Source organism: Aulostomus chinensis, chromosome 1 (genome assembly GCF_037954235.1).
Source record: "Aulostomus chinensis isolate RoL2024-O1b breed Wild chromosome 1, RoL_Achi_v1.0, whole genome shotgun sequence".
In the NCBI taxonomy this organism is placed as follows: Eukaryota; Metazoa; Chordata; class Actinopteri; order Syngnathiformes; family Aulostomidae; genus Aulostomus; species Aulostomus chinensis.
Window position 1 is genome coordinate 19,570,978 of NC_141320.1, and position 72,089 is coordinate 19,643,066.

At 40.8% G+C, this 72,089-nt stretch overlaps 2 non-coding genes across 2 annotated transcripts; both read right to left on the bottom strand.

Moving 5' to 3' along the window:
- Window positions 1-14,578: 14,578 nt before the first annotated feature.
- On the bottom strand, window positions 14,579-14,650 carry trnae-uuc (transfer RNA glutamic acid (anticodon UUC)). Its single transcript has one exon. It is a non-coding gene; the product is annotated as a tRNA-Glu (tRNA).
- Window positions 14,651-19,399: 4,749 nt separating this feature from the next.
- Window positions 19,400-19,481, bottom strand: trnal-aag (transfer RNA leucine (anticodon AAG)). The gene has a single exon. It is a non-coding gene; the product is annotated as a tRNA-Leu (tRNA).
- Between the last annotated feature and the right edge of the window lie 52,608 nt (window positions 19,482-72,089).

Sequence of the window (72,089 nt, forward strand, 5' to 3'; positions counted from 1 at the left end):
GAGGTTGTTCGAAACTCTTACTACATTACTGTAAGCCTCACTGACTTGATTAGCAACTACCACTACATTACTGTTAGAATCATCTTGAGTTCATTAGCAATTCTTCCGACATCACTGTCGCAATATTTTGAGGTTCGTAGCAACGTTTACTACATTACTGTCGTATTATTTTGAGGTTCTTAGCAACTCTTAGTACATGACTGTCAGCATCACTTTGAGGTTGTTCGAAAGTCTTACTACATTACTGTAAGCATCACTGAGTTTCTTAGCAACTATCACTACATTACTGTTAGCATCATCTTGAGTTCATTGGCAATTCTTCCGACATCACTGTCGCAATATATTTTTAGGTTCGTAGGAACTTTTACTACATTACTGTCGCATTATTTTGAGGTTCGTAGCAACACTTACTACATGACTGTCAGCATCACTTTGAGGTTATTCGAAAGTTTCACTTCATTACTGTTAGCATCATCTTGAGTTCAATAGCAATTCTTCCGACATCACTGTCGCAATATTTTGAGGTTCGTAGCAACTCTTACTACATTATTGTTGCAGTATTTTAAGGTTCCTAGCAACGCTTACCACATTACTGTCAGCATCACTTTGAGTTTTTTAGCAACTATCACTACATTACTGTTCGCATCATTTTGAGTTGTTGAGCAATTGTCACGACATAACTGTAGCATTGAACTGAGTTCATTAGCAACTCTTACTAAATGACTGTCAGCATCACTTTGAGGTTGTTCGAAACTCTTACTACATTACAGTAAGCATCACTGAGTTTCTTAGCAACTATCACTACATGACTGTTAGCATCATCTTGAGTTCATTAGCAATTCTTCCGACATCTCTGTCACAATATTTTGAGGTTCGTAGCAAATTTTACTACATTACTATCGCATTATTTTGAGGTTTGTAGCAACACTTACTACATGACTGTAAGCATCACTTTGAGGTTATTCGAAACACTTACTACATTACTGTAAGCATCACTGAGTTGTTTAGCAACTATCACTACCTTACTGTTAGCATCATTTTGAGTTCATTAGCATTTCTTCCGACATCACTGTCGCAATATTTTGAGGTTCGTAGCAACTCTTACTACATTACTGTGAGCATCACTGAGTTTCTTAGCAACTATCACTACATTACTGTTAGCATAATTTTAAGTTCATTAGCAATTCTTACTACATCACTATCACATCATTTTGAGATCATTAGCAGTTCTTCCGACATCACTGTCGCAATATTTTGAGGTTCGTAGCAACTCTTACTACATTACTGTTGCTTTATTTAAAGGTTCATAGCAACTCTTACTACATTACTGTCAGCATTACTTTGAGTTTATTAGCAACTATCACTACATTACTGTTAGCATCATTTTGAGTTTATGAGCAATTCTCACGACATCACTGTAGCATTGAATTGAGTTCATTAGCAACTCTTACTACATTACTGTCAGCATCACTTTGAGGTTGTTCGAAACTCTTACTACATTACTGTAAGCATCACTGACTTGATTAGCAACTATCACTACATTACTGTTAGCATAATCTTGAGTTCATTTGCAATTCTTCCGACATCACTGTCGCAATATTTTGAGGTTCGTAGCAACTCTTACTACATTATTGTTGCATTATTTTAAGGTTCGTAGCAACTCTTACTACATTACTGTAAGCATCACTGAGTTTCTTAGCAACTATCACTAAATTACTGTTTGCATCATTTTGAGTTTATTAGCAATTCTTCCGACATCACTGTCACATTATTTTGAGGTTCGTAGCAACTCTTACTACATTACTTTCAGCATCACTTTGAGTTTTTTTGCAACTATCACTACATTACTGTTTGCATCACTTTGAGTTCATCAGCAATTCTCACAACATCACTGTAGCATTGAATTGAGTTCATTAGCAACTCTTACTAAATGACTGTCAGCATCACTTTGAGGTTGTTCGAAACTCTTACTACATTACTGTCAGCATCACTGAGTTTCTTAGCAACTATCACTACATTACTGTTAGCATCATCTTGAGTTCATTAGCAATTCTTCCGACATCACTGTCGCATCATTTTGAGTTCATTAGCAATTCTTCCGACATCACTGTCGCATCATTTTGAGATCATTAGCAATTCTTCTGACATCACTGTAGCATTATTTTGAGGTTCGTAGCAACTCTTACTACATTACTGCCAGCATCACTTTGAGTTTATTAGCAACTATCACTACATTACTGTTTGCATCATTTTGAGTTTATCAGCAATTCTCACAACATCACTGTTTGCGTCATTTTGAGTTTATCAGCAATTCTCACGACATCACTGTAGCATTGAATTGAGTTCATTAGCAACTCTTACTAAATGACTGTCAGCATCACTTTGAGGTTGTTCGAAACTCTTACTACATTACTGTAAGCATCACTGAGTTTATTAGCAACTATCACTACATTACTGTTAGCATCATTTTAAGTTCATTAGCAATTCTTCCTACATCACTGTCGCAATATTTTGAGGTTCGTAGCAACTTTTACTACATTACTGTCGCATTATTTTGAGGTTCGTAGCAACTCTTACTAAATGACTGTCAGCATCACTTTGAGGTTATTCGAAACGTTCACTCCATTACTGTTAGCATCATTTTGAGTTCATTAGCAATTCTTACTAAATCACTGTCGCATCATTTTGAGATCATTAGCAATTCTTCTAACATCACTGTCACATTATTTTGAGGTTCGTAGCAACTCTTACTACATTATTGTTGGATTATTTTAAGGTTCGTAGCAACTCTTACTACATTTCTGTCAGCATCACTTTGAGTTTATTAGCAACTATCACTACATTACTGTTTGCATCATTTTGAGTTTATCAGCAATTCTCACGACATCACTGTAGCATTGAATTGAGTTCATTAGCAACTCTTACTAAATGACTGTCAGCATCACTTTGAGGTTGTTCGAAACTCTTACTACATTACTGTAAGCATCACTGAGTTTATTAGCAACTATCACTACATCACTGTCGCATCATTTTGAGGTTCGTAGCAACTCTTACTATATTACTGTCAGCATTACTGACTTGATTAGCAACTATCACTACATTACTGTTAGCATCATTTTGAGTTCATTAGCAATTCTTCCGACATCACTGTCGGAATATTTTGAGGTTCGTAACAACTCTTACTAAATTATTGTTGCATTATTTTAAGGTTCGTAGCAACTCTTACTACATTACTGTCAGCATCACTGAGTTGATTAGCAACTATCACTACATTACTGTTAGCATCATTTTAAGTTCATTAGCAATTCTTCCGACATCACTGTCGCAATATTTTGAGGTTCGTAGCATCTTTTACTACATTACTGTCGCATTATGTTGAGGTTTGTAGCAACTCTTCCTACATGACTGTCACCATCACTTTTGAGGTTATCCGAAACACTTACTACATTACTGTAAGCATCACTGACTTGATTAGCAACTTTCACTACATTACTGTTAGCATCATTTTGAGTTCATGAGCAATTCTTACTACATCACTGTCGCATCATTTTAAGATCTTTAGCAATTCTTCTGACATCACTGTCGCATTATTTTGAGGTTCGTAGCAACTCTTACTACATGACTGTCAGCATCACTTTGAGGTTGTTCGAAACACTTACTACATTCCTGTAAGCATCACTGACTTGATTAGCAACTATCACTACATTACTGTTAGCATCATTTTGAGTTCATTAGCAATTCTTCCGACATCACTGTCGCAATATTTTGAGGTTCGTAGCAACTTTTACTACATTACTGTCGCATTATTATGAGGTTCGTAGCAACTCTTACTACATGACTGTCAGCATCACTTTGAGATTATTCGAAACGTTCACTCCATTACTGTTAGCATCATTTTGAGTTCATTAGCAATTCTTACTAAATCACTGTCGCATCATTTTGAGATCATTAGCAATTCTTCTGACATCACTGTCACATTATTTTGAGGTTCGTAGCAACTCTTACTACATTACTGTCAGCATCACTTTGAGGTTATTCGAAACGTTCACTCAATTACTGTTAGCATCATTTTGAGTTCATTAGCAATTCTTACTATATCACTGTCGCATCATTTTGAGATCATTAGCAATTCTTCTGACATCGATGTCACATTATTTTGAGGTTTGTAGCAACTCTTACTAAATTATTGTTGCATTATTTTAAGGTTCGTAGCAACTCTTACTACATTACTTTCAGCATCACTGAGTTGATTAGCAACTATCACTACATTACTGTTAGCATCATTTTAAGTTCATTAGCAATTCTTCCGACATCACTGTCGCAATATTTTGAGGTTCGTAGCATCTTTTACTACATTACTGTCGCATTATGTTGAGGTTCGTAGCAACTCTTCCTACATGACTGTCACCATCACTTTTGAGGTTATCCGAAACACTTACTAAATTACTGTAAGCATCACTGACTTGATTAGCAACTTTCACTACATTACTGTTAGCATCATTTTGAGTTCATGAGCAATTCTTACTACATCACTGTCGCATTATTTTAAGATCTTTAGCAATTCTTCTGACATCACTGTCGCATTATTTTGAGGTTCGTAGCAACTCTTACTACATTATTGTTGCATTATTTTAAGGTTCGTAGCAACTCTTACTACATTACTGTCAGCATCACTTTGATTTTTATAGCAACTATCACTACATTACTGTTAGCATCATTTTGAGTTCATGAGCAATTGTCACGACATCACTGTAGCATTGAATTGAGTTCATTAGCAACTCTTACTAAATGACTGTCAGCATCACTTTGAGGTTGTTCGAAACTCTTACTACATTACTGTAAGCATCACTGAGTTTATTAGCAACTATCACTACATTACTGTTAGCATCATTTTAAGTTCATTAGCAATTCTTCCTACGTCACTGTCGCAATATTTTGAGGTTCGTAGCAACTTTTACGACATTACTTTCGCATTATTTTGAGGTTCGTAGCAACTCTTACTACATTACTGTCAGCATCACTTTGAGGTTATTCGAAACGCTTACTACATTACTGTAAGCATGACTGAGTTGATTAGCAACTATCACTACATTACTGTTATCATCATTTTGAGTTCATTAGCAATTCTTCCGACATCACTGTCGCAATATTTTGAGGTTCGTAGCAACTTTTACTACATTACTTTCGCATTATTTTGAGGTTCGTAGCAACTCTTAGTACATGACTTTCAGCATCACTTTGAGATTATTCGAAATGTTCACTCCATTACTGTTAGCATCATTTTGAGTTCATTAGCAATTCTTACTAAATCACTGTCGCATCATTTTGAGATCATTAGCAATTCTTCTGACATCACTGTCACATTATTTTGAGGTTCATAGCAACTCTTACTACATTACTGTCAGCATTACTGACTTGATTAGCAACTATCACTACATTACTGTTAGCATCATTTTGAGTTCATTAGCAATTCTTTCAACATCACTGTCGGAATATTTTGAGGTTCGTAGCAAGTCTTACTACATAATTGTTGCATTATTTTAAGGTTCGTAGCGACTCTTACTACATTACTGTCAGCATCACTTTGAGTTTTTTAGCAACTATCACTACATTACTGTTAGCATCATTTTGAGTTTATTAGCAATTCTTCCGACATCACTGTCGCATTATTTTGAGTTTCGTAGCAACTCTTACTACATGACTGTCAGCATCACTTTGAGGTTATTCGAAACGTTCACTCCATTACTGTTAGCATCATTTTGAGTTCATTAGCAATTCTTACTAAATCACTGTCGCATCATTTTGAGATCATTAGCAATTCTTCTGACATCACTGTCACATTATTTTGAGGTTCGTAGCAACTCTTACTACATTATTGTTTCATTATTTTAAGGTTCGTAGCAACTCTTACTACATTACTTTCAGCATCACTTTGAGTTTATTAGCAACTATCAATACATTACTGTTTGCATCATTTTGAGTTTATCAGCAATTCTCACGACATCACTGTAGCATTGAATTGAGTTCATTTGCAACTCTTACTAAATGACTGTCAGCATCACTTTGAGGTTGTTCGAAACTCTTACTACATTACTGAAAGCATCACTGAGTTTCTTAGCAAGTATCACTACATTACTGTTAGCATCATCTTGAGTTCATTAGCAATTCTTCCGACATCACTGTCGCAATATTTTGAGGTTCGTAGCAACTCTTACTACATAATTGTTGCATTATTTTAAGGTTCATAGCAACTCTTACTACATGACTGTCAGCATCACTTTGAGTTTTTTTAGCAACTATCACTACATTACTGTTAGCATCATTTTGAGTTTATTAGCAATTCTTCCGACATCACTGTCGCATTATTTTGAGATTCGTAGCAACTCTTACTACATGACTGTCAGCATCACTTTGAGGTTGTTCGAAACTCTTACTACATTACTGTAAGCATCACTGACTTGATTAGCAACTACCACTACATTACTTTTAGCATCATCTTGAGTTCATTTGCAATTCTTCCGACATCACTGTCGCAATATTTTGAGGTTCGTAGCAACTTTTACTACATTACTTTCGCATTATTTTGAGGTTCGTAGCAACTTTTACTACATTACTGTCAGCATCACTTTGAGGTTATTCGAAAGTTTCACTCCATTACTGTTAGCATAATTTTGAGTTCATTAGCAATTCTTACTACATCACTGTTGCATCAATTTGAGATCATTAGCAATTCTTCTGACATCACTGTCACATTATTTTGAGGTTCGTAGCAACTCTTAGTACATGACTGTCAGCATCACTTTGAGGTTATTCAAAACACTTACTACATTACTGTAAGCATCACTGAGTTTCTTAGCAACTATCACTACATTACTGTTAGCATCATTTTAAGTTCATTAGCAATTCTTCCGACATCACTGTCGCAATATTTTGAGGTTAGTAGCAACTTTTACTACATTACTGTCACAATATTTTGAGGTTTGAAGCAACTCTTACTACATGACTGTCAGCATCACTATAAGTTATTCGAAAGTTTCACTCCATTACTGTTAGCATCATCTTGAGTTCATTAGCAATTCTTCCGACATCACTGTCGCAATATTTTGAGGTTAGAAGCAACTTTTACTACATTACTGTCACAATATTTTGAGGTTTGAAGCAACTCTTACTACATGACTGTCAGCATCACTTTGAAGTTATTCGAAAGTTTCACTCCATTACTGTTAGCATCATCTTGAGTTCATTAGCAATTCTTCCGACATCACTGTCGCAATATTTTGAGGTTCGTAGCAACTTTTACTACATTACTGTCGCATTATTTTGAGATTCGTAGCAACTCTTAGTACATGACTCTCAGCATGACTTTGAGGTTATTTGAAAGTTTCACTCCATTACTGTTAGCATCATTTTGAGTTCATTACCAATTCTTCTGAACTCACTGTCGCATCAATTTGAGATCTTTAGCAATTCTTCCAACATCACTGTCGCATTATTTTGAGGTTCGTAGCAACTCTTAGTACAAGACTGTCAGCATCACTTTGAGGTTATTCGAAACGTTCACTCCATTACTGTTAGCATCATTTTGAGTTCATTAGCAATTCTTACTAAATCACTGTCGCATCATTTTGAGATCATTAGCAATTCATCTGATATCACTGTCACATTATTTTGAGGTTCGTAGCAACTCTTACTACATTATTGTTTCATTATTTTAAGGTTCGTAGCAACTCTTACTACTTTACTTTCAGCATCATTTTGAGTTTATTAGCAACTATCACTACATTACTGTTTGCATCATTTAGAGTTTATCAGCAATTCTCACGACATCACTGTAGCATTGAATTGAGTTCATTAGCAACTCTTACTAAATGACTGTCAGCATCACTTTGAGGTTGTTCAAAACTCTTACTACATTACTGTAAGCATCACTGAGTTTCTTAGCAAGTATCACTACATTACTGTTAGCATCATCTTGAGTTCATTAGCAATTTTTACGACATCACTGTCGCAATATTTTGAGGTTCGTAGCAACATTTACTACATTACTGTTGCATTATTTTGAGGTTCGTAGCAACTCTTACGACATGACTGTCAGCATCACTTTGAGGTTATTCGAAAGTTTCACTCCATTACTGTTAGCATCATTTTGAGTTGTTGAGCAATTCTCACGACATCACTGTAGCATTGAACTGAGTTCATTAGCAACTCTGACTAAATGACTGTCAACATCACTTTGAGGTTGTTCGAAACTCTGACTACATTACTTTAAGCATCACTGAGTTTCTAAGCAACTATCACTACATTACTGTTAGCATCATCTTGAGTTCATTAGCAATCCTTCCGACATCACTGTCGCAATATTTTGAGGTTCGTAGCAACTTTTACTACATTACTGTCGCATTATTTTGAGGTTCGTAGCAACACTTACTGCATGACTGTCAGCATCACTTTGAGGTTATTCGAAACACTTACTACATTACTGTAAGCATGACTGAGTTGATTAGCAACTATCACTACATTACTGTTAGCATCATTTTGAGTTCATTAGCAATTCTTCCGACATCACTGTCGCAATATTTTGAGGTTCGTAGCAACTTTTACTACATTACTGTCAGCATCACTTTGAGGTTATTCGAAACACTTACTACATTACTGTAAGCATCACTGACTTGATTAGCAACTATCACTACATTACTGTTAGCATCATTTTTAGTTCATTAGCAATTCTTCCGACATCACTGTCGCAATATTTTGAGGTTCGTAGCAACTTTTACTACATTACTGTCGCATTATTTTGAGGTTCGTAGCAACTCTTAGTACATGGCTGTCAGCATCACTTTGAGGTTATTCGAAACCTTCACTCCATTACTGTGAGCATCATTTTGAGTTCATTAGCAATTCTTACTAAATCACTGTCGCATCATTTTGAGATCATTAGCAATTCTTCTGACATCACTATCACATTATTTTGAGGTTCGTAGCAACTCTTACTACATGACTGTCAGCATCACTTTGAGGTTATTCGAAACGTTCACTCCATTACTGTTAGCATCATTTTGAGTTCATTAGCAATTCTTACTAAATCACTGTCGCATCATTTTGAGATCATGAGCAATTCTTCTGACATCACTGTCACATTATTTTGAGGTTCCTAGCAACTCTTACTACATTATTTTTGCATTATTTTAAGGTTCGTAGCAACTCTTACTACATTACTGTCAGCATCACTTTGAGTTTATTAGCAACTATCACTACATTACTGTTAGCATCATTTTGAGTTCATTAGCAATTCTTCCGACATCACTGTAGCATTGAATTGAGTTAATTAGCAACTCTTACTAAATGACTGTCAGCATCACTTTGAGGTTGTTCGAAACTCTTACTACATTACTGTATGCATCACTGAGTTTCTTAGCTACTCTCACTACATTACTGTTAGCATCATTTTGAGTTCATTAGCAATTCTTCTGACATCACTGTCCCATTATTTTGAGGTTCGTAGCAACTTTTACTACATGACAGTCAGCATCACTTTGAGGTTGTTTGAAACTCTTACTACATTACTGTAAGCATCACTGAGTTTCTTAGCAACTATCACTTCATGACTGTTAGCATCATCTTGAGTTCATTAGCAATTCTTCCGACATCACTGTCGTATTTATTTTGAGGTTCGTAGCAACTTTAACTACTTTACTGTCGCATTATTTTGAGGTTCGTAGCAACACTTACTACATGACTGTCAGCATCACTTTGAGGTTATTCGAAACGTTCACTCCATTACTGTTAGCATCATTTTGAGTTCATTAGCAATTCTGACTAAATCACTGTCTCATCATTTTGAGATCATTAGCAATTCTTCTGACATCACTGTCACATTATTTTGAGGTTCGTAGCGACTCTTACTACATTATTGTTGCATTATTTTAAGGTTCGTAGCAACTCTTACTACATTACTGTAAGCATCACTGAGTTTATTACCAACTATCACTACATTACTGTTAGCATCATTTTGAGTTCATTAGCAATTCTTCCGACATCACTGTATCATTATTTTGTGGTTAGTAGCAACTCTTACTACATGACTGTCAGCATCACTTTGAGGTTGTTCGAAACACTTTCTACATTACATTTAGCATCTTTTTTAGTTCATTAGCAATTCTTATGACATCACTGTCACATCATTTTGAGATCATTAGGTATTCTTCCGACATCACTGTAGCAATATTTTGAGGTTCGTAGCAACTTTTACTACATCACTGTCGCATTATTTTGAGGTTAGTAGCAACTCTTACTACATGACTGTCAGCATCACTTTGAGTTTATTAGCAACTATCACTACATTACTGTTAGCATCATTTTGAGTTCATTAGCAATTTTTACAACATCATTGTAGCATTATTTTGAGGTTTTGAGGTACCTTTGTTTGTAACCTCGTCCCCACTGATCCTGGATCTGCTCGACGTTCCTGCCTTTTAAAAGGAAGGTTTTCATCACCACTGTTGCAGGATGTGCTGCTGATGGAGAATTGTTGGGTGGAGGTTCATTGAAGGAGTTTGGTGCTGGACCTGCTCTACTTATGAAGAGTCATGAGAGAACTTTGTTGTGATTTGGTGCAATACAAATAAAATTAACTTGACCAGTGTCATTTGTGGTCTTTTGTTAATTGCGTGTCACATTAAATTATTGTTGGTCACTTTTCTAGCAACATCCTCACAGTGGCAAGACAAGAACACTTCTACTTTTGATGATGACAGTTTGTTCAACACTAAACTTCATCCAGTACCATGTTGTCAAACACTGGAACCTCCACAGCACCTGAACAGGGACTTGAACCCTGGACCCTCACATTAAAAGTCTGATGCTCTACCGTCTGAGCTCCTCAGGCTCTTTCTACAGCATTGAGACAGGAACAGAAACACCTGTGAAGGTCAAACTGATGCTTTCTTGACTTGTTCAGTCCTCCATGTTGAAGTCCTCCATGCTTTTGATTGGCTCTGATTCTCTGTGGCAAAATCCAACAAGAGGCTCCAAAAATGTCCTGAATGTCACAAGAATGCACAGGACAAGATGTTAGTTTCCTTCATGTCTGCAGTTCCTCCACTGGAAAGTAAAGTCAATGCTGCTCCTCTGCTGAAACCTGGGATCGGACCAGGGACCTTTAGATCTTCAGTCTAAGGCTCTCCCAACTGAGCTGGTTCAGTTCTGAGGGAGGGCCCTGCTTCTCTCATTTATAATCTCTTCCACTCTCACTGGACCTTAGAGAGGATTGGAGCTTCTGAAGTCCTGACACATTGAACAGTTCTCCAGGACCAAACTGAACGAACTGAAGAAGCTTCTTGGAACTCTAAACTTCTTAACTCTCTTTCTCCAAGAACTGTGCCTGGACGAAGGCCGTTTCCAGCTGTCCTTCAAGCTGACGAGGGCCAAGTTTGATGACCTGTTTGGAGGATATCAAGGATGGACACCAACTACAGGCCCCAGGTCCGTTGACATGACTTCCCTGACACCAGGGGAATGTCAATGCTGACAGGCTCTCTGGACTCATTGTCATGAGAATTTGTCACATCAGTTGAATATCTTCACATACGTGAATTCATTGAAGGAGTGTGGTTCTGGACCTGCTCTACCTGTCAAGTGTCTTGAGAGAACTTTTGTTGTGATGTGGCACAATATAAATAACATTGACTCGACAATAAATCGACTCTTTCCCCAACCATTTAAAGCAAACAGCCGTTCCCACTGATCCTGGATCTGCGCAACGTTCCTGCTTTTTAAAAGGAAAATTGTCATCATTGCTTTTGCAGGATGTGCTGGCTGATGGAGAATTGTTGGCTATGAACTCATTGAACTCAGTCCAAGTCAGTAGTTTTGAGCAAACTCACGACTCCTGATGTTTAACTCAATTGTTTGTTAAACACAGAGATCCAGGTGTAGTCCCTCTATGTTCATCCACTAAACTAGAATAGAGTTCTCCTCTCTCCATGGTGGAACAAAGAAGGGGGAGGGTCAATAAGAATATGATCTTTGGACGTTACAGCATCTAAAGACTCAAATCTATATTTAAGGATACATATTTGAGAGGGAGGAAACAGTGATGGGAGGCTGGAGGCTTGAAGGGCTTGATTTTTAGCGGCCAGTGAAGCCACCTTTTGCTGGCTGAGTTCCAGAGACTCATGGAGGCTCTTTGTGGAGGATTTCCACGAGAGAGTCCAGCATGGAAACTTGTTAGTTTCCTGTCAACTGAGTCCAGGATGTCCCCGAGGTCCTTATTGGGTGATGAGGGTGCGCTGGACGGTCGGCTTCTTTTGGGAAGTGGGGTCGCCACGTTACCGGTCCTCCCCATGACGGGTCGGTGGCAGCACTCGTCTACGTTCTCCTGCAGACTTTCTGCGGTTCCTTCTTCCAGATTTTATTGATGAGGATTGTTGTGGATGAGAGAATTGAAAATTCTTACTGCAGTTTGAGGTTTTGATGATTCAAACTGTGTAGATTGGCGTTAAGAAGTTAGCTTGTTAGGATAAATTCAGGTGTGAGCCACCACACTGAATCAGGCACAGGTAGGACGTTCACCCTGACATGGAACATCAACAGCTTAACGTTGCTGGCAGGACTCCAACCTGAGCAGGGACACCCCAATGGATTTCTAGTCCATCGCCTTCACCACTCGGCCACAACGACCACATTCACACACACATTTGAAGAGGATGGATATTCACAAAATGATCTTAATTTCTGTCACAAGCCCATTTGTGTGAGGTCCTATTTTCTCTTTTTCAGCATTCCTTTGTTTCCAGGTCTCTAATAAGTGCAGAATTACAAAGACAAGCAAGCTGGATCCATCCTGGGCAGGTGATATGAGCCATTGACCACTGGCCAGAGACCCTGGCACAGACGTTGGGGGTGGTGAGAGAGAGCATTTCTACAATTATATTCTACATTTATAGAAGTCTACAATCCTACAATTTCATTGAGCAGACGCTTTTGTCCACAGCCACGTACGTACATCACATGTATAGAATATATATGTTCCTCTTTCATCTACTGATTAACCACAAAATGCAGTCAAATGCCAGTAAATTCTGAGTATTTATTCATTATTCATGATTATTCATTATTTTTGAATCCATTTTCACGGTCACTCTTCTGTTCATTTTCAGTTTGATTCATAAAAATGAACAAACTTTGACGTGTTTTCTTCTCTTGTGTGTCAACAACTTTGGATTGGGAATCTCCTGACAAACAGACCACATGACCAGGAGGAAGTGTTGTTGGTGAGTTTGGCCCCTGAGCTCAAGACAGTTGGGACCAATAAAGGACAGCTTCAAATGCAGCTGTGAAGCCTCGTTGTCAGCTGGGAGGAACGACAGGTGTCTCCCTCTAGTGGCTCCTCACAGCAACACCAGCCTCATTTCATTCACATGCATCCACCACCTCACTCCCAAAGGCCAGTTGGGCCTGGACAGACAGGTGAGTTTCAAGTGTTGGACAAAGGTCTTTAAGGTGTTCTTATTAATTCTATAACATCTGAGATTAAAATCTATGGAATTACAACCAACAAGCAGCCAAACACCTGATCAGATGCTCCTTCATCAGGCTGAGAAGAATCAATCTAAACTGGGATGAAGAAAATTAACTGAGAGGAGAAACCCCCTGATTGGCTGACATGGACCCACCTGATCCATGTCAGCCTTGTTGGAGCAGAAAGAGGTGGATCAGAGGAATCAGTGGATCAAGACTCAGGTGGCAGATGAAGAATCTCTTTATTCACAATGGAGTCAGAGAAATCTTCCAACGTGAGAGAACGTGACAGACCATTTTATACTGAAGACAGGCTGTGTGTGTGTGTGTGTGTGTGTGTGTGTGTGTGTGTGTGTGTGTGTGTGTGTGTGTGTTTATGTGCAGACTTTTCCCTGGAACAACGTTTTTTATTTGAAGCAAGAAAGCAAGAGCCTCCAGATCAAAGTCAGAATTGATGATGATGTCATCAGGGCTTTGATAGTGTATTTATTTGTACCTAGAATTCTGTCTTTGATCTCAGGAGGACATGAAAGAAACTCAACTTTAAAAAGTATATGAGAGCATTCAGCTTGGTTAGAAACACTTGAACTGTTCAACAGTAGAGTTTGTTAGAAACAGTTTACAACACTCAGAATTAAATTGAAGACAAAAACCTTCCACACTTAAATCCTGTCTCTAACTTCAAACTGGGGATGAACATTTTTATAATCAATCTGTCTCTATGTGATGGCCCTGCCATGGACTGGTGACCTGTCCAGGATAAACCCCGCCCCTCACCTGAGGGCTGCTGGGATAGGCTCCACCCCCACGAACCATTGCAGATCATCAATAACCAAAGCTACTAAGGAGGATTACAGAGTTTGGGAGTCAGTGACTTAATAGAGTCTAACAAAGGGTTGAACCTGAATGAGACAGTCACCCTTCAACATGGGGCCATGGCAGAGTGAACCAAGAACACTACAATGGGGGTGAGAGTGGAGCCATGATGGATTCACAGTTCATCACCTCCACCATCATGTGGACCACCTGATCACCTCTCCCTCAACCTCTAAATAACTCATTCCCTGACCGGGAATCGAACCCGGTCCGCGGCGGTGAAAGCACCGAATCCTACCCACTAGACCATCAGGGACCACATTGAGCTCTCCAACAACAGAGACTATACACAATGACTCAAGAACACAGGACTCTGTGGTCTCAGCTTGAGATGCAGAGGGTCCACCAAGACCACCAGACACCTCAGCCCCCTAAAGACAGTCCACCCCCAGGATCCTGCCCCCCTCTGCTCCAACTCAGCCCTCCATTCATAACGTGACTTTCGCTACGTCCGAACTGCCAAGTACCAACCTACGTCCTCCTGCTACAACCTAAACATGGCGGCACCACTCAGACACCCTAGAAGATTGGTGGGGAAGCACGACCTCTGCTGGCAGAGCACAGACACCGCAATTAGGTAGACAGCACCAACGAAAGCCCCACCTGCTGGCCTGACTGTGGTACTGCACTCCACTCTGAACAAACCCTTCATTCATTCTCTATTATTAAGCACGTTAACGCACCTGTAAAGGTGTGTTCACATTATATACATATTTTATATTTATGCTTGGCCGTTTTTGATGAACTTGGGCGGTACTCTGGTGCAGGGATGAGGTCATGGAGCTGATCTGGGAGCAGTCCTGATGTTAAATGCTGTGATGAAGGACAGTGTGGAGGAAAAATGAGTCAAATTTAAATTGTCAACAGTTTAACGTTGTTGGCAGGACTCCAACCTGAGCAGGGAGACCCCAATGGATTTCTAGTCCATCGCCTTCACCACTCGGCCACAACGACCACATTCACACACTTTTGTAGGAGACTGAAATTAGACAATGAAAGTTCATGTCAGCACAGTCAAATATTTTTTGTCCTCTCTCAAAGACAAACTATTTGTGTGTGTGTGTGTGTGTGTGTGTGTGTGTGTGTGTGTGTGTGTGTGTCAGTGTTGTGACTGAGCAGTGAAGAAGACGACCTTCTGACTCCATTTTCTTTGTTGCTCTTCTATCAGTTCCTCAGTTTCACTCATCAAGTGAAGCAGCTTTGACAGGTTTACTTCTCTGTGTGTTAACAACTTTGGTCTTTAAACTCCTGACAAACTCACCACGTCACACATTTGGTGAATTAAAGCAACAAATAATGACATCATGATGATTCAGGTTAGGGGGGCACGGCCTGGAGGAAGAGTGGCCGTCTAGCAGAGTTTCTGGTTCAGTTCTCACTTCAGCTGGTGACCATGTTGAAGTTTCCTTGGGCAAGACACTGAGCCCCTCATTGCTCCTGATGACCAGCATCCAAGACCAACAAGCTTCTGATTGGCTCTGATTCTCTGAGCCAAAATCCAACACAGGAAACAGAAACTCTTGAGGTTGTCTCACATTTTTTTAAAGAAACTCAGCACAGGACAGTGATAGGAGGCTTGTTTCCTTGATGTGGGCTTCACCTCCACTGCTGTCCACATTTAAATGCTGGCTGATGCTGGTCCCCTGTTGAAACCTGGACCAGACCAGGGACCTTCAGACCTTCAGTCTAACGCTGTTCCAGCATTGGATGAAAGAGACTGGTGCTCTCATCTTCTTCAACACTGACTTGTTCTACCAGGACAAGAGAATCTGAGCTTGGATGTCATTTAGCAGTCAAAGGCTTGTTAAACTGGTCAACATCAGCTGGTGTTCACTCTGATGATGTAGCGATGGTCTGGATTCTTCCTTCTGGAGCACCAAGCTGCTGGGAAGAAGCCTGATGATGTCAGAGTTGTGTTCAGTGGCTCCTGCTGGGTCCATTTCTGACAACTGGGCTCCAAAGAGTTCAGCTGTTTCAAAGGCTCAGAGAAAGCAGCACATCATGGTGGTCAGGAGACGAGGTGGCCGAGTGGTTAAGGTGATGGACTGCTGATCCATTGAGCTCTGCAGGCGTGGGTTCCAATCCCATCCTCGTCGTAGGAGACTTTGGTTTCTGCTCCTAGATTCTGGAACGACTCTGAAGTGTGAGGCTTTTCAAGAGGAGATCCTGCAGCACCAGAGAGCTTTAAAGGTTCGTTCCACCAAAATACTTTCTAATTTATAGTTTTAAAGGTTCGTTCCACCAAAATACTTTCTAATTTATAGTTTTAAAGGTTCATTCCACCAAAATACTTTCTAATTTATAGTTTTAAAGGTTCATTCCACCAAAATACTGCTTTCTGTCCAACTTCTCAGTTTTAAAGGTTCCTTCAGTTGAGGGCTCCTGGTTCTGTGTGAGGGGTTGAGGGTCGATATGGGATGATGAGGAAGATTTCATGTCACGATGGTCCTGCTAAAGTAACTGTGAGTCATGATATCAAACAATGTCATCAAAATATGCTTGAACTCTTAAAATGGCAATAAAATCTACTGGAATCATTTTACCACAAACACTTTTATTGTGTTTTTGTGAGCATCATTTTTCAAACATTATAACATAAACTTTAAAAAGGGTCCATTCACTAACACTCTTACTTGAAGGTAGTCACTGATGTCAGTAAACAGCTGATAAAGATTTGTGTTCATGTTTTAGTTCTCTACTCTGACCTGTGCTGAGACACTGGACCAGAGAGGAAGACCTGCTCAGCCTCCTGCATGGACCAATTCTGCAGCTCAGTGATGACGACGAGGGATTCAGCATTGAGTTCATTTTAAACTTTTTGGAGGAAACACCTGTAAATTAACCAGCAGTTACTGGTGATGCTTCACAGTTTCCAAGCTCAAACGGCCTCCTGCTTGTTGGACTCACAATTTCCAAAAAATGTAGACATCAAAAGTCAAATCATGTTTTAGTTTGGTTTTGTGTTGTTTTGTTTTTTACTGGAGGAAAACTTCAAATTGTGATGATGTGTCTGACTTAGAAACTGAACCCCCAAAAATCAAAAAGTCTCCTTCTTCTGTGCCGTGATCTCTGAGCTGATCATGATTGATCTCATCAATAATCCTTGGCAGCCGACCAGTCACACACAGCCCCCCCACACACACACTGAGACATGCAGCAGCTCACAGTAACTGCCTCAGTCACACAGCAGATAGACTCTTGACTCAAATCTGAGGACTCTTGATGTTCGTTGAAAGTTCTGAAGTGGCCTTGTGGCCCGGATCAGTGGCCTCACTGCAGGATCTGAACACTCCAGGAAGAAGAAGAACACCAATAGAAGCATCCAGGTGTCCCTCATCAATGTCTTTCCACTTGTCACCATGGACTTTTTTTCCTTTGAGGTTTGTCACAGCAATGCTGACTCTTTTTAGTGACAGTGGCATGAACAGAACCATCAACCATAAACAGCTCCAAACATGTCTTGATGTCAGTGCCTCTCGTCACAGCAAACCTTGTGATTCCAGGGCTCATTTTGATGACATCAGCAGCAGCTTCCCTGCCATGTACATCAGGAGACACTGAGCTCCAGCCAATGTTCCCTCTAGTTTTTCATGTGTCTGGTTATCCTCACAAGCTCCCTGAGCTCACTGAGAACCACTGTGAGCACCGTCTGAGGTAGGACCTGCATGGAGGGCAGAGAGAGAGAAGAATCAGGGACAAGGATCTGTCGGTTTGCTGCTTTATGAAAATATTGTAAATGATTATTATTCTTCATAATATTGTTTTAGTAACCTGCTTAGGAGTTGTGAATGATGCAGAGTCCATGGGAAACAGCTAATGCTGTGGTACCCCCCCCCCCCAAGTTACTGTACAAACCTCAGAAACCTTTTGCCATAATAAGACAAGATGTTGTTATAGAGATGTAAAGATAATATAGAGATGTACATGTATATAGATGTAGTCAAGTCAAGTCAGTTTTATTTGTATTGAACCAAATCACAACAAAGTTCTCTCATGACTCTTTACTAGTAGAGCAGGTCCAGCACCAAACTCCTTCAATGAACCTCCACCCAACAGTTCTCCACCAGCAGCACATCCTTCAACAGTGGTGACAAAAACCTTCCTTTTAACAGGCAGGAACATCGAGCAGATCCAGGATCAGTGGGGACGGCCTTCTGCTTTGACCGGTTGGGGGGAAAGAGAGCAGGAGAGCGGGGCAGAGACAAAGACAGAGAATGGAGGAAGACAGATATACAGAAGGAAAGAGAGGGACAGAGATAAAGAGAGAGAGAAGGGAAGAGACTGATGGACAGACGATGAGCAGGTGGAGCTACGGGTGGCAGCTTGAGCCTCTTCAGGTCTGCAGCCTCCTCCAGCAGCACCGACATCTGGGATGAAGGGAGAGGGAGTTAGTGACACATCTGAGTATGATTTATAAATGACAAATAAAGGAGGACAGAGAGGAGTAGAGAGAAGCCCAGTGCACCATGGGAGATCCCCCAGCAGCCTAAGCCTATAGCAGCATATCTAAGGGCCACCCTAAGCAGCCCAACTATAAGCCTGATCAAAAAGGTTGCTCTTAAAGGTCGAGAGGGTGTCTGCATCCTGGACTGAAACTGGGAGACGGTTCCACTGGAGGGGAGCCTGATAGCTGAAGGCTCTGGCTCCCAGTCTACTTTTAGAACTCTAGGAACCACCAGTAACCCTGCATCCTGGGAGCGAAGGGTTCTAGCTGGATAATAGGGGACTAGGAGCTCTGTCAGGTAGGAAGGAGCCTGACTGTTGAAGACTTTGATGGTAGAAGGAGAATTTAGAATTCTATTCTGAATGTGATAGGGAGCCATGCAGAGAAGCCAGTCCAGGAGTACTGTCTACTAGCTCTAGTCAACACGCGGGCCGCAGCGTTCTGGACCAGCTGGAGAGTTTTCAGGACCTACTTCTTCTTTTGGTCACAGGTTTGAAGATACCTGTGGAAGTGAAAGGAAAGGCTGTGAGAGCCACACCTCTCCAGTGACCTGGGACATGATGGCAGTGGTGGGATTTGAACCCACGCCTCCTTAGAGACTGGAGCCTTAATCCAGCGCCTTAGACCGCTCGGCCACACTACCTCACTGTGCTGCTCTCTGAGTTGGTCTGCTAAAGGCATGTTGAAGAGGACGTAACAATGATATCAAACTTATTCTGAAGGGGGACCCCTTTCCTCCACGGTCACAGGAAGTGAAAACAGCGCTGCTAGAAGCAGGAAAGAAATGGTAAAAGGACTCAGTTTGTACAGAGCCTTTCTACCTCAGCAGCCCTCAAGGAGCTGAACAATGTCCTCTCATTCACACACACTCACACACTGATGCTGAAGGCTGCCATGCAAGGAGCCAACCTACTCATCAGAAGTATTTAGGGGTTCAGTATCTTACTCAAGGACACTTTGACATGGTCACTGGAGAAAGTGAGGATCAAACCAGCCACCCTTTGGTTGCCAGACGGCCACGCTACTCCTGAGTCATATGACCTGGATAAGATGGTGAACTACAGCTGATCGCCATGCTAGCAAACCCTCTTTTGTTTGGTTTGGTTGTTGTTTAGTGACTGTGGATGAATACACAGGAGAAGTTGAGCATAAATTTGTGTTCCCTGTTCACTTGAATATCTGCAGGAGTGTGAGGTGGAAATAATACTTGGAGGAGAATGAGAGTTCAGTCTCAGCGCAAAGACCTGTGCTGACACTAAAACATGTCAGCCCACAGAACAAAGATGGCAGTCCTCTGGGAAAGCAGGTACACCACACATACATGAAGAAACCCTACAGGAAACAAATATGTTGCCAGAGACTTTTACTCTGTTTTTGTTGTTTACCAAAGTACAGGATTGGAGGGAGACTGATGGTCGCTGTTTGGGTTTTTGGAAAACAAGGAGGCTGTGGGTTCAAGCTGGATTCTCAGAGACTATATCCCCAACCTCTACAATGGCATCTACACTGTCATCCAGTCACGTAACTGAAGTCATCCAGTCACGTGACTGAAGTCATCCAGTCGCGTGACTGAAGTCATCCAGTCGCGTGACTGAAGTCATCCAGTCGCGTGACTGAAGTCATCCAGTCGTGTGACTGATGTCACTTGGCAGGACTCTCATTGCCGTCTCATTCTAGAAAAGAATCCAGACTCCACCTGTGGCTCCATGATAACTGATGGACCTCTGGTTGGAGGCTGGACGATGATGTTTGGACTGGAAGGAAAACTCCTTGTCCAAATTCCATTGTGTTCAAGTTTAAAGTCCCACAATAAGAAGTAGCTGAATCTGACAGGTGGAGGTTTGGAACTACAAGATGGTGATGTTTTCTTGACTTGATGCTCTGACTGTCAGGGTGGATGACAGCTTCTTCTGCTGCTGCATCTGAGTGGCTATGATTGGAGGTTTTACCTCCCAAGGTTGTCTGGTTCCAGGGGAAATTCTAAAATTCCAGTCCCCAACCTGGGCTGTTCTGAAACTCTTCTCCTGAATCACTCCTGAGCTGCATCAAGAACAAATACCAGTGCCAACCAGATCAACTTCATGGCTGCTAACAGCCTCAGACACTTGATTTCCATCAATCTGGAGCCAAGAAGGCCCTCACCTGTGGTTCTCCTCCAGGAGGGTCCAGGTTCTGCCATTGTGGCTCCTGGTGCCACTGCCAGAGAGCCTCAGCTGCACACTGCAACATTTCAACAGGAGATTGACATTCCTTCAAATGTCCTGACATCTGATTCCAATGGTTCTGTTCCATATTTATATTTTAAATCAATCACACAATGAAAGCTGCCTCAGCTGGTTTAAGTGAGAGAACAAGCTAAGAGATCTGAAACCAGTCAAATATGCTTTTCTGTGTGCAAACTAGTGAGGGGCATGGAAGGATATTTTACCACCAATACAGAACCCAGACTTTAGTCATGTGATGAGATGGAGACTCTGATTATGAAGTTAATGGACAAAATGTGAATTGAAGGATGAACACAAATGGGTTTTTGAACCAAACACATTTCTTCAGCAGACTTTGATCCAACATTGAAGTTAGAGTTTGGTGGCTGCTCCATGTTGGAGGAAACCAGGCAATGTTGGACCATCACAGGGAAGCTCCTTTGCCTCCTCTGCTGCCAGTTTAACCACTCACTCCCATCAGTGGAGAGCAGCTTCAACTGGGTTTGGAATGTACCACTGTGGATGCATGGGAATGTGGAGAAAATGTCCTTTGTCAGAAGTGGGATTCGAACCCACGCCTCCAGGAGAGACTGCGACCTGAACGCTGCGCCTTAGACCGCTCGGCCATCCTGACAGACACTGACAGTTGCAGACTGAATTAATTCACTGACAAAGTAGAATTTTTTTCCACAGGAGCTACTGGCTCCTTAGTTGTTGCATTTATTGTTAACATTAAACACACAGTCTGTGTTCATGGCAGTAAGAAATGAACCAGAACATTAGAACCACATTGCATCTCTTGATCAGTTTGTTACATGGGACACATTCCAGACAGGAAGGTCCCACCAAGACTTGAACTGGGATCACTGGATCCAGAGTCCAGAGGGCTCACCATTCCACCATGGAACCAAACACAAGGAGGAGGTTCCTCTAAATACCACTTGACATCACTTGCAATCAACCTGTTGCTATTTGGAGGTTCATCTTGCTCTTGTTCCAGACTACATTGGCAAAAGGATCATGAACCACAAGGAAATCATGGAACTCCAGATTGATTCAGGACTTTCTAACTCCATCGTATGACCTGGGAGCAAAGACTGGCCAGGCCTTTCTTAATTTATCAGTTAATTACTGCTTCAACAAACATGCCACTTAATTAAGTTACCAGAATTTCTCTCATTGAAAAACCCACCAGCCTGATTTCTTGACACGACATGAAAAATTCTCCAAGAACCCACAGTTGGGTGGAAAGATACCAGGTTAACCAGGAGGAGTCCTGTTCCTGAACCATGGATGGAACAAAGTCCACTGGAAAACTCAGCAGTTCCTGAGTGCCAGATCCATCCGGGAGCTTGGGTCTCCCCTTGACTGTGGTGATCCATGAGATCAAGGAGGACAGAGGAAAGAAGGATCCTGTTGGAGATCTCCTCCCTTCTTCCTCCACTTCACTACTACTTGGATGTCAGGAATATGAGGTACTTTACTCAAATGAGGTATTAGGAGTTTCCTGTTTGCCAAGAAGGAAGTCAGAGGTTCATACCTCACTTGTTGGTGGTGCCCTCAACCTGCTGAGAGCATCACTTAGTTCTCTACAGAGAAACATGGCAGCTCTGCTGAAGGCTGCAGGAAACCTGCTTGAACTGAGACTTGGACTCAGGTCACTGGATTCAAAGTCCAGGGTGCCAACAGGTCCACCAGGGCATCTGTGCTTTACTTACCGTGTAAAAAGGACCACAGTGGTCGTCTGGTTTTAATTTAACAAACAAATACGGTTGAAAACTTTGAGACAGAGACACAGGGCTCTTATTTGAAGGACCATGGGATGGGAAATATCCCAGACCTCTGAGATCAGAGCGTTCACTTTGATCTCAGGGTCGTGACTTTGGGGGTTCTTCCTTTGGTCTTCAAATACTTGTGTTTTTATTGGCAGAACTTTCAACTTGCATGCAAAAAGAGAATCACAGTCAATGGAAACCCAGCAGACAGTGTTTATTTCTAATAAATCAGACAATCACACAAATGAGAATGAAAGGAAAAAACAATAAAATGTTTTAAAATCCTTCTCCACTCTAAAGCTTTTTGAAGTTCATTTGAAGGTTCAAAGGTGGAGGTGAGGAGGTCACCCTGATCCTCCCTGTCGTCACTGCCGGGATTCTTTCTTCTGGTGCTGTGGTTCTTCTGATGAAGGGGGCGTGATGTTTGCTGTCTCAGGCTCCACCAAATGTCCTCTTTAGGACGCCACAATGTGGCCTCTTCACTGCTCCATCTTCCCTGCATCGGAGACACCAGGGTTCCTCCTGGTGCCGACCCCATCGTCCTTCTACCCAATGGTGCGGCCATGGATCCTCAGAGGACGCTGGGATCCTTCTTCTCATCAGAGCCACAGTTTTTCCTGGAGGGAACAACAGGAGCTTTGTTGTAATGTTTTGCTCGGTGTTTCCTGCTCAGAGCGTCAGGATCTGTGACGCCATCTTGTGGTAGGGGGTCATCATCTTGTTGTGTGGTAGTGGATTCATTGATCTGCTGTTTCAACACATTCAAGTTCATTATCCTACAAGTCAAAGTACATTTGGTGTGGAGTTTTAGTTTCTGGCCTCAATCATAACGTGTGCCTTTCTTCTTCATGAACATTTCTCAGCTTTTTAAGTTTACCTCAAAACCTCAAAATAATGCTACAGTGATGTCGGAAGAATTGCTAATGAACTCAAAATGATGCGACAGTGATGTAGTGAAAGTTGCTAATAAACTCAAAGTGATGCTGACAGTCGTGTCGTAAGAGTTGCTACTAACCACAAAATAATGCTACAGTGATGTCGGAAGAATTGCTAATGAACTCAAAATAATGCTAACAGTGATGTAGTGATAGTTGCTTCAAACCTCAAAATGATGCGACAGTGATGGAGTAAGAATTGCTAATGATCTCAAAGTGATGCTAACAGTAATGTAGTAAGAGTTGCTACGAACCTTTAAATAATGCAACAGTAATGTAGTAAGAGTTGCTACGAACCTCAAAATAATGCGACAGTGATGTCGGAAGAATTGCTAATGATCTCAAAATGATGCGACAGTGATGTAGTAAGAATTGCTAATGAAGTCAAAATGACGCTAACAGTGATGTACTTAAAGTTGCTAATCAACTCAGTGATGCTTAAAGTAATGCAGTACGTGTTTCGAACAACCTCAAAGTGATGCTGACAGTCATGTAGTAAGAGTTGCTACGAACCTCAAATAATGCGACAGTGATGTCAGAAGAATTTCTAAAGATCTCAAAATGATGCGTAAGTGATTTAGTAAGAATTGCTAATGAACTCAAAATGATGCTAACAGTAATGTAGTGATAGTTGGTAATAAACTCAGTGATGCTTACAGTAATGTAGTAAGAGTTGCTACGAACCTTTAAATAATGCAACAATAATGTAGTAAGAGTTGCTACGAACCTCAAAATAATGTGACAGTGATGTCGGAAGAATTGCTAATGAACTCAAAATGATGCTAACAGTAATGGAGTGAAAGTTTCGAATAACCTCAAAGTGATGCTGACAGTCATGTAGTAAGTTTTGCTACGAACCTCAAAATATTGCGACAGTGATGTCGGAAGAATTGCTAATGATCTCAAAATGATGCTAACAGTAATGTAGTGATAGTTGCTAATAAACTCAGTGATGCTTACAGTAATGTAGTCAGTGTTTCGAACAACCTCAAAGTGATGCTGACACCCATGTAGTAAGTGTTTGGAACAACCTCAAAGTGATGCTGACAGTCATGTGGTAAGAGTTGCTACTAACCTCATAATGATGCTAACAGTCATGTCGTGATAGTTGCTAATGAACTCAAAGTGATGCTTACAGTAATGTAGTAAGTGTTTCGAACAACCTCAAAGTGATTCTGACAGTCATGTCGTAAGAGTTGCTTCGAACCTCAAAATAATGCGACAGTGATGTCAGAAGAATTGGTAATGATCTCAAACTGATGGGACAGTGATGTCGTAAGAATTGCTAATGAACTCAAAATGATGCTAACAGTAACGTAGTGATAGTTGCTAATGAACTCAGTGATGCTTACAGTAATGTAGTAAGAGTTTCGAAGAACCTCAAAGTGATGCTGACAGTCATGTAGTAAGTGTTTCGAACAACTTCAAAGTGATCCTGACAGTCATATCGTAAGAGTTTCGAACAACTTCAAAGTGATCCTGACAGTCATGTAGTAAGAGTTTCTTTCGTCGTCTTTCGTCGTCCTCCGCTTCATCCGGTGGGTCCGGGTCGCGAGGGCAGCAGTCTCAGCAAGGAAGTCAGACTGCCCTCTCCCCAGCCACTTCAACCAGCTCTTCCGGGAGGATCCCGAGGCGTTCCCAGGCCAGCCGAGAGATATCATCCCTCCACCGTGTCCTGGGTCGGCCTCCTCCCAGTTGGACATGCCTGGAAAACCTCCAGAGGGAGGCGCCCAGGAGGTATCCTCACCAGATGCCCGAACCACCTCAACTCGCTCCTCTAGACATGGAGGAGCAGCGGTTCTACTCTAAGTCCCTCCCGAATGACTGAGCTTCTCACCCTATCTCTAAGGGAGAGCCCAGCCACCCTGCGGAGGAAACTCATTTCGGCCGCTTGTATTCGCGATCTTGTTCTTTCGGTCATTACCCAAAGCTCATAACCATAGGTGAGGATTGGAACGTAGATTGACCGGTAAATCGAGAGCCTGGCCTTTTGGCTAAGCTCCCTCTTCACCACAACAGACTGGTTTAGCAACCGCAAGACTGCGGATGCCGCCCCAATCCGCCTGTCAATCTCCTGCTCCATCTTACCCTCACTCGTGAAGAAGACCCCGAGATACTTAAACTCCTCCACCTGAGGTAAGACCTCCCCCCCGACCCGGAGTGGGAAACCACCCTTTTCCGGCTGAGGACCATGGCCTCAGACTTGGAGGTGCTGATTCTCATCCCAGCTGCTTCACATTCGGCTGCAAACTGTCCCAGCAAGAGCTGGAGGTCGTGGCCCGATGGCGCTAAGCGGACTACGTCATCCGCAAACAGCAAAGACGACATCCTCCCGCCACCAAACTCAACCCCCTCCACCACCCGGCTGCGCCTAGAAATTCTGTCCATAAAAGTTATGAACAGAACCGGTGACAAAGGGCAGCGTTGGCGGAGTCCAACCCTCACCGGGAACAAGTCCGACTTACTACCGGCCACACGGACCAGACTCTCACTCCTCCGGTAGAATGGCCGAATGGCCCTTTGTAAAGGGCCATCCACCCCGTACTCCCGGAGTACCCCCCACAGTATGCTCCTGGGAACACGGTCATAAGCCTTCTCCAAGTCCACAAAGCACATGTGGACTGGTTGGGCAAACTCCCATGCCCCCTCCAGCACCCTTGCGAGGGTGAAGAGCTGATCCATGGTTCCACGGCCAGGACGAAAACCACACTGCTCCTCCTCAATCTGAGGTTCGACTATCGCCCTGACCCTCCTCTCCAGTACCCTGGCGTAGACCTTACCAGGGAGGCTGAGAAGTGTGATCCCCCGATAGTTGGAACACCCCTCTGGTCCCCTGTCTTAAAGACGGGGACCACCACCCCGGTCTGCCACTCCAAAGGCACTTCCCCCGATGTCCACGCAATGTTGCAGAGACCTGTCAGCCAAGACAGCCCCACTACATCCAGAGCCTTGAGATACCCGGGGCGGATCTTATCCACCCCCGGGGCTCTGCCACCGCGGAGCTGTTTAACTGCCTCGGCGACTTCTGCCCCTGAGATTGGACGACCCCCCCCCCCCCCCCCAAGCACTCCCCAGACTCTGTCTCCTCCACGGAGTACGTGCTGGTGGGATTGAGGAGTTCCTCAAAGTATTCCTTCCACCGCCCAATTATCTCCCCAGTTGACGTCAGCAGCCTCCCACCCCCACTGTAAACAGTGTGGGCAAGTTGCCGCCTTCCCCCCCTGAGGCGACGGACGGTTTGCCAGAACCTTTTTGGAGCCGACCGATAGTTGTTCTCCATGGCCTCACTGAACTCTTCCCATGCCCGAGTTTTTGCTTTGGCGACCGCCACAGCTGCACACCGTTTGGCCTGCCGGTAGCGGTCAGCTGCCTCTGGAGACCCACAGGCCAGCCATGCCCTGTAAGCCTCCTTCTTCAGCCTGACGGCTCCCCTCACCTCTGGTGTCCACCAGCGTGTTCGAGGATTACCCCTGCGGCCGGCCCCAGCAGCCTTGCGGCCACAGCTCACAGCAGCCGCCTCGACAATGGCAGAGCGGAACATGGCCCATTCGGACTCAATGTCCCCCACTACCCCCATGATGTGATCAAAGCTCTGCCGGAGGTGGGAGTTAAAGATCGTTCTGACTGGTTCTTCTGCCAGGCGTTCCCAACAAACCCTCACTACTCGTTTGGGCCTGCCAGGTCTGCGCGGCATCTTCCCCTGCCATCTGATCCAACTCACCACCAGGTGGTGATCAGTTGACAGCTCAGCTCCTCTCTTCACCCGAGTGTCCAGAACATGCGGTCGCAGGTCAAATGATACGACTATAAAATCGATCATAGACCTGCGACCTAGGGTGTCCTGGTGCCATGTGCACCGGTGGGCATCCTTATGCTCGAACATGGTGTTCGTTATGGCCAAACTGCGACTTGCACAGAAGTTCAATAACTGAACACCACTCGGGTTCAGGTCGAGCCTGCCGTTCCTCCCAATCACACCTCTCCAGGTCATGCTGTCGTTGCCCACGTGAGCGTTGAAGTCTCCCAGTAGGACAATGGAGTCCCCAGCCGGGGCACCATCCAGTACCCTTCCCAAGGACTCCAAAAAGGGTGGGTACTCTGAACTAGTTTTCGGCGCATATGCGCAGACCACAGTCAGGACCCGTTCCCCGACCCGAAGGCGCAGGGAAGCAACCCTTTCGTCCACGGGGGTAAACCCCAACGTACAGGCAGAGAGTCGAGGGGCAACCAAAAAGCCCACCCCCGCCCTCCGCCTCTCACCCGGAGCAACTCCAGCAAAAGAGAAAGTCCAACCCCTCTCAAGGACTCGGGTTCCGGACCCAGAGCTATGTGTGGAGGTGAGGCCGACTATATCTAGCCGGTAACACTCAACCTCTTCCACCAGCTCCAGCTCCTTCCCCACCAGAGAGGTAACGTTCCATGTCCCAAAAGCCAGCTTCCATGTCTGTGGTTCAGACAGCCGAGACACCCGCCTGAAACTGCCACCCAAACCACATTGCACCTGACCCCTCCGGTTCCCCCGATGAGTGGTGAGTCCAAGGGAGGACGTGCCTGTGTCTCCTCTTCGGGCAGGGCCTGGCCGGGCCCCAAGGACCAAGGCCCGGACACCAGGCGCTCGCCTTCGAGCCCCCACCCTGGGCCTGGCTCCAGGGCGGGGCCCCAGTGCCCCTCCGGGCAGGGTACATGTAGCACTTGCTGGATTTTCCATGAAGGGTCTGTTGAACCGTTCTTTGTCTGGCCCTTCGCCTAGGACCAGTCTGCCTAGGTTGACCCTACCAGGGGAAAAATGCCCCCGACAGCATAACTCCTAGGGTCACTAGGGCACTCAAAATCCTCCACCACGGTAAGGTGACGGTTCCAGGAGGAGTAAGAGTTGCTACTAAACTCAATTTAATGCTACAGTGATGTCGTAAGAATTGCTAATAAACTCAAAATGATGCTAACAGTAATGGAGTGATAATTGCTAATAAACTTAAAGTGATGCTGACAGTAATGTAGTAAGAGTTGCTACGAACCTTTAAATAATGCAACAGTAATGTAGTAAGAGTTGCTACGAACCTCAAAATATTGCGAAAGTGATGTTGGAAGAATTGCTAATGAACTCAAAATGATGCGAACAGTAATGGAGTGAAAGTTTCGAATAACCTCAAGGTGATGCTGACAGTCATGTATTAAGTGTTGCTACGAACCTCAAAATAACGCGACAGTAATGTCGTAAAAGTTGCTACGAACCTCAAAATATTGCGAAAGTGATGTCGGAAGAATTGCTAATGAACTCAAAATGATGCTAACAGTAATGTAGTGATAGTTGCTAATAAACTCAGTGATGCTGACAGTAATGTAGTAAGAGTTTCGAACAACCTCAAAGTGATGCTGACAGTAATGTAGTTAGTGTTTCGAACAACCTCAAAGTGATGCTGACAGTCATGTAGTAAGAGTTGCTACGAACCTCAAAATATTGCGAAAGTGATGTTGGAGGAATTGCTAATGAACTCAAAATGATGCGAACAGTAATGGAGTGAAAGTTTCGAATAACCTCAAGGTGATGCTGACAGTCATGTATTAAGTGTTGCTACGAACCTCAAACTGATGCGACAGTGATGTCAGAAGAATTGGTAATGATCTCAAACTGATGGGACAGTGATGTCGTAAGAATTGCTAATGAACTCAACATGATGCTAACAGTAATGTAGTAAGTGTTTCGAAAAACCTCAAAGTGATGCTGACAGTCATGTACTAAGAGTTGCTACGAACCTCAAAATAATGCGACAGTGATGTCAGAAGAATTGCTAAAGATCTCAAAATGATGCGACAGTGATTTAGTAAGAATTGCTAATGAACTCAAAATGATGCTAAAAGTAATGTAGTGATAGTTGCTAATAAACTCAGTGATGCTTAGAGTAATGTAGTAAGTGTTTCGAACAACCTCAAAGTGATGCTGACAGTCATGTACTAAGTGTTGCTACGAACCTCAAAATAATGCGACAGTGATGTCAGAAGAATTGCTAAAGATCTCAAAATGATGCGACAGTGATGTCAGAAGAATTGGTAATGATCTCAAAATGATGCTAACAGTAATGGAGTGAATGTTTCGAATAACCTCAAAGTGATGCTGACAGTAATGTAGTAAGAGTTGCTACAAACCTTAAAATAATGCAACAATGATGTAGTAAGAGTTGCCACGAAACTCAATATAATGCGACAGTAATGTATTAAAGTTGCTACGAACCTCAAAATATTGCGACAGTGATGTCGGAAGAATTGCTAATGAACTTAAAATGATGCTAACAGTAATGTAGTAAGTGTTTCGAATAACCTCAAAGTGATGGTGACAGTCATGTAGTAAGAGTTGCTACGAACCTCAAAATAATGCGACAGTGATGTCAGAAGAACTGCTAAAGATCTCAAAATGATGCGACAGTGATTTTGTAAGAAGTGCTAATGAACTCAAAATGATGCTAACAGTAATGGAGTGAACGTTTCAAATAACCTCAAAGTGATGCTGACAGTCATGTACTAAGAGTTGCTACGAACCTCAAAATAATTCGACAGTGATGTCGGAAGAATTGCTAATGATCTGAAAATGATGCGACAGTGATGTAGTAAGAATTGCTAATGAACTCAAAATGATGCTAACAGTAATGGAGTGAAACTTTCGAATAACCTCAAAGTGATGCTGACAGTCATGTAGTAAGTGTTGCTACAAACCTCAAAATAATGCGAAAGTAATGTTGTAAAAGTTGCTATGAACCTCAAAATATTGCGACAGTGATGTCGGAAGAATTGCGAATGAACTCAAGATGATGCTAACAGTAATGTAGTGATAGTTCCTAAGAAACTCAGTGATGCGTACAGTAATGTAGAAGGGGTTTCGAACAACCTCAAAGTGATGCTGACAGTCATTTAGTAAGAGTTGCTAATGAACTCAATTCAATGCTACAGTGATGTCGTGAGAATTGCTCATAAACTCAAAATGATGCTAACAGTAATGTAGTGAAAGTTGCAAATAAACTCAAAGTGATGCTGAAAGTAATGTAGTAAGAGTTGCTACGAACCTTAAAATAATGCAACAATAATGTAGAAAGAGTTGCTACGAACCTCAAAATAATGTGACAGTGATGTCAGAAGAATTGCTAATGATCTGAAAATGATGCGACAGTGATGTAGTAAGAATTGCTAATGAACTCAAAATGATGCTAACAGTAATGGAGTGAAAGTTTCGAATAACCTCAAAGTGATGCTGACAGTCATGTAGTAAGAGTTGCTGCGAACCTAAAAATATTGCGACAGTGATGTCGGAAGATTGCTAATGAACTCAAAATGATGCTAACAGTAATGTAGTGATAGTTGCTAATCAAGTCAGTGATGCTTACAGTAATGTAGTAAGTGTTTCGAACAACCTCAAAGTGATGCTGACAGTCATGTAGTAAGAGTTGCTACTCACCTCAAAATAATGCGACAGTGATGTCAGAAGAATTGCTAAAGATCTCAAAATGATGCGACAGTGATGTCAGAAGAATTGGTAATGATCTCAAACTGATGGGACAGTGATGTCGTAAGAATTGCGAATGAACTCAACATGATGCTAACAGTAATGTAGTGATAGTTGCTAAGAAACTTAGTGATGCTTACAGTAATGTAGTAAGAGTTTCGAACAACCTCAAAGTGATGCTGACAGTCATGTAGTAAGAATTGCTACGAACCTTAAAATAATGCAACAATAATGTAGTAAGAGTTGCTACGAACCTCAAAATAATGTGACAGTGATGTCAGAAGAATTGCTAATGAACTCAAAATGATGCTTACAGTAATGTAGTAAGTGTTTCGAATAACCTCAAAGTGATGCTGAAAGTAATGTAGTAAGAGTTGCTACGGACCTCAATATAATGCGACAGTAATGTAGTAAAAGTTGCTACGAACCTCAAAATATTGCGACAGTGATGTAGTAAGAATTGCTGATGAACTCAAGATGATGCTAACAGTAATGGAGTGAAACTTTCGAATAACCTCAAAGTGATGCTGACAGTCATGTAGGAAGAGTTGCTACGAACCTCAAAATAATGCGCCAGTGATGTCGGAAGAATTGCTAAAGATCTCAAAATGATTCTGCCAGTAATGTAGTGGTAGTTGCTAATAAAGTCAGTGATGCTTACAGTAATGTAGTAAATGTTTCGAACACCCTCAAAGTGATGATGACAGTAATGTAGTAAGAGTTGTTACGAACCTCAAAATAATGCGACAGTGATGTCGGAAGAATTGCTAATGATCTCAAAATGATGCGACAGTGATGTCGTAAGAATTGCTAATGAACTCAAAATGATGCGAATAGTAATGGAGTGAAACTTTCGAATAACCTCAAAGTGATGCTGACAGTCATGTAGTAAGTGTTGCTACAAACCTCAAAATAATGCGACAGTAATGTCAGAAGAATTGCTAATGAACTCAAAATGATGCTAACAGTAATGGAGTGAAAGTTTCGAATACCCTCAAAGTGATAATGAAAGTCATGTGGTTTGAGTCGTGAGTACATTAAAAATGATGCTGACAGTGATATCGTAAGAATTGCTATATAACTCAAAACGATGCTAATAGTAATGTAGTGATAGTTGCTAATGAACTTAAAGTGATGCTGACAGTAATGTAGTAAGTGTTTCAAAAAACCTCAAAGTGATTCTGACAGTCATGTAGTAAGAGTTGCTACGAACCTCAAAATAATGCGACAGTGATGTCAGAAGAATTGCTAATGAACTCAAAATGATGCGACAGTGACGTAGTAATAATTGTAATGAAATCAAAATGATGCTAACAGTAATAGAGTGAAACTTTCGAATAACCTCAAAGTGATGCTGACAGTCATGTCGTAAGTGTTGCTACGAACCTCAAAATAATGCGACAGTAATGTAGTAAAAATTGCTACGTACCTCAAAATATTGCGACAGTGATGTCGGAAGAATTGCTAATGAACTCAAGATGATGCTAACAGTAATATAGTGATAGTTGCTAAGAAACTCAGTGATGCTTACAGTAATGTAGTAAGTGTTTCGAACAACCTCAAAGTTATGCTGACAGTTATTTAGTAAGAGTTGCTAATGAACTCAATTTAATGCTACAGTGATGTCGTGAGAATTGCTCATGAACTCAAAATGATGATAACAGTAATGGAGTGAACGTTTCGAATAACCTCAAAGTGATGCTGACAGTAATGTAGTAAGTGTTTCAAACAACCTCAAAGTGATTCTGACAGTCATGTAGTAAGAGTTGCTACGAACCTCAAAATAATGCAACAGTTATGTCCGAAGAATTGCTAATGAACTCAAAATGATGCGAACAGTAATTGAGTGAACGTTTCGAAAAACCTCAAAGTGATGCTGACAGTCTTATAGTAAGAGTTGCTACGAACATCAAAATAATGCGACAGTGATGTCAGAAGAATTGCTAATGATCGCAAAATATTGCGACAGTGATGTAGTAAGAATTGCTAATGAACTCAAAATGATGCTAAGAGTAATGGAGTGAACGTTTCGAATAACCTCAAAGTAATGCTGACAGTCATGTACTAAGAGTTGCTACGAATCTAAAAATAATGCGACAGTAATGTAGTAAGAATTGCTAATGAACTCAAAATAATGCTAACAGTAATGGAGTGAACGTTTCGAATAACCTCAAAGTAATGCTGACAGTCATGTACTAAAAGTTGCTACGAACCTCAAAATATTGCGACAGTGATGTCGGAAGAATTGCTAATGAACTCAAAATGATGCAAACAGTAATGTAGTGATAGTTGCTAAGAAACTCAGTGATGCTTAAAGTAATGTAGTAAGTGTTTCGAATAACCTCAAAGTGATGCTGACAGTCATGTAGGAAGAGTTGCTACGAACCTCAAAATAATGCGACAGTGATGTCGGAAGAATTGCTAATGATCTCAAAATGATGCGACAGTGATGTAGTAAGAATTGCTCATGAACTCAAAATGATGCTAACAGTAATGGAGTGAAAGTTTCGAATAACCTCAAAGTGATGCTGACAGTCATGTAGAAAGAGTTTCTACGAACCTCAAAATAATGCGACAGTAATGTAGTGAAAGTTGCTACGAACCTCAAAATATTGCGACAGTGATGTCGGAAGAATTGCTAATGAACTCAAAATGATGCTAACAGTAATGTAGTGATAGTTGCTTATGAACTCAAAGTGATGCTTACAGTAATGTAGTAAGTGTTTCGAACAACCTCAAAGTGATGCTGACAGTCATGTAGTAAGAGTTGCTACGGACCTAAAATAATGCGACAGTGATGTCAGAAGAATTGCTAAAGATCTCAAAATGATGCGACAGTGATTTAGTAAGAATTGCTAATGAACTCAAAATGATGCTAACAGTAATGGAGTGAACGTTTCGAATAACCTCAAAGTGATGCTGACAGTCATGTACTAAGAGTTGCTACGAACCTCAAAATAATGCAACAGTAATGTAGTAAAAGTTGCTACGAACCTCAAAATATTGCGACAGTGATGTGGGAAGAATTGCTAATGAACTCAAAATGATGCTAACAGTAATGTAGTGATAGTTGTTAATCAACTCATCAAAACCAGTCATGTGGTTTGAGTTGCGAGTAAATTAAAGTTGCGAGTAAATTAAAAATGATGCTGACAGTGATGTTGTAAAAAGTGATGCTGACAGTCATGTCGTAACAGTTGCTTCTAACCTCAAAATGATGCTAACAGTAATGTAGTGATAGTTGCTAATTAACTCAGTGATGCTTACAGTAATGTAGGAAGAGTTTCGAACAACTTCAAAGTGATGCTGACAATCGTGTAGTAAGTGTTGCTATGAACCTCAAAATATTGCTACAGTGATGTCAGAAGAATTGCTAATAAACTCAAAATGATGGAAACAGTAATGTAGTGATAGTTGCTACGAAACTTTAAATAATGCAACAATAATGTAGTAAGAGTTGCTACGAACCTTAGAAAATGCAACAGTAAAGTAGTAAGAATTGCTTCGAACCTGAAAATAAGGCGACAGTGATGTAAGAAGAATTGGTAATGATCTCAAACTGATGGGAAGGTGATGTAGTAAGAATTGCTAATGAACTCAAAATGATGCTAACAGTAATGGAGTGAAAGTTTCGAATAACCTCAAAGTGATGCTGACAGTCATGTCGTAAGTGTTGCTACGAACCTCAAAATATTGCGACAGTGATGTACTAAGAATTGCTAATGAACTCTATATGATGCTAACAGTCATGCAGTGATAGTTGCTAATTAATTCAGTGATGCTTACAGTAATGTAGTAAGTGTTTCGAACAACCTAAAAGTGATGCTGACAGTCATGTAGGAAGAGTTGCTACGAACCTCAAAATAATGCGACAGTGATGTCGGAAGAATTGCTAATGAACTCAAAATGATGCTAACACTAATGTAGTGATAGTTGCTACGAACCTTTAAATAATGCAACAATAATGTGGTTAGAGTTGTTCCGAACCTTTAAATAATGATACAATAATGTCGTAAGAGTTGCTACGAACCTCAAAATATTGCGACAGTGATGTCGGAAGAATTGCAAATGATCTCAAAATGATGCGACAGTGATGTATTAAGAATTGCTAATGAACTCAAAATGATGCGAACAGTATTGGAGTGAAAGTTTCGAATAACCTGAAAGTGATGCTGAAAGTCATGTAGTAAATGTTGCTACAAACCTCAAAATATTGCGACAGTGATGTCGGAAAAATTGCTAATGAACTCAAAATGATGCTAACAGTAATGTAGTGATAGTTGCTAATCAACTCAGTGATGCTTACAGTAATGTAGTCAGTGTTTCGAATAACCTCAAAGTGATTTTGACAGTCATGTAGTAAGAGTTGCTACGAACCTCAAAATAATGTGACAGTGATGTCGGAAGAATTGCTAATGATCTCAAAATGATGCGACAGTGATGTAGTAAGAATTGCTAATGAACTCAAAATGATGCTAACAGTATTGGAGTGAAAGTTTCGAATAACCTCAAAGTGATGCTGACAGTCATGTAGTAAGTGTTGCTACAAACCTCAAAATATTGCGACAGTGATGTCGGAAGAATTGCTAATGAACTCAACATGATGCTAACAGTAATGTAGTGATAGTTGCTAATCAACTCAGTGATGCTTACAGTAATGTAGTAAGTGTTTCGAACAACCTCAAAGTGATGCTGACAGTCATGTTGTAAAAGTTGCTTCTAACCTCAAAATGATGCTAACAGTAATATAGTGATAGTTGCTAATGAACTCAGTGATGCTTACAGTAATGTAGTAAGAGTTTCGAACAACCTCAAAGTGATGCTGACAGTCATGTACTTAGAGTTGCTGATGAACTCAATTTAAATCTACATTGATGTCGTAAGAATTTCTAATAAACTCAAAATGATGGTAACAGTAATGTAGTGATAGTTGCTAATCAACTCAGTGATGCTTACAGTAATGTAGTAAGTGTTTCGAAAACCTCAAAGTGATGCTGACTTTCATGTAGTAAGAGTTGCTACGAACCTCAAAATAATGCGACAGTGATGTCAGAAGGATTGCTAATGAACTTAAAATGATGCTAACAGTAATGTAGTGATAGTTGCTAATCAACTCTGTGATGCTTACAGTAATGTAGTCAGTGTTTCGAACAATCTCAAAGTGATGCTGACAGTCATGTAGTAAGAGTTGCTACTAACCTCAAAATAATGCAACAGTAATGTAGTAAGAGTTGCTACGAACCTCCGAATAATGCGACAGTGATGTCGGAAGAATTGCTAATGATCTCAAAATGATGTGACAGTGATGTAGTAAGAATTGCTAATGAACTCAAAATGATGCTAACAGTAATGGAGTGAAAGTTTCGAATATCTCAAAGTGATGCTGACAGTGATGTACTAAGAGTTGCTACGAACCTCAAAATAATGCGACAGTGATGTCAGAAGAATTGCTAAAGATCTCAAAATGATGCGACAGTGATTTAGTAAGAATTGCTCATGAACTCAAAATGATGCTAACAGTAATGGAGTGAAACTTTCGAATAACCTCAAAGTGATGCTTACAGTAATGTAGTAAGTGTTTCGAACAACCTCAAAGTGATGCTGACAGTCATGTAGTAAGAGTTGCTCCGACCCTCAAAATAATGCGACAGTGATGTCGGAAGAATTGCTAATGAACTCAAGATGATGCTAACAGTAATGGAGTGAAACTTTCGAATAACCTCAAAGTGATGCTGACAGTCATGTAGTAAGTGTTGCTACTTACCTCAAAATAATGCGACAGTAATGTCGGAAGAATTGCTAATGAACTCAAGATGATGCTAACAGTAATGGAGTGAAACTTTCGAATAACCTCAAAGTGATGCTTACAGTCATGTAGTAAGTGTTGCTACGAACCTCAAAATAATGCTGACAGTCATGTAGTAAAAGTTGCTACGAACCTCAAAATATTGCGACAGTGATGTCGGAAGAATTGCCTATGAACTCAAGATGATGCTAACAGTAATGGAGTGAAACTTTCGAATAACCTCAAAGTGATGCTTACAGTAATGTAGTAAGTGTTTCGAACAACCTCAAAGTGATGCTGACAGTCATGTAGTAAGAGTTGCTACGAACCTCAAAATAATGCGAAAGTAACGTAGTAAAAGTTGCTACGAACCTCAAAATATTGCGACAGTGATGTCGGAAGAATTGCCTATGAACTCAAGATGATGCTAACAGTAATGGAGTGAAACTTTCGAATAACCTCAAAGTGATGCTTACAGTAATGTAGTAAGTGTTTCGAACAACCTCAAAGTGATGCTGACAGTCATGTAGTAAGAGTTGCTACGAACCTCAAAATAATGCGAAAGTAACGTAGTAAAAGTTGCTACGAACCTCAAAATATTGCGACAGTGATGTCGGAAGAATTGCTCATGAACACAAAATGATGCTCACAGTCATGTAGTAAGAGTTGCTAATCAACTCAGTGATGCTTACAGTAATGTAGTAAGTGTTTCGAATAACCTCAAAGTGATGCTGACAGTCATGTAGTAAGAGTTGCTACGAACCTCAATATAATGCGATAGTGATGTCAGAAGAATTGCTAATGATCTCAAAATGATGCGACAGTGATTTAGTAAGAATTGCTAATGAACTCAAGATGATGCTAACAGTAATGGAGTGAAACTATCGAATAACCTCAAAGTGATGCTTACAGTCATGTAGTAAGTGTTGCTACAAACCTCAAAATAATGCGAAAGTAATGTAGTAAAAGTTGCTACGAACCTCAAAATATTGCGACAGTGATGTCGAAAGAATTGCTAATGAACTCAAGATGATGCTAACAGTAATGTAGTGATAGTTGCTAAGAAACTCAGTGATGCTTACAGTAATGTAGTAAGAGTTTCGAACAACCTCAAAGTGATGCTGACAGTCATTTAGTAAGAGTTGCCAATGAACTCAATTTAATGCTACAGTGATGTCGAGTTGTCGAGTACACTTTAGTAGCATTTCGTAGCATTTAGTAAGAGTTGCTAATGAACTTAATTTAATGCTACAGTGATGTCGAGTACAGTGATGTCAAGAGTTGCTACGAACCTCAAAATATTGCGACAGTGATGTCGGAAGAATTGCTAATGAACTCAAGATGATGCTAACAGTAATGGAGTGAAACTTTCGAATAACCTCAAAGTGATGCTGACAGTCATGTAGTAAGTGTTGCTACTTACCTCAAAATAATGCGACAGTAATGTCGGAAGAATTGCTAATGAACTCAAGATGATGCTAACAGTAATGGAGTGAAACTTTCGAATAACCTCAAAGTGATGCTGACAGTCATGTAGTAAGTGTTGCTACTTACCTCAAAGTGATGCGACAGTAATGTCGGAAGAATTGCTAATGAACTCAAGATGATGCTAACAGTAATGGAGTGAAACTTTCGAATAACCTCAAAGTGATGCTTACAGTAATGTAGTAAGTGTTTCGAATAACCTCAAAGTGATGCTGACAGTCATGTAGTAAGTGTTGATACTTACGTAAAAATAATGCAACAGTAATGTAGTAAAAGTTGCTAAGAACCTCAAAATATTGCGACAGTGATGTCGGAAGAATTGCTGATGAACTCAAGATGATGCTAACAGTAATGGAGTGAAACTTTCGAATAACCTCAAAGTGATGCTGACAGTCATGTAGTAAGAGTTGCTACGAACCTCAAAATAATGCGACAGTAATGTAGTAAAAGTTGCTACGAACCTCAAAATATTGCGACAGTGATGTCGGAAGAATTGCTAATGAACTCAAGATGATGCTAACAGTAATGTAGTGATAGTTGCTAATCAACTCAGTGATGCTTACAGTAATGTAGTAAGAGTTTCGAACAACCTCAAAGTGATGCTGACAGTCATTCAGTAAGAGTTGCTAATGAACTCAATTTAATGCTACGGTGATTTCGTTAGAATTGCTCAAAAACTCAAAATGATGCCAACAGTAATGTAGTGATAGTTGCTAATGAACTCAAAGTGATGCTGACAGTAATGTAGTAAGAGTTGCTACGAACCTCAAAATATTGCGACAGTGATGTCGGAAGAATTGCTAATGATCTCAAAATAATGCGACAGTGATGTAGTAAGAATTGCTAATGAACTCAAAATGATGCTAAGATCAGTGATGCTGACAGTAATGTAGTAAGTGTTTCGAATAACCTCAAAGTGATGCTGACAGTCATGTACTAAGAGTTGCTACGGACCTCAAAATAATGCGACAGTAATGTAGTAAAAGTTGCTACGAACCTCAAAATATTGCGACAGTGATGTCGGAAGAATTGCTAATGAAATCAAAATGATGCTAATAGTAATGTAGTGATAGTTGCTAATCAAGTCAGTGATGCTAACAGTAATGTAGTAAGTGTTTCGAATAACCTCAAAGTGATGCTGACAGTCATGTAGTAAGAGTTGCTACGAACCTCAATATAATGCGACAGTGATGTCAGAAGAATTGCTAATGATCTCAAAATGATGCGACAGTGATTTAGTAAGAATTGCTAATGAACTCAAAATTATGCTAACAGTAATGGAGTGAACGTTTCGAATAACCTCAAAGTGATGCTGACAGTCATGTACTAAGAGTTGCTACGAACCTCAAAATAATGCAACAGTGATGTCAGAAGAATTGCTAAAGATCTCAAAATGATAAGACAGTGATTTAGTAAGAATTGCTCATGAACTCAAAATGATGCTAACAGTAATGGAGTGAAACTATCGATAACCTCAAAGTGATGCTGACAGTCATGTAGGAAGTGTTGCTACAAACCTCAAAATAATGCGAAAGTAATGTTGTAAAAGTTGCTACGAACCTCAAAATATTGCGACAGTGATGTCGAAAGAATTGCTAATGAACTCAAGATGATGCTAATAGTAATGTAGTGATAGTTGCTAAGAAACTCAGTGATGCTTACAGTAATGTAGTAAGAGTTTCGAACAACCTCAAAGTGATGCTGACAGTCATTTAGTAAGAGTTGCCAATGAACTCAATTTAATGCTACAGTGATGTCGAGTTGACGAGTACACTTTAGTAACATTTCGTAGCATTTAGTAAGAGTTGCTAATGAACTCAATTTAATGCTACAGTGATTTCGAGTACAGTGATGTCAAGAGTTGCTACGAACCTCAAAATATTGCGACAGTAATGTCAGAAGAATTGCTAATGAACTCAAGATGATGCTAACAGTAATGGAGTGAAACTTTCGAATAACCTAAAGTGATGCTGACAGTCATGTAGTAAGAGTTGCTATGAACCTTTAAATAATGCAACAGTAATGTAATAAGAGTTGCTACGAACCTCAAAACATTGCGATAGTGATGTCAGAAGAATTGCTAATGATATCAAAATGATGCGACAGTGATTTAGTAAGAATTGCTAATGAACTCAAAATGATGCTAAGATTAATGGAATGAAAGTTTCGAATAACCTCAAAGTGATGCTAACAGTCATGTAGTAAGAGTTGCTACGAACCTCAAAATAATGCTACAGTGATGTAGTAAGAATTGCTAATGATCTCAAAATGATGCGACAGTGATGTCGGAAGAATTGCTATTGAACTCAAAATGATGCTAACAGTGATTTAGTAAGAATTGCTAATGAACTCAAAATGATGCTGACAGTGATGTTGAAAGAATTGCTAATGAACTTAAAATGATGCTGACGGTAACGTAATGATAGTTACTAAGAACTTAAAAATGATGCGACAGTGATGTCAGAAGAATTGCTAATGATCTCAAAATGATGCTACAGTGATTTAGTAAGAATTGCTAATGAACTCAAAATGATGCTAAAAGTAATGTAGTGATAGTTCCTAATAAACTCAGTGATGCTGACAGTAATGTAGTAAGAGTTTCAAAAAACCTCAAAGTGATGCTGACAGTCATGTAGTCAGAGTTGCTACTAACCTCAAAATAATGCAAACGTAATGTAGTAAGATTTGCTAATGTACTCAAAATAATGCTACAGTGATGTCCAAAGACTTGATAATGATATCAAAATGATGCGACAGTGATGTCGTAAGAATTGCTAATCATCTAAAAATGATGCGACAGTGATGTCGTAAGAATTGCTAATGAACTCAAAATGATGCTAACAGTAATGGAGTGAAAGTTGCCAATGAACTCAAAGTGATGCTGACAGTAATGTAGTAAGAGTTGCTCCGAACCTCAAAATAATGCGACAGTGATTTTTGGAAGAATTGCTAATGATCTCAAAATGATGCGACAGTGATGTAGTAAGAATTGCTAATGAACTCAAAATGATGCGACAGTGACGTAGTAAGAATTGTAATGAACTCAAAATGATGCTAACTGCGATGTAGTGAAAGTTTCGAATAACCTCAAAGTGATGCTGACAGTCATGTAGGAAGAGTTGCTACGAACCTTAAAATAATGCAACACTAATGTAGTAAGACTTACTACGAACTTCAAAATGATGTGACAGTGATGGAGCAAGAATTGCTTATGATTTGAAATGATGGGACAGTGATGTAATAAGAATTGCAAATGAACTCAAAATGATGCTAACAGTAATGTAGTGAAAGTTTCGAATAACCTCAAAGTGAAGCTGACAGTCATGTAGTAAGAGTTGCTACTAACCTCTAAATAATGCAACAGTAATGTAGTAAGAGTTACTACGAACTTCAAAATGATGTGACAGTGATGTAGTAAGAATTGCTTATGATATGAAATGATGGGACAGTGATGTAGTAAGAATTGCAAATGAACTCAAAATGATGCTAACAGTAATGTAGTGAAAGTTTCGAATAACCTCAAAGTGATGCTGACAGTCATGTAGTCAGAGTTGCAACGAACCTCAAAATGATGCGACAGTGATTGAGTAAGAATTGCTAATGAACTCAAAATGATGCTAACAGTAATGAAGTGAAAGTTTCGAACAACCTCAAAGTGATGCTGACAGTCATGTTGTAAGAGTTGCAACGAACCTCAAAATGATGCGACAGTGATGGAGTAAGAATTGCTAATGAACTCAAAATAATGCTAACAGTAATGTAGTGAAAGTTGCCAATAAACTCAAAATGTACTGACAGTCATGTAGGAAGAGTTGCTACAAACCTCAAAATAATGCTACAGTGATGTCAGAAGAATTGCTAATGATCTCAAAATGATGCGACAGTGATGTAGTAAGAATTGCTTATGATATGAAATGATGGGACAGTGATGTAGTAAGAATTGCAAATGAACTCAAAATGATGCTAACAGTAATGTAGTGAAAGTTTCGAATTACCTCAAAGTGATGCTGACAGTCATGTAGTCAGAGTTGCAACGAACCTCAAAATGATGCGACAGTGATGGAGTAAGAATTGCTAATGAACTCGAAACGATGCTAACAGTAATGTCTTGAAAGTTGCGAGTAACCTAAAAATGATGCTGACAGTCATGTAGTAAGAGCTGCTGATAACCTCAAAATAATGCTACAGTGATGTCGGAAGAATTGCTAATGATCTCAAAATGATGTGACAGTGATGTAGTAAGAATTGCTAATGATCTCAAAATGATGCGACAGTGATGTAGTAAGAATTACTTATGAACTCAAAATGATGCTGACAGTAATGTAGTAAGAGTTGCTACGAACCTTAAAATAATGCGACAGTGATGTCGTAAGAATTGCTAATGAACTCGAAATGATGCTAAAAATAATTGAGTGAAAGTTTCAAATGACCTCAAAGTGATGCTGACAGTCATGTAGTAAGTGTTATTACGAACCTTAAAATAATGCGACAGTGATGTCAGAAGAATTTCTAATGATCTCAAAATGATGCGACAGTGATGTAGTGAAAGTTGCGAGTAACCTAAAAATGATGCTGAGAGTCATGTAGTAAGAGTTGAAACTAGAACAACAAACTGTCCTCTGATGGTTGGACAGGTTGCTTTGGTCCGTCCTCTCACTCATCATTAAAAGCCCTTATTACTAATCATTCATCCAATCTGACACTCACGTCTGCAGTGGGGAATCCCCAGCAACCCGCGGCCCACATGGAGCAGTCTCGGCCAATCACGTGGGGCCTGCAGCGGCACCGACCACCAAATGACTCGCAGGTGTCACTCTCAGCTCCAACCTCATGGCAGGCACAAGGCAGGGCGCCGTTGTTGAAGAGAGCCCAAGAGACACAGCTGAGCTGAGACAGAATGGAGACCAAGGACAGGAGGGACGACAGAGAAAAAGGAAATGTTAGCAAGACATTTTAGGAAAATTAGTTTAGTGGGGAAACGGTTCTTAGCCAAACTTGCTAAATGGAAGGACAACAAAAAAACAAAGATCTTAACAAGAAAATTAGCACAAAATGAAACCCTGCAAGAGAAAGTAAATCAAGAACTAAATATTCTTGAGGCTCAGGTCTTTAGTTCCAATGCTTGTAAATGACATCTGAATGCATTCACAACCCAAATCTGAGCAGACAGAAGCGTCCCAGTCAGGCCCAGTTTAGTTCCTCTAGAACATTCAGGGATACAGAACATGGACCAACTCAGGCTGAGAGACACCGACTTGACATGAAAGCTGTTGAGGCCACAGTTGCTGATGAAGTGGTCAGATTTCTCCAGTGGTTCTTGGTTCAGGGAGCTGGAGCTGGAGCTGCTCTCAGGCACCACCAGGACGTAATCCTGGAGAGACAGAAGGAAGAAGTCCAGGCCTGACAGAGGAGAAGGAGGCACAGAGTAGAAACAGCAGATACGTGTCGGGAAAGGGAGAGGGTATCAGTCCAGCAGAGGAGCAGGAAACCTACCACCACAGGGCTCTGCCTGCAGAAACCTGCAGGTGAGGAGGACCTGGTGGTCCGGCACATCCACAATGATCTGGTTTTCAGACACCGGCACGTTTCGGCAGCCGTAAGCGTGGGGACAGAAGGAGGCGTTGGCGTGGCCTGAAAGACACAAACAACCATCTCCATTTGAATGTTTCTCAAACAGCCGGAGCAGGAAAGCTAAGATGAATCAAAGATCCTCCACCCTGCCAGATCCGACCCTGGTAATGTAGACCTGCACAGGGTGGGTGGGGTGGAGCGGCTGGTGGTGGTGGAGGATGAAGACGTATCTGCCCAAAGCCTGGACACGGTGGAGTCCACCGCAGCGTTCTGAGTAGAAGGATGAGAGCGATGTTCAATGGTACATGTTTTCTTTCCTGAACCGCCGATGTTTCCAATCACGAATCGAGGGGACACAGGAGGAGCTACAGGGGGACGGAAGGTGGATCAGAACCGTTCTAACAAGAGCGCTGAGGGGACACAGGAGGAGCTACAGGGGGAGGGAAGGTGGATCAGAACCGTTCTAACAAGAGCGCTGAGGGGACACAGGAGGAGCTACAGGGGGAGGGAAGGTGGATCAGAACCGTTCTAACAAGAGCGCTGAGGGGACACAGGAGGAGCTACAGGGGGAGGGAAGGTGGATCAGAACCATTCTAACAAGAGCGCTGAGGGGACACAGGAGGAGCTACAGGGGGAGGGAAGGTGGATCAGAACCGTTCTAACAAGAGCGCTGAGGGGACACAGGAGGAGCTACAGGGGGAGGGAAGGTGGATCAGAACCGTTCTAACAAGAGCCTGAGGGGACACAGGAGGAGCTACAGGGGGAGGGAAGGTGGATCAGAACCGTTCTAACAAGAGCGCTGAGGGGTCACAGGAGGAGCTACAGGGGGAGGGAAGGTGGATCAGAACCCTTCTAACAAGAGCGCTGTCCCACTAATGTTCCTCACCAGAATCCTCCTGTCAGGGGGGAACCGTCCATGGGTGCTGATGCAGCGGACTGAAGGTTCAACGTAGTCCATGCTGAACTGGTCTTTAGGCACCAGGTGGACTTTGTGCTAAAAACAGCAGAAAAAAAAGACAAAAAGGGGAGAATTTTAACAAAAGGATGCAAATGAGCTGAAGATCAAAATACAAAAAGTAAATCAAGTTTTTCTTCAAATGATTGCCAGCTATTTAGCTCAGAGAAGGACAAATGTCAATCAAGATGTCAGAATGGAACGATCCCACTGGCTTCTGGTCAAGGGAACCATGGAGATGCTAACTTCCTGTTGGACGATAAGGGTGTCTCATCCCTGACATGCTAACTTCCTGATGGACTATCAGGGTGTCTCATCCCTGACATGCTAACTTCCTGTTGGACGATCAGGGTGTCTCATCCCTGACATGCTAACTTCCTGTTGGACGATAAGCGTGTCTCATCCCTGACATGCTAACTTCCTGTTGGACGAGAAGCGTGTCTCATCCCTGACATGCTAACTTCCTGTTGGACGATAAGCGTGTCTCATCCCTAACATGCTAACTTCCTTTTGGACTATCAGGGTGTCTCATCCCTGACATGCTAACTTCCTGTTGGACGATCAGGGTGTCTCATCCCTGACATACTAACTTCCTGTTGGACGATAAGCGTGTCTCATCCCTGACATGCTAACTTCCTGTTGGACGAGAAGCGTGTCTCATCCCTGACATGCTAACTTCCTGTTGGACGATAAGCGTGTCTCATCCCTGACATGCTAACTTCCTGTTGGACTATAAGCGTGTCTCATCCCTGACATGCAAACTACCTGTTGGACTATCAGGGTGTCTCATCCCTGACATGCTAACTTCCTGTTGGACGATCAGGGTGTCTCATCCCTGACATGCTAACTTCCTGTTGGACGATAAGCGTGTCTCATCCCTGACATGCTAACTTCCTGTTGGACGAGAAGCGTGTCTCATCCCTGACATGCTAACTTCCTGTTGGACGATAAGCGTGTCTCATCCCTGACATGCTAACTTCCTGTTGGACTATAAGCGTGTCTCATCCCTGACATGCAAACTACCTGTTGGACTATCAGGGTGTCTCATCCCTGACATGCTAACTACCTTTTCGACTTTCAAGCCTGATTTAAGCCTGATTTATGCTTCTGTGTCGAGTAGTATTCATACCTCCGCCGTCGACGCAGACCGTACGCTGTAGCCTGACACGCGCCTCCAAAAAATCCTGCTTACGCATAGCGTCGACGCGTGGTGACGTCATCGTCGAGTACTGTGATTGGTCCGCTCAGAACGTCATTTCCGGTTCAGTCGCAGCACAACACCGCCATTTTCAAAGTTTCTGTGGTGAAGGCTCCAAGAAAAAATGGACCAAGCTGAAGAAAGGATTTTCGAGGAGGTGCTCAAGTACGACCACCTCTACAACGCCTCTTCGCGGCACTACAAAGACTGACAAATGGCCAACAATTGTTGTCTGTGACCGGAAGAAAACCAAGGAATCCGACAAGAGCCCCGTAAACAATACAAAGACAAAGCCACACCCCCTAGCGGCTCGGCGGTGAATTGCAGAGCAACGCGTTCCCTCGACGCAGAATAAACCAGGCTTTCCAGTCGCACCTGTTTTACGCCCCCGTGCCAGATAAGGACCCCCATCGGGCTGTGCCACTCTGGAGGGAGCGCGTCTCACAGTCAGTCAGCGGAACCATGCGGATCCGGGCCGGAGCTGTGGGAAGGAGCGCCAATTGTATCGGGTTGTTGTTTTCTGGACTGCAGCAGAACAGGAGCAGCCGGGACTGGAATGTAGAAGTAGGTTATCTTGAAGTTGACTCAGTTATGGTGAACGATATTGTGGTTCAACACTTTAATGAGCTTTAAGGCAAACATATTTCATGAGGAAACAACGCCGGAATTGGACGGATTTCAGCGGCACACAACAACGTATCCGATACACCTCATTGGAAACCTGGTGGTCTAAGACTAAGAAACACCAGTCACCATGAAGAAGGAACTTTTAGCTGAGTACTCATGTTCTTTTCTGCAGGTTGAATGTGGCATTTGTTGGACAGAAGCGTCTCATCTCAACAAAAGCACCTCTTCAGTGCTGAGGCATGATGGGGCCAGGCATGAGAATGAAGTCCCAGATCCACCAGGATGAACTCAGGTATACAGCCACTCTCCAACTGACTCACAGTTGCTTCATGGAGAATTAATTCCTATTCATTTCTTCTCTCCTTCATCTTTAACCATCCAGCTTCCAGGAAGCAGATGCTGGATGAGGCTCTGCTGAATTTCAACCTGAAGGACTGCCAGCCCCTCAGCACTGTTGAGAGGGAAGGGTTCAGGGAACTGGTTCAGGTCCTTGAGCCTCATATGTTTGCCAACCAGAAAGGTTTGTGTGGAAATGATCTAAAGCAGTCGTTGATATCTCCAGTTTATTTCATCTCTAATTTCAATGTATTGATTTACTCTGGGTGTCATTTTCAGACCATCAAACAAACGGTGGCCAAAAAGTACCAGGAGGAACGGGAAGGAGTGAAAAAGGAAGTCCAGCTGCCATGTGGACATCTGTGGACATGGAGGCTCCCTTGGCTCTGACCTGTCACTGCATTCGTGAGAATGAATGTGTTGGGAGTGCAAGACTTTCCACAAAGTCACCCTGCATCATTTTGAGGTTCCTAGCAACTCTCACTACATCACTGTAGCATCATTTTGAGGTTCGAAGCAACTCTCACCACATCATGGTCGCACCATTTCTTTGGTTAGTAGCAACTCTCATTACATCACTGTAGCATCATTTCTTAGGTAAGTAGCAACTCCCATGACATTACTGTAGCATCGTTTTGAGATTCGTAGCAACTCTTCCTAATGACTGTCACCATCACTTTGAGGTTGTTCGAAACACTTACTACATTACTGTAAGCATCACTGAGTTGATTAGCAACAATCACTCCATTACTGTTAGCATCATTTTGAGTTCATTCGCAATTCTTACTAAATCACTGTCGCATCATTTTGAGATCATTAGCAATTCTTCTGACATCATTGTCACATTATTTTGAGGTTCGTAGCAACTCTTACTATATTATTGTTGCATTATTTTAAGGTTCGTAGCAACTCTTACTACATGACTGTCAGCATCACTTTGAGGTTATTCGAAACACTTACTATATTACTGTAAGCATCACTTAGTTTCTTAGCAACTATCACTACATTACTGTTAGCATCATTTTGAGTTCATTAGCAATTCTTCCGACATCACTGTCGCAATATTTTGAGGTTCGTAGCAACTTTTACTACATTACTGTTAGCATAATTTTGAGTTCATTAGCAATTCTTCCGACATCACTGTCGAAATATTTTGAGGTTCGTAGCGGCTTTTACTACATTACTGTCGCATTATATTGAGGTTCGTAGCAACTCTTACTACATGACTGTCAGCATCACTTTGAGGTCATTCGAAAGTTTCACTCCATTACTGTCAGCATCATTTTGAGTTCATTAGCAACTTTCACTACATCACTGTCGCATCATTTTGAGATCTTTAGCAATTCTTCTGACATCACTGTCGCATTATTTTGAGGTTCGTAGCAACTCTTCCTACATGACTGTCAGCATCACTTTGAGGTTATTCGAAACTTTCACTCCATTACTGTTAGCATCATTTTGATTTCATTAGCAATTCTTACTACATCACTGTCGCATCTTTTTGAGATCATTAGCAATTCTTCTGACATCACTGTCGCATTATATTGAGGTTCGTAGCAACTCTTACTACATGACTGTCAGCATCACTTTGAGGTGATTCGAAACACTTACTACATTACTGTAAGCATCACTGACTTGATTAGCAACTATCACTACATGACTGTTAGCATCATTTTGATTTCATTAGGAATTCTTCCGACATCACTGTCGCAATATTTTGAGGTTCGTAGCAACTTTTACTACATTACTGTCGCATTATTTTGAGGTTCGTAGCAACACTTACTACATGACTGTCAGCATCACTTTGAGGTTATTCGAAACGTTCACTCCATTACTGTTAGCATCATTTTGAGTTCATTAGCAATTCTTACTAAATCACTGTCGCATCATTTTGAGATCATTAGCAATTCTTCTGACATCACTGTAACATTATTTTGAGGTTCGTAGCGACTCTTACTACATTATTGTTGCATTATTTTAAGGTTCGTAGCAACTCTTACTACATTACTGTCAGCATCACTTTGAGTTTATTAGCAACTGTCACTACATTACTGTTAGCATCATTTTGATTTCATGAGCAATTCTCACGACATCACTGTAGCATTGAATTGAGTTCATTAGCAACTCTTACTAAATGACTGTCAGCATCACTTTGAGGTTGTTCGAAACTCTTACTACATTACTGTAAGCATCACTGAGTTTCTTAGCAACTATCACTACATTACTGTTAGCATCATCTTGAGTTCATTAGCAATTCTTCCGACATCACTGTCGCAATATTTTGAGGTTCGTAGCAACTTTTACTACATTACTGTCGCATTATTTTGAGGTTCGTAGCAACACTTACTACATGACTGTCAGATTCACTTTGAGGTTATTCGAAAGTTTCACTCCATTACTGTTAGCATCATCTTGAGTTCATTAGCAATTCTTCCGACATCACTGTCGCAATATTTTGAGGTTCGTAGCAACTTTTACTACATTACTGTCGCATTATATTGAGGTTCGTAGCAACTCTTACTACATGACTGTCAGCATCACTTTGAGGTCATTCGAAAGTTTCACTCCATTACTGTTAGCATCATTTTGAGTTCATTAGCAACTTTCACTACATCACTGTCGCATCATTTTGAGATCTTTAGCAATTCTTCTGACATCACTGTCGCATTATTTTGAGGTTCGTAGCAACTCTTCCTACATGACTGTCAGCATCACTTTGAGGTTATTCGAAACTTTCACTCCATTACTGTTAGCATCATTTTGATTTCATTAGCAATTCTTACTACATCACTGTCGCATCTTTTTGAGATCATTAGCAATTCTTCTTACGTAACTGTCACATTATTTTGAGGTTCGTAGCAATTTTTACTACATTACTGTCGCTTTATTTTGAGGTTCGTCGCAACTCTTAGTACATCACTGTCAGCATCACTTTGAGGTTATTCGAAACGTTCACTCCATTACTGTTAGCATCATTTTGAGTATTAGCAATTCTTACTAAATCACTGTCGCATCATTTTGAGATCATTAGCAATTCTTCTGACATCACTGTCGCATTATATTGAGGTTCGTAGCAACTCTTACTACATGACTGTCAGCATCACTTTGAGGTGATTCGAAACACTTACTACATTACTGTAAGCATCACTGACTTGATTAGCAACTATCACTACATGACTGTTAGCATCATTTTGATTTCATTAGGAATTCTTCCGACATCACTGTCGCAATATTTTGAGGTTCGTAGCAACTTTTACTACATTACTGTCGCATTATTTTGAGGTTCGTAGCAACACTTACTACATGACTGTCAGCATCACTTTGAGGTTATTCGAAACGTTCACTCCATTACTGTTAGCATCATTTTGAGTTCATTAGCAATTCTTACTAAATCACTGTCGCATCATTTTGAGATCATTAGCAATTCTTCTGACATCACTGTAACATTATTTTGAGGTTCGTAGCGACTCTTACTACATTATTGTTGCATTATTTTAAGGTTCGTAGCAACTCTTACTACATTACTGTCAGCATCACTTTGAGTTTATTAGCAACTGTCACTACATTACTGTTAGCATCATTTTGATTTCATGAGCAATTCTCACGACATCACTGTAGCATTGAATTGAGTTCATTAGCAACTCTTACTAAATGACTGTCAGCATCACTTTGAGGTTGTTCGAAACTCTTACTACATTACTGTAAGCATCACTGAGTTTCTTAGCAACTATCACTACATTACTGTTAGCATCATCTTGAGTTCATTAGCAATTCTTCCGACATCACTGTCGCAATATTTTGAGGTTCGTAGCAACTTTTACTACATTACTGTCGCATTATTTTGAGGTTCGTAGCAACACTTACTACATGACTGTCAGATTCACTTTGAGGTTATTCGAAAGTTTCACTCCATTACTGTTAGCATCATCTTGAGTTCATTAGCAATTCTTCCGACATCACTGTCGCAATATTTTGAGGTTCGTTGCAACTTTTACTACATTACTGTGGCATTTTTTTGAGATTCGTAGCAACTCTTAGTACATGACTGTCAGCATCACTTTGAGGTTATTGGAAACGTTAACTCCATTACTGTTAGCATCATTTTGAGAACATTACCAATTCTTACTAAATCACTGTTGCATCATTTTGAGATCTTTAGCAATTCTTCTGACATCACTGTCGTATTATTTTGAGGTTCGTAGCAACTCTTCCTCATGACTGTCACCATCACTTTTAGGTTATTCGAAACACCTACTACATTACTGTAAGCATCACTGAGTTGATTAGCAACAATCACTACATTACTGTTAGCATCATTTTTAGTTCATTAGCAATTCTTCCGACATCACTGTCGAAATATTTTGAGGTTCGTAGCGACTTTTACGGCATTACTGTCGCATTATATTGAGGTTCGTAGCAACTCTTACTACATGACTGTCAGCATCACTTTGAGGTTATTCGAAACACTTACTACATTACTGTAAGCATCACTGAGTTTCTTAGCAACTATCACTACATTACTGTTAGCATCATTTTGAGTTCATTAGCAATTCTTCCGACATCACTGTCGCAATATTTTGAGGTTTGTAGCAACTTTTATTACATTACTGTCGCTTTATTTTGAGGTTCGTCGCAACTCTTAGTACATCACTGTCAGCATCACTTTGAGGTTATTCGAAACGTTCACTCCATTACTGTTAGCATCATTTTGAGTTCATTAGCAATTCTTACTAAATCACTGTCGCATCATTTTGAGATCATTAGCAATTCTTCTGACATCACTGTCGCATTATATTGAGGTTCGTAGCAACTCTTACTACATGACTGTCAGCATCACTTTGAGGTGATTCGAAACACTTACTACATTACTGTAAGCATCACTGAGTTGATTAGCAACTATCACTACATGACTGTTAGTATCATTTTGAGTTCATTAGCAATTCTTCCGACATCACTGTCGCAATATTTTGAGGTTCGTAGCAACTTTTACTACATTACTGTCGCATTTTTTTGAGGTTCGTAGCAACTCTTACTAGAGCAACTCTTACTACAACTAACTCTTACTACTACTCTCTAGCAACTCTTACTACATTACTGTCAGCATCACTTTGAGTTTATTAGCAACTGTCACTACATTACTGTTAGCATCATTTTGATTTCATGAGCAACTCTCACGACATCACTGTAGCATTGAATTGAGTTCATTAGCAACTCTTACGAAATGACTGTCAGCATCACTTTGAGGTTGTTCGAAACTCTTACTACATTTCTGTAAGCATCACTGAGTTTCTTAGCAACTATCACTACATTACTTTTAGCATCATCTTGAGTTCATTAGCAATTCTTCCGACATCACTGTCGCAATATTTTGAGGTTCGTAGCAACTTTTACTACATTACTGTCGCATTATTTTGAGGTTCGTAGCAACACTTACTACATGACTGTCAGCATCACTTTGAGGTTATTCGAAAGTTTCACTCCATTACTGTTAGCATCATCTTGAGTTCATTAGCAATTCTTCCGACATCACTGTCGCAATATTTTGAGGTTCGTTGCAACTTTTACTACATTACTGTGGCAACAGTAAGATAGTGAAATGGAGTGAACGTTTCGAATAACCTCAAAGTGATGCTGAAAGTCATGTACTAAGAGTTGCTACGAACCTCAAAATAATGCGACAGTAATGTATTAAAAGTTGCTACGAACCTCAAAATATTGCGACAGTGATGTCGGAAGAATTGCTAATAAACTCAAAATGATGCTAACAGTAATGTAGTGAGAGTTGCTACGAACCTTTAAATAATGCAAAAATAATGTAGTAAGAGTTGCTACGAACATCAAAATAATGCGAAAGTGAAGTCGGAAGAATTGCTAATGATCTCAAAATGATGCGACACTGATGTAGTAAGAATTGCTAATGAACTCAAAATGATGCTCACAACAAAGGAGTGAAAGTTTCGAATAACCTCAAAGTGCTGCTGACAGTCATGTAGTAAGAGTTGTTACTAACCTCAATTTAATGCTACAGTGATGTGGTGAGAGTTGATAGTAATTTCAAAATCACGCTGAAGTGATGTAATGAGAGTGGCTACTTACCTAAGAAATGATGCTACAGTGATGTGGTGAGAGTTGCTACGAATCTCAAAATGATGCTACAGTAATGTCGTGAGAGTTGCGACTATCCTCAAAATGATGCGACAATGATGTAGTGAGAGTTGCTACGATCCTCAAAATGATTCTACAGTGATGTGATGACAGTTGCTACTAACCTAAGAAATTATGCTGACAGTGTTGTGGTGAGAGTTGATAGTAATTTCAAAATCATGCTAAAGCGATGTCATAAGAGTTGCTTCTAACCAAACAAATGATGCTACAGTGATGTGGTGAAAGTTGCTACGAACCTAAAACTGATACTTCCAGTAATGTCGTGAGAGTTGCTACAAACCTCAAAATGATGCTGCAGTGATGTCATGGGAGTTGCTACTAACCTAAGAAATGATGCTACAGTTATATAACAAGAGTTGCTACAAATGTCAAAATGATGCAACAGTGATGTAGTGAGAGTTGATAGTAATTTCAAAATCACACTAAAGTGATGTCGTGAGAGTTGCTACGATCCTCAAAATGATGCTCCAGTGATGTGGTGAGAGTTGCGACTATCCTCAAAATGATGCGACAGTGATGTAATGAGAGTTGCTACAAATGTCCAAATGATGCTTAAGTGATGTAATGAGAGTTGCTACAAACCTAAGAAATGATGCTACAGTGATGTTATGACAGTTTCTACTAACCTAAGAAATTATACTGACAGTGTTGTGGTGAGAGTTGATAGTAATTTCAAAATAAAGCGAAAGTGGTGTAATGACAGTTGATACTTCCCTAAGAAATGATGCTACAGTGATGTGGTGAGGTTTGCTACGAACCGCAAAATGATGCTACAGTGATGCAATGAGAGTTGCTACGAATCTCAAAATGATGCTAGAGTGATGTAATGAGATTTGCTACAAACCTAAGAAATGATGCTACAGTAATGTCGTGAGAGTTGCGACTATCCTCAAAATGATGCGACAATGATGTATTGAGAGCTTCTACGATCCTCAAAATGATGCTACAGTGATGTTATGACAGTTGCTACTCACCGAAGAAATTATACTGACAGTGTTGTGGTGAGAGTTGATAGTAATTTCAAAATCATGCTAAAGTGATGTCATGAGAGTTGCTTCTAACCGAAGAAATGATGCTACAGTGATATAGGCAGAGTTGGTACGATGCTCAAACTGATGCTTCCAGTCATGTAGTGAGAGTTGCTACAAACCTCAAAATGATGCTACAGTGATGTCATGGGAGATGCTACTAACCTAAGAAATGATGCTACAGTGATGTAGTGAGAGTTGCTACGAACCGCAAAATGATGCTACAGTGATGTAATGAGGGTTGCTATTTACCTAAGAAATGATGCTACAGTGATGTGGTGAGAGTTGCTACTAACCTAAGAAATGATGCGACAGTGATGTAGTGAGAGTTGCTACTAACCTAAGAAATGATGCGACAGTGATGTAGTGAGAGTTGCGACTAATCTCAAAATGATGGTACAGTGATGTAGTGAGAGTTGCTACGATGCTCAAAATGATGCTTACAGTAATGTTGTGAGAGTTGCTTAAAACCTCAAAATAATGCTACAGTCATGTCGTGAGAGTTGCGACTATCCTCAAAATGATGTTAAGTGATGTAATGAGAGTTGCGACAAACCTAAGAAGTGATGCTACAGTGATGTGGTGAGAGTTGATACTAATTTCAAAATAATTCTAAAGTGGTGTAGTGAGAGTTGCTACGAACCGCAAAATGATGTTACAGTGATGAAATGAGAGTTGCTACTTACTTAAGAAATGATGCTACAGTGATGTGGTGAGAGTTGCTACGAACCTCAAAATGATGGTACAGTGATGTAATGACAGTTGCTAGGAATCTCAAAATGATGCTCCAGTAATGTCGTGAGAGTTGTGACTATCCTCAAAATGATGCGACAGTGATGTAATGAGAGTTGCTACAAATGTCCAAATGATGCTTAAATGATGTAATGAGAGTGGCTACAAACCTAAGAAATGATGCTACAGTGATGTAATGAGAGTTGCTACAAATGACCAAATGATGCTAGAGTGATGTAATGAGAGTTGCTACAAACCTAAGAAATTATGCTACAGACATGTGCTGAGAGTTGATAGTAATTTCAAAATCATGCTAAAGTGATGTATTGAGAGTTGCTACTTAACTGAGAAATGATGCGACAGTGATGTGGTGAGAGTTGCTACGAACCTCACAATGATGCGACAGTGATGTAGTGAGAGTTGCTACGATCCTCAAAATGATGCGACAGTGATGTGGTGAGAGTTGCTACGATCCTCAAAATGAGGTGGCAATGATGTAGTGAGAGTTGATACAAATCTCAAACTGATGCTGACAGTGATGTAGTGAGACTTGATAGTAATTTCAAAATAATGCTAAAGCGGTGTAATGAGAGTTGCTACTTCCCCAAGAAATGATGCTACAGTGATGTAGTGAGGTTTGCTACGAACCTCAAAATGATGCTACAGTGATGTAATTAGAGTTGCTACTAATCTCAAAATGATGCTAGAGTGATGTAATGAGATTTGCTACAAACCTAAGAAATGATGCTACAGTGATGTGGTGAGAGTTGATAGTAATTTCAAAATCATGCTAAAGTGATGTAATGAGAGTTGCTACTTACCTAAGAAATGATGCTACAGTGATGTCATGGGAGTTGCTACTTACTTAAGAAATGATGCTACAGTGATGTGGTGAGAGTTGCTACGAACCTCAAAATGATGGTACAGTGATGTAATGACAGTTGCTAGGAATCTCAAAATGATGCTCCAGTAATGTCGTGAGAGTTGCGACTATCCTCAAAATGATGCTACAGTGATGTAATGGGAGTTGCTACAAATGTCCAAATGATGCTTAAGTGATGTAATGAGAGTGGCTACAAACCTAAGAAATTATGCTACAGTGATGTGGTGAGAGTTTATAGTAATTTCAAAATCATGCTAAAGTGATGTAATGAGAGTTGCTACTTACCGAAGAAATGATGCTACAGTGATGTGGTGAGACTTGCTACGAATCTCAAAATGATGCTACAGTAATGTCGTGAGAGTTGCTACTATCCTAAAAATGATGCGACAGTGATGCGATAATTGCGATGAAGCTCATAATGAAACTACAGTGATGTATTAAGAGTTGCTTAAAACCTCAAAATGATGCTACAGTCATTTTGGGAGAGTTGCTAAAAACCTCAAAATGATGCGACAGTGATGTAATGAGAGTTGCTACTAACCTAAGAAATGATGCGACAGTGATGTGGTGAGAGTTGCTAGGAACCTCAAAATGATGCAGGGTGACTTTGTGGAAAGTCTTGCACTCCCAACACATTCATTCTCACTAATGCAGTGACAGGTCAGAGCCAAGGGAGCCTCCATGTCCACAGATGTCCACATGGCAGCTGGACTTCCTTTTTCACTCCTTCCATTCCTCCTGGTACTTTTTGGCCACCGTTTGTTTGATGGTCTGAAAATGACACCCAGAGTAAATCAATACATTGAAATTAGAGATGAAATAAACTGGAGATATCAACTACTGCTTTAGATCATTTCCACACAAACCTTTCTGGTTGGCAAACATATGAGGCTCAAGGACCTGAACCAGTTCCCTGAAACCTTCCCTCTCAACAGTGCTGAGGGGCTGGCAGTCCTTCAGGATGAAATTCAGCAGAGCCTCATCCAGCATCTGCTTCCTGGAAGCTGGATGGTTAAAGATGAAGGAGAGAAGAAATGAATAGGAATTAATGATCAATGAAGTAACTGTGAGTCTGTTGGAGAGTGGCTGTATACCTGAGTTCATCCTGGTGGATCTGGGACTTCATTCTCATGCCTGGCCCCATCATGCCTCAGCACTGAAGAGGTGCTTTTGTTGAGATGAGACGCTTCTGTCCAACAAATGCGACATTCAACCTGCAGAAAAGAACATGAGTGCTCAGCTAAAAGTTCCTTTCTTCATGGTGACTGGTGTTTCTTAGTCTTAGACCACCAGGTTTCCAATGAGGTGTATCGGATACGTTGTTGTGTGCCGCTGAAATCCGTCCAATTCCGGCGTTGTTTCCTCATGAAATATGTTTGCCTTAAAGCTCATTAAAGTGTTGAACCACAATATCGTTCACCATAACTGAGTCAACTTCAAGATAACCTACTTCTACATTCCAGTCCCGGCTGCTCCTGTTCTGCCGCAGTCCAGAAAACAACAACCCGATACAATTGGCGCTCCTTCCCACAGCTCCGGCCCGGATCCGCATGGTTCCGCTGACTGACTGTGAGACGCGCTCCCTCCAGAGTGGCACAGCCCGATGGGGGTCCTTATCTGGCACGGGGGCGTAAAACAGGTGCGACTGGAAAGCCTGGTTTATTCTGCGTCGAGGGAACGCGTTGCTCTGCAATTCACCGCCAAGCCGCTAGGGGGTGTGGCTTTGTCTTTGTATTGTTTACGGGGCTCTTGTCGGATTCCTTGGTTTTCTTCCGGTCACAGACAACAATTGTTGGCCATTTGTCAGTCTTTGTAGTGCCGCGAAGAGGCGTTGTAGAGGTGGTCGTACTTGAGCACCTCCTCGATAATCCTTTCTTCAGCTTGGTCCATTTTTTTCTTGGAGCCTTCACCACAGAAACTTTGAAAATGGCGGTGTTGCTGTGCCGCGACTGAACCGGAAATAACGTTCTGAGCGGACCAATCACAGTACTCGACGATGACGTCACCACGCGTCGACGCTATGCGTAAGCAGGATTTTTTGGAGGCGCGTTTCAGGCTACGGCGGAGGTATGAATACTACGCGACTCAGAAGCATAAATCAGGCTTAAATCAGGCTTTATAGTCCAACAGGAAGTTAGCATGTCAGGGATGAGACACCCTTTTCGTCCAACAGGAAGTTAGCATGTCAGGGATGAGACACCCTGATAGTCCAAAAGGAAGTTAGCATGTCAGGGATGAGACACGCTTATCGTCCAACAGGAAGTTAGCATGTCAGGGATGAGACACGCTTATCGTCCAACAGGAAGTTAACATGTCAGGGATGAGACATGCTTATCGTCCAACAGGAAGTTAGCATGTCAGGGATGAGACACGCTTATCGTCCAACAGGAAGTTAGCATTTCAGGGATGAGACACGCTTATCGTCCAACAGGAAGTTAGCATGTCAGGGATGAGACACGCTTATCGTCCAACAGGAAGTTAGCATGTCAGGGATGAGACACCCTGATAGTCCAACAGGAAGTTAGCATCTCCATGGTTCCCTTGACCAGAAGCCAGTGGGATCGTTCCATTCTGACATCTTGATTGACATTTGTCCTTCTCTTAGCTAAATAGCTGGCAATCATTTGAAAAAACCTTGATTTACTTTTTGTATTTTGATCTTCAGCTCATTTGCATACTTTTGTTAAAATTCTCCCCTTTTTGTCTTTTTTTTCTGCTGTTTTTAGCACAAAGTCCACCTGGTGCCTAAAGACCAGTTCAGCATGGACTACGTTGAACCTTCAGTCCGCTGCATCAGCACCCATGGATGGTTCCCCCCTGACAGGAGGATTCTGGTGAGGAACATTAGTGGGACAGCGCTCTTGTTAGAACGGTTCTGATCCACCTTCCCTCCCCCTGTAGCTCCTCCTGTGTCCCCTCAGCGCTCTTGTTAGAACGGTTCTGATCCACCTTCCCTCCCCCTGTAGCTCCACCTTTGTCCCCTCAGCGCTCTTGTTAGAACGGTTCTGATCCACCTTCCTCCCTCTGTAGCTCCTCCTGTGTCCTCTCAGCGCTCTTGTTATAACGGTTCTGATCCACCTCCCCTCCCCCTGTAGGTCCTCCTGTGTCCCCTCAGCGCTCTTGTTAGAAGGGTTCTGATCCACCTTCCCTCCCCCTGTAGCTCCTCCTGTGTCCCCTCAGCGCTCTTGTTAGAACGGTTCTGATCCACCTTCCCTCCCCCTGTAGCTCCTCCTGTGTCCCCTCAGCGCTCTTGTTAGAACGGTTCTGATCCACCTTCCCTCCCCCTGTAGCTCCTCCTGTGTCCCCTCAGCGCTCTTGTTAGAAGGGTTCTGATCCACCTTCCCTCCCCCTGTAGCTCCTCCTGTGTCCCCTCAGGTTTCCAAACTCCCTCCCACTGGCTGGTGCTGAAGGAGGGCCAGAGCTCCTCCTACAGGAGCCCATCCTGGCCTCCCCCGCTGCAGCTCCTCCACTGCCCTCCCACCAGAGAGATGAGCCCCCTGGTTCAGAGGTGACAGACCACCTCTGGGAGCAGACAACAGAGACCACATCAGGCTGGACTCCGTGCAGGTACGGAGGCTGACGGCTGCTGAGTGAGTGAGTTTACGACGCTCCCACCACTGCTGCTGGATTGATTTAACACATCTGGAATATTTAGATTTATTCTGGGTCAACATCTGCATCTGTTGAAGTCCTCAGTCTCCATGCAGGTGGTGTTGTTCCAGATAAAAGGTCTCAATAACAGCATCACTCCAGGTGAAACCATTCCAAAGAAGGCTAAGTGGAGCTGGCATATCAGCCCCCAATGGAAGCCTGCTGCTGCTGCCAAGCTCTCCCTGTCATCATGGAAAAGTTGATTGTTCAACTCAATGTTTTTCCCATTGGGAGGAGATTTGTTGTTCCACCATGAAGTCTTTTCTTGTGATGAGTTTGTGTGTTGTAGTAGCATGAAGATATCTTGTTATCATGATCAACTCATCTGGCCTGGTGGAAGAACGCTGCTGTGTTTGGATTCAGACGAGTCAAATCTGAACCACGGACTTGTAGTTTTATCCTCGGTCTCCGGACTCATAAAATGGAGACCGGCCCAGTTTGACACTTTTGAACTCCTCCATGATGTTCAAATCTCATGACTGAGATTCGTGATTGGAAACATCGGCGGTTCAGGAAAGAAAACATGTACCATTGAACATCGCTCTCATCCTTCTACTCAGAACGCTGCGGTGGACTCCACCGTGTCCAGGCTTTGGGCAGATACGTCTTCATCCTCCACCACCACCAGCCGCTCCACCCCACCCACCCTGTGCAGGTCTACATTACCAGGGTCGGATCTGGCAGGGTGGAGGATCTTTGATTCATCTTAGCTTTCCTGCTCCGGCTGTTTGAGAAACATTCAAATGGAGATGGTTGTTTGTGTCTTCCAGGCCACGCCAACGCCTCCTTCTGTCCCCACGCTTACGGCTGCCGAAACGTGCCGGTGTCTGAAAACCAGATCATTCTGGATGTGCCGGACCACCAGGTCCTCCTCACCTGCAGGTTCCTGCAGGCAGAGCCCTGTGTTGGTAGGTTTCCTGCTCCTCTGCTGGACTGATACCCTCTCCCTCTCCCGACACGTATCTGCTGTTTCTACTCTGTGCCTCCTTCTCCTCTGTCAGGCCTGGACTTCTTCCTTCTGTCTCTCCAGAATTACGTCCTGGTGGTGACTGAGAGCAGCTCCAGCTCCAGCTCCCTGAACCAAGAACCACTGGAGAAATCTGACCACTTCATCAGCAACTGTGGCCTCAACAGCTTTCATGTCAAGTCGGTGTCTCTCAGCCTGAGTTGGTCCATGTTCTGTATCCCTGAATGTTCTAGAGGAACTAAACTGGGCCTGACTGGGACGCTTCTGTCTGCTCAGATTTGGGTTGTGAATGCATTCAGATGTCATTTACAAGCATTGGAACTAAAGACTTGAGCCTCAAGAATATTTAGTTCTTGATTTACTTTCTCTTGCAGGGTTTCATTTTGTGCAAATTTTCTTTTGAAGATCTTTGTTTTTTTGTTGTCCTTCCATTTAGCAAGTTTGGCTAAGAACCGTTTCCCCACTAAACTAATTTTCCTAAAATGTCTCGCTAACGTTTCCTTTTTCTCTGTCGTCCCTCCTGTCCTTGGTCTCCATTCTGTCTCAGCTCAGCTGTGTCTCTTGGGCTCTCTTCAACAACGGCGCCCTGCCTTGTGCCTGCCATGAGGTTGGAGCTGAGAGTGACACCTGCGAGTCATTTGGTGGTCGGTGCCGCTGCAGGCCCCACGTGATTGGCCGAGACTGCTCCATGTGGGCCGTGGGTTGCTGGGGATTCCCCACTGCAGACGTGAGTGTCAGATTGGATGAATGATGAGTAATCAGGGCTTTTAATGATGAGTGAGAGGACGGACCAAAGCAACCTGTCCGACCATGAGAGGACAGTTTGTTGTTCTAGTTTCAGCTCTTTCCACATTACCGCCAGCATCACTTTGAGATTATTAGCAACTATCACTACATTACTATTAGCATCATTTTGGGATCATTAGCAATTCTCACGAAATAACTATCGCATTATTTTTAGGTTCGTAGCAACTCCTCCTACATGACTGTCAGCATCACTTTGAGGTTGTTCGAAACACTTACTACATTACTGTCAGCATCACTGAGTTCATTAGCAACTATCACTACATTACTGTTAGCATAATTTTGAGTTTATTAGCAATTCTTCCTACATCACTGTAGCATTATTTTGAGGTTTTTAGCAGCTCTTACTAGATTACTGTTAGCATCATTTTGAGGTTATTCGAAAATGTCACTCCGTTACTGTTAGCATCATTTTGAGTTCATTAGCAATTATTACTACATCACTGTCGCATCATTTTGAGATCATTAGCAATTCTTCTGACATCACTGTCAAATTATTTTGAGGTTCGTAGCAACTCTTACTACATTATTGTTGCATTATTTAAAGGTTCGTAGCAACTCTTACTACATTACTGTCAGCATCACTTTGAGTTTATTAGCAACTATCACGACATTACTGTTAGCATCATTTTGAGTTTATTAGCATTTCTTATGACATCACTGTAGCATTAAATTGACTTCATTAGCAACTCTTACTACATGACTGTCAGCATCACTTTGAAGTTGTTCGAAACACTTACTACATGACTGTCAGCATCACTTTGAGGTTGTTCGAAACTCTTACTACATTACTGTAAGCATCACTGAGTTCATTAGCAACTATCACTACATTATTGTTAGCATCATCTTGAGATCATTACCAATTCTTCTGACATCACTGTCGCATTATTTTGAGGTTCGAAGCAACTCTTACTGCTTTACTGTTGCATTTTTTAAGGTTCGTAGCAACCCTTACTACATGACTGTCAGAATCACTTTGAGGTTGTTCGAAACACTTACTATATTACTATCAGCATCACTTTGAGTTAATTAGCAACTATCACTACATTACTGTTAGCATCATTTTGAGGTTAGAAGCAACTCTTACTACATGACTGTAAGCATCACTGAGTTGATTAGCAACTATCACTACATTACTGTTAGCATCATTTTGAGGTTAGAAGCAACTCTTACTACATGACTGTAAGCATCACTGAGTTTATTAGCAACTATCACTACATTACTATTAGCATCATTTTGAGTTCATTAGCAATTCTTCCGACATCACTGTCGAAATATTTTGAGGTTCGTAGCAACTTTTATAACATTAATGTCGCATTATTTTGAGGTTCGTAGCAACTGTTACTACATGACTGTCAGCATCACTTTGAGGTTATTCGAAACACTTAGTACATTACTGTAAGCATCACAGAGTTGATTAGCAACTATCACTACATTACTGTTAGCATCATTTTAAGTTCATTCGCAATTCTTCCGACATCACTGTCGCAATATTTTGAGGTACGTAGCAACTTTTACGACATTACTGTCGCATTATTATGAGGTTCGTAGCAACTCTTAGGACATGACTGTCAGCATCACTTTGAGGTTATTCGAAACGTTCACTCCATTACTGTTAGCATCATCTTGAGTTCATTAGCAATTCTTCTGACATCACTGTCGCAATATTTTGAGGTTTGTAGCAACTTTTACTACATTACTGTCGCATTATTTTGAGGTTCGTAGCAACTCTTACTACATGACTGTCAGCATCACTTTGAGGTTATTCGAAACACTTACTACAATACTGTCAGCATCACTGACTTGATTAGCAACTATCACTACATTACTTTTAGCATAATTTTGAGTTCATTAGCAATTCTTCCGACATCACTGTCGCAATATTTTGAGGTTCGTAGCAACTTTTACTACATTACTGTTGCATTATTTTAAGGTTCGTAGCAACTCTGACTACATTACTGTCATCATCACTTTGAGTTTATTAGCAACTATCACTACATTACTGTTAGCATCATTTTGAGGTTAGAAGCAACTTTTACTACATGACTGACAGCATCACTTTTAGGTTGTTCGAAACACTTACTACATTACTGTAAGTATCACTGAGTTAATTAGCAACTATCACTACATTAGTGTTAGCATCATTTTGAGTTCATTAGCAATTCTTCCAACATCACTGTCGCAATATTTTGAGGTTCGTAGCAACACTTACTATATCACTGTCAGCATCACTGAGTTGATATGCAACTATCACTACATTACTGTTAGCATCATAATGAGGTTCGTAGCAACTCTTAGTACAAGACTGTCAGCATCACTTTGAGGTTGTTCGAAACACTTACTACATCACTGTCAGCATCACTGAGTTGATATGCAACTATCACTACATTACTGTTTTCATCATCTTGAGTTCATTTGCAATTCTCCCGACATCACTGTCGCAATATTTTGAGGTTCGTAGCAACTTTTACTACATTACTGTCGCATTATTTTGAGGTTCGTAGCAACTCTTCGTACAAGACTGTCAGCATCACTTTCAGGTTGTTCGAAACACTTACTACATCACTGTCAGCATCACTTTGAGGTTATTCGAAAGTTTCACTCCATTACTGTTAGCATCATTTTGAGTTCATTAGCAATTCTTACTACATCACTGTCGCATCATTTTGAGATCATTAGCAATTCTTCCGACATCACTGTCGCATTATTTTTAGGTTCGTGGCAACTCTTAGTACAAGACTGTCAGCATCACTTTGAGGTTAGTCAAAACGTTCACTCCATTACTGTTCGCATCATTTTGAGTTCATGAGCAATTCTTTCTAAATCACTGTCGCATCATTTTGAGATCTTTAGCAATTCTCCCGACATCACTGTCGCATTATTTTGAGGTTCGTTCCAACTCTTACTACATGACTGTCACCATCACTTTGAGGTTATTCGAAACACTTATTACATTACTGTTAGCATCACTGAGTTGATTAGCAACTATCACTACATTACTGTTAGCATCATTTTAAGTTCATTAGCAATTCTTCCGACATCACTGTCGCAATATTTTGAGGTTCTTAGCAACTTTTACTACATTACTGTCGCATTATATTGAGGTTCGTAGCAACTCTTACTACATGACTGTCAGCATCACTTTGAGGTTATTCGAAACACTTACTACATTACTGTAAGCATCACTGACTTGATTAGCAACTATCACTACATTACTGTTAGCATCATTTTGAGTTCATTAGCAATTCTTCTGACATCACTGTCACATCATTTTGAGGTTCGTAGCAACTCTTATTACATTATTGTTGCATTATTTTAAGGTTCGTAGCAACTCTTACTACATTACTGTCAGCATCACTTTGAGTTTATTAGCAACTATCACTACATTACTGTTAGCATCATTTTGAGTTTATGAGCAATTCTCACGACATCACTGTAGCATTGAATTGAGTTCATTAGCAACTCTTACTAAATGACTGTCAGCATCACTGTGAGGTTGTTCGAAAGTTTCACTCCATTACTGTTAGCATCATCTTGAGTTCATTAGCAATTCTTCCGACATCACTGTAGCAATATTTTGAGGTTCGTAGCAACTCTTAGTACATGACTATCAGCATCACTTTGAGGTTATTCGAAACATTCACTCCATTACTGTTATCATCATTTTGAGTTCATTAGCAATTCTTACTACATCACTGTCGCATCATTTTGAGATCATTAGCAATTCTTACTACATCACTGTAGCATTGAATTGAGTTCATTAGCAACTCTTACTAAATGACTGTCAGCATCACTTTGAGGTTGTTCGAAACTCTTACTACATTACTTTAAGCATCACTGAGTTTCTTAGCAACTATCGCTACATTACTGTTAGCATCATCTTGAGTTCATTAACAATTCTTCTGACATCACTGTCACATTATTTTGATGTTCGTAGCAACTTTTACTACATTACTGTCGCATTATTTTAAGGTTCGTAGCAACTCTTAGTACATGACTGTCAGCATCACTTTGAGGTTATTCGAAACACTTTCTACATTACTGTAAGCATCACTGAGTTGATTAGCAACTATCACTACATTACTGTTCGCATCATTTTGAGTTCATTAGGTATTCTTCCGACATCACTGTCGCAATATTTTGAGGTTCGTAGCAACTCTTACTACATTATTGTTGCATTATTTTAAGGTTCGTAGCAACTCTGACTACATTACTGTCATCATCACTTTGAGTTTATTAGCAACTATCACTACATTACTGTTAGCATCATTTTGAGGTTAGAAGCAACTTTTACTACATGACTGACAGCATCACTTTTAGGTTGTTCGAAACACTTACTACATTACTGTAAGTATCACTGAGTTAATTAGCAACTATCACTACATTAGTGTTAGCATCATTTTGAGTTCATTAGCAATTCTTCCAACATCACTGTCGCAATATTTTGAGGTTCGTAGCAACACTTACTATATCACTGTCAGCATCACTGAGTTGATATGCAACTATCACTACATTACTGTTAGCATCATAATGAGGTTCGTAGCAACTCTTAGTACAAGACTTTCAGCATCACTTTGAGGTTGTTCGAAACACTTACTACATCACTGTCAGCATCACTGAGTTGATATGCAACTATCACTACATTACTGTTAGCATCATTTTGAGTTCATTAGCAATTCTTCCGACATCACTGTCGCATCATTTTGAGATCATTAGCAATTCTTCTGACATCACTGCCACATCATTTTGAGGTTCGTAGCAACTCTTACTACATTATTGTTGCATTATTTTAAGGTTAGTAGCAACTCTTACTACATGACTGTCAGCATCACTTTGAGGTTATTAGCAACTATCACTACATTACTGTTAGCATCATTTTGAGTTCATGAGCAATTCTCACGACATCACTGTAGCATTGAATTGAGTTCATTAGCAACTCTTACTAAATGACTGTAAGCATCACTTTGAGGTTGTTCGAAACTCTTACTACATGACTGTAAGCATCACTGAGTTGATTAGCAACTATCACTACATTACTGTTTTCATCATCTTGAGTTCATTTGCAATTCTCCCGACATCACTGTCGCAATATTTTGAGGTTCGTAGCAACTTTTACTACATTACTGTCGCATTATTTTGAGGTTCGTAGCAACTCTTCGTACAAGACTGTCAGCATCACTTTCAGGTTGTTCGAAACACTTACTACATCACTGTCAGCATCACTTTGAGGTTATTCGAAAGTTTCACTCCATTACTGTTAGCATCATTTTGAGTTCATTAGCAATTCTTACTACATCACTGTCGCATCATTATGAGTTCATTAGCAATTCTTCCGACATCACTGTCGCATTATTTTGAGGTTCGTAGCAACTCTTTGTACAAAACTGTCAGCATCACTTTGAGGTTATTCGAAACGTTCACTCCATTACTGTTAGCATCATTTTGAGTTCATGAGCAATTCTTTCTAAATCACTGTCGCATCATTTTGAGATCTTTAGCAATTCTTCCGACATCACTGTCGCATTATTTTGAGGTTCGTAGCAACTCTTACTACATGACTGTCACCATCACTTTGAAGTTATTCGAAACGTTCACTCCATTACTGTTAGCATCACTGACTTGATTAGCAACTATCACTACATTACTGTCAGCATCACTTTGAGGTTGTTCGAAATGATCACTCCATTACTGTAAGCATCATTTTGAGTTCATTAGCAATTATTACTACATCACTGTCGCATCATTTTGAGATCATTCGCAATTCTTCCGATATCACTGTCGCATCATTTTGAGATCATGAGCAATTCTTCTGCCATCACTGTCACATCATTGTGAGGTTCGTAGCAACTCTTGCTACATTATTGTTGCATTATTTTAAGGTTGGTAGCAACTTTTACTACATTACTGTCGCATTATTTTGAGGTTCGTAGCAACTGTTACTACATGACTGTCAGCATCACTTTGAGGTTATTCGAAACACTTACTACATTACTGTAAGCATCACTGAGTTGATTAGCAACTATCACTACATTACTGTTAGCATCATTTTGAGTTCATTACCAATTCTTCTGACATCACTGTCGCATCATTTTGTGGTTCGTAGCAACTCTTCCTTCATGACTGTCAGCATCACTTTGAGGTTGTTCGAAACACTTACTACATTACTGTAATCATCACTGACTTGATTAGCAACTATCACTACATTACTTTTAGCATAATTTTGAGTTCATTAGCAATTCTTCCGACATCACTCGAAATATTTTGAGGTTCGTAGCAACTTTTACTACATTACTGTCGCATTATTTTGAGGTTGGTAGCAACTCTTACTCCATGACTGTCAGCATCACTTTGAGGTTATTCGAAACTTTCACTCCATTACTGTTAGCATCATTTTGAGTTCATTAGCAATTCTTACTACATCACATTCGCATCATTTTGAGATCATTAGCAATTCTTCCGACATCACTGTCGCATTATTTTGAGGTTCACAGCAACTCTTACTACATGACTGTCAGCATCACTTTGAGGTTATTCGAAACGTTCACTCCATTACTGTTACCATCATTTTGAGATCATGACCAATTCTTCTGACATCACTGTCGCATCATTTTAAGTTCATTAGCAATTCTTACTAAATCACTGTAGCATCATTTTGAGATCATTAGCTATTCTTCTGACATCACTGTCGCATTTTTTTTAGGTTCGTAGCAACTCTATCTACATGACTGTCAGCATCACTTTGAGGTTATTCGAAACGTTCACTCCATTACTGTTAGCATCATTTTGAGATCATTCGCAATTCTTCTGACATCACCGTCGCATTATTTTTAGGTTCGTGGCAACTCTTAGTACAAGACTGTCAGCATCACTTTGAGGTTATTCGAAACGTTCACTCCATTACTGTTAGCATCATTTTGAATTCATGAGCGATTCTTTCTAAATCACTGTCGCATCATTTTGAGATCTTTAGCAATTCTCCCGACATCACTGTCGCATTATTTTGAGGTTCGTCGCAACTCTTACTACATGACTGTCACCATCACTTTGAGGTTATTCGAAACACTTACTACATTACTGGAAGCATCACTGAGTTGATTAGCAACTATCACTACATTACTGTTAGCATCATTTTAAGTTCATTAGCAATTCTTCCGACATCACTGTCGCAATATTTTGAGGTTCTTAGCAACTTTTACTACATTACTGTCGCATTATATTGAGGTTCGTAGCAACTCTTACTACATGACTGTCAGCATCACTTTGAGGTTATTCGAAACACTTACTACATTACTGTAAGCATCACTGACTTGATTAGCAACTATCACTACATTACTGTTAGCATCATTTTGAGATCATTAGCAATTCTTCCGACATCACTGTCGCATTATTTTTAGGTTCGTCTCAACTCTTACTGCATGACTGTCAGCATCATTTTGAGGTCGTTCGAAACACTTAGTACATTACTGTAAGCATCACTGAGTTGATAAGCAACTATCACTACATTACTCTTAGCATCATGTTGAGTTCAATAGCAATTCTTCCGACATCACTGTCGCAATATTTTGAGGTTCGTAGCAACTTTTACTACATTACTGTCGCATTATTTTGAGTTTCGCAGCAACTCTTACTGCATGACTGTCAGCATCACTTGGAGGTTATTTGAAACTTTCAATCCATTACATTTTGCAGCATTTTGAGTTCATTAGCAATTCTTACTAAATCACTGTCGCATTATTTTGAGATCTTTAGCAATTCTTCTGACATCACTGTCGCATTATTTTGAGGTTCGTAGCAACTCTTACTGCATGACTGTCAGCATCACTTTGAGGTTGTTCGAAACATTTAGTACATGACTGTAAGCATCACTGAGTTGATTAGAAACTATCACTACATCACTGTCGCATCATTTTGAGTTCATTAGCAATTCTTCCGACATCACTGTCGCAATATTTTGAGGTTCGTCGCAACTTTTACGACATTACTATCGCATTATTTTGAGGTTCTTAGCAACTCTTACTACATGACTGTCAGCATCCCTTTGAGGTTATTCAAAACTTTCACTCCATTACTGTTCGCATCATTTTGAGTTCATTAGCAATTCTTACGACATCACAGTAGCATTCAATTGAGTTCATTAGCAATTCTTACTACATGACTTTCAGCATCACTTTGAAGTTGTTCGAAACACTTACTACATGACTGTCAGCATCACTTTGACGTTGTTCGAAACTCTTACTACATTACTGTAACCATCACTGAATTTTTTAGCAACTATCGCTACATTAGTCTTAGCATCATTTTGAGATCATTAGCAATTCTTCCGACATCACTGTCGCAATATTTTTAGGTTCGTATTAACTCTTACTACATGTCTGTCAGCATCACTTTGAGGTTTTTCGAAACTTTCACTCCATTAATGTTAGCATCATTTTGAGTTCATTAGCAATTCTTACTAAATCACTGTAGCATCATTTTGAGTTCATTAGCAATTCTTACGAAATCACTGTAGCATCATTTTGAGATCATTAGCAATTCTTCTGACATCACTGTCGCATTATTTTGAGGTTGTTCGAAACTCTTACTACATGACTGTCAGCATCACTTTGAGGTTGTTTGAAATGTTCTCTCCATTACTGTTAGCAGCATTTTGAGTTCATTAGCAATTCTTACTAAATCACTGTCGCATCATTTTGAGATCTTTAGCAATTCTTCTGACATCACTGTCGCATTATTTTGAGGTTCGTAGCAAGTCTTACTACATGACATTCAGCATCACTTTAAGGTTGTTCGAAACTCTTACTACATTACTTTTAGCATCATTTTGATTTCATTCGCAATTCTTACTAAATCACTGTCGCATCATTTTGAGATCTTTCGCAATTCTTCTTACATCACTGTCGCATTATTTTGAGGGTCATAGCAACTGTTACTAAATGACTGTCAGCATCATTTTGAGGTTGTTCGAAACTCTTACTACATTACTGTAAGCATCACTGAGTTGATTGGCAACTATCACTACATTACTGTTAGCATCATTTTGAGTTCAATAGCAATCCTTCCGATGTCACTGTCGCAATATTTTGAGGTTCGTAGCAACTTTTACTACATTACTGTCGCATTATTTTGAGTTTCGCAGCAACTCTTACTGCATGACTGTCAGCATCACTTTGAGGTTATTTGAAACTTTCACTCCATTACTGTTAGCAGCATTTTGAGTTCATTAGCAATTCTTCTGACATCACTGTCACATTATTTTGAGTTTCGTAGCAACTCTTACTACATGACTTTCAGCATGACTTTGAAGTTTTTCGAAACACTTACTACATGACTGTCAGCATCACTTTGAGGTTGTTCGAAACTCTTACTCCATTACTGTAAGCATCACTGAGTTTTTTAGCAACTATTGCTACATTACTGTTAGCATCATCTTGAGTTCATTAGCAATTCTTACGACATCACTGTTGCATCATTTTGAGATCATTAGCAATTCTTCCGACATCACTGTCGCATCATTTTGAGGTCATTAGCAGTTCTTCCGACATCACTGTCGCATTATTTTGAGGTTCATAGCAACTCTTACTACATTTCTGTCAGCATCACTTTTAGGTTATTCGAAACTTTCATTTCATTAATGTTAGCATCATTTTGAGTTCATTAGCAATTCTTACTAAATCACTGTAGCATCATTTTGAGTTCATTAGCAATTCTTACTAAATCACTGTAGCATCATTTTGAGATCATTAGCAATTCTTCTGACATCACTGTCGCATTGTTTTGAGGTTCGTAGAAACTCTTACTACGTGACTGTCAGCATCACTTTAAGGTTATTCGAAACGTTCACTCCATTACTGTTAGCATCATTTTGACTTCATTAGCAATTCTTACTAAATCACTGTCGCATCATTTTGAGATCTTTAGCAATTCTTCTGACATCACTGTCGCATTATTTTGAGGTTCGAAGCAACTCTTACTACATGACTGTCAGCATCACTTTGAGGTTGTTCGAAACACTTACTACATTACTGTAAGCATCACTGACTTGATTAGCAACTATCACTACATTACTGTTAGCATCATTTTGAGTTCATTAGCAATTCTTCCGACATCACTGTCGCAATATTTTAGGTTCGTAGCAACTCTTACTACATTATTATTGCATTATTTTAAGGTTCGCAGCAACTCTTACTACATTACTGTCAGCATCACTTTGAGTTTTTTCGCAACTGTCACTACATAACTGTTAGCATCATTTTTAGTTGTTGAGCAATTCTCACGACATCACTGTAGCATTAAATTCAGTTCATTAGCAACTCTTACTAAATGACTTTCAGCATCACTTTGAGGTTGTTCGAAACTCTTACTACATTACTGTAAGCATCGCTGAGTTTCTTAGCAACTATCACTACATTACTGTTAGCATCATCTTGAGTTCATTAGCAATTCTTCCGACATCACTGTCGCAATATTTTGAGGTTCGTAGCATCTTTTACTACATTACTGTCGCATTATTTTGAGGTTCGTAGCAACACTTACTACATGACTGTCAGCATCACTTTGAGGTTATTCGAAAGTTTCACTCCATTACTGTTAGCATCATCTTGAGTTCATTAGCAATTCTTCCGACATCACTGTTGCATCATTTTGAGATCTTTAGCAAT